This window comes from Hemicordylus capensis, chromosome 14 (assembly GCF_027244095.1).
Source record: "Hemicordylus capensis ecotype Gifberg chromosome 14, rHemCap1.1.pri, whole genome shotgun sequence".
Taxonomy (NCBI): Eukaryota; Metazoa; Chordata; class Lepidosauria; order Squamata; family Cordylidae; genus Hemicordylus; species Hemicordylus capensis.
In genome coordinates this window covers 7943950-8007051 of record NC_069670.1, presented here as the reverse complement: position 1 = coordinate 8007051, position 63102 = coordinate 7943950, and the positions used below count along the sequence as shown (strand labels likewise).

General features: G+C 57.1%; 1 protein-coding gene across 10 annotated transcripts; it reads left to right on the top strand.

Moving 5' to 3' along the window:
• The first annotated feature begins 6049 nt into the window (after positions 1 to 6049).
• Positions 6050 to 62898, top strand: SEMA4A (semaphorin 4A). 10 transcript variants are annotated; one of them, XM_053278462.1, is made up of 17 exons: positions 6050 to 6236; positions 16453 to 16618; positions 26068 to 26208; positions 37333 to 37507; positions 45385 to 45545; positions 46756 to 46818; positions 47296 to 47394; positions 49153 to 49264; positions 50483 to 50599; positions 51209 to 51345; positions 51942 to 52111; positions 52792 to 52942; positions 55197 to 55386; positions 56044 to 56159; positions 56759 to 56922; positions 57390 to 57508; positions 57928 to 62898. In XM_053278462.1, the coding sequence occupies exons 4-17, from the start codon at positions 37411 to 37413 to the stop codon at positions 58602 to 58604; spliced, it is 2373 nt and encodes a 790-aa protein (XP_053134437.1). In that variant the 5' UTR covers positions 6050 to 6236; positions 16453 to 16618; positions 26068 to 26208; positions 37333 to 37410; the 3' UTR covers positions 58605 to 62898. The 10 variants fall into 10 exon arrangements, with proteins under 10 accessions (XP_053134437.1, XP_053134438.1, XP_053134439.1 ...); XM_053278463.1 differs by lacking the exon at positions 6050 to 6236 and adding an exon at positions 6410 to 6530; XM_053278464.1 differs by lacking the exon at positions 6050 to 6236 and adding an exon at positions 7153 to 7168.
• Positions 62899 to 63102: the final 204 nt, after the last annotated feature.

Genomic DNA, 63102 nt, shown 5'->3' with positions numbered 1-63102 from the left:
ACACTAGCTTCCACCCGCAATTCCACCCACATCCCTGAGACAAAGCAGTTTAAAAAGTCCTAGTGCAGATGCTCTGAATCCAGTCTCATTTGCATTCCGAATGGGAGTGGATCAGACTAATTTGGATTTGAAACTTGAGAGATGAAACATGCCACATTCAACTCAACATTGCTCACTGTTGATGTGGCAGGATTGAAACCCCCCTGGAGACGGTGACTAATAAGACATTCGAGTTAAAAATCCCAAAGAGGATTATAAAATGAGCTGTCTTAAAAATACTGGCTGTTGCTGATCTCAGTTTATCCTCTCTCTTTTTTTGCCCCACTCTCAAGAAAAACTGTTTGTTTGAACCAACTAAATCCAGATTAACTGCGTCTGCAGTGGAGGCATGTTTTGTTTTTTGTTTCTTAAACTGGATTAAACTCCCCCCTCCCCCTGCCGTTTCCTTCCACACACAGAGAAGCCTATTCAGCTGGGGTGGCCCTGGCCAGCCCGAAGCTCTCCGTCTGTTTTTGGACTACAACTCCCATCATCCCCAGCCGCATTGCTATGGGAGTTTAGTCCAGCCACAGCTACAGAGCCTCCCCTGCTGTAGGCGGTCAGAGAACTTGCCCCTTTGATGCATTTCTGACCACATCCAGGGCAAGTACAACTTTGCAAAGCTTTTTATTTGATTTGTGGTGTTTTGCCATTAAAAAGGAAAAGAAGAGACACTTTGGCTTTGGAAACTGCTGTCCAAAGATCTCCTTTGGAAGAGAGGGCGGCCGGCCTCGGGGTTTTGCCGCAGCCTCGTCCACGAACCATTCTCTCTAAACCTGCCTGGGAAGTTTCAGTGCCCCCCCCCTTCCTGATCTGCTTTGCTTAGGTTTGCAGCTGCCGCCTCCCGTTCAACCGCAAAGCTATCCTAGTCGCTGACAATGCTGATGGGCTTTATTGTTCTTTATGGGCACTTGGGAGGGTGGGGTTGGGAAAGTGGTTGTTGCCAGGAACTAGCCAAGATGTGCCTTGCAGGGTGGGGGGGGGGTTTTGTGGGCTGGTCGCCAGAGGCAAAAGTGGGCGAACCTCTGTGCTGAAGGGGTCTCCTGTCTGTCTCGGGTGGTTTTTAAGGGCTCAGGGGAGGTGGCCGAGGGAACGTGCCTTTTCCTTTCCCAGTTCTGGGACCAGATTTCTGCTTGTAGGCCTGCCTGGGACGCCCTTCAAGGGCGGTCAAGTTGAATTGCTAGCAAAAGCGTCTAGTAGTTTGGTTTTTGTAGGTCTTTGTGGCTGCAGCTCTGCGTGGAGCTCTGCGGGAGCTGGGGCTTCCCTGCCCACATCATCTTGGAAAGCTCCGAACATGGCAAGATGTGCCGCCACCCCCCCCCCAGTGAAACTGCACCACAGAGTGCGCTCTGCTGTTGAAGTGAAGGGGGGGCAGCCCATGTGATCCCCGAGTGCCTCTTGGCCCCACAGAGCTTTCTGAGAGGATGCAGGGTGGTTGTTAAGGTTTCTTCTGGGGCTCTGTTGGCGTGATCCAGTTGGCGAGAGCTTTTGCTTAAAAAAAAAAATAATGCCTGCTTCTCCCAAAGGGGATTTCCTCTCTGGGTCCTTATTTTTCTTCCTCCTTGATTGCAAGTAGATGTGGGCGGCTTCCTAGCTTGGAACCCCAATGTTCACGTCAGCTTATTGTGTGAGGTTTGGAAGACAAGAAGGCAGATTGGGGTGCTGAATCCTGATCGGGGGCTTGCCCAGGTAGGAACTTGGGACTCTCCACAGAAAAGGCAGGTCCGTTTTGTCTTAGGACATCTCCTCCGTCCACGGCCATGATCCAGCTGTGACAACTGCATATCTCCAGTACCCTCTGCTGGCATCCCAGGCGCGGGAGCTCTCGGGACACTCCCAGAAGATCCACTCCTTGGTTGAACTTTGTGTGTGCCCTGGAGAGAAGCCTTCAGAGTGTTGCCTTCTATGAAGCAGACTGTTAACAGCTTCCAGCACCCTTGCCCAAAGACCTCCGGAAGTTATGTCTGTCTCTTCTGAATGTAATCCGGGAAGCAACAATAAGCGAATTGGGTTGAGAAGCTCTGAGAAGAATGCTTTCAAGGCCGGGGCAGGCACTATTGATTTTGAGGGCTTTGGTGCTTTTCCCCCTGCTCCCCCCCCCTTTCTTTTTGCTTCTGGTCAGTTTTGCTAAGTTCTGTATTGCAAAAACCTGCTTGGCCAGAGATGGCCATGGGGCAAAAAGCAGTGTGTCCACACTCTGAGGAGCAATGCCTCTCTCAAACAATTTTTTGGGGGAGACTGTTTCCCCTCACTTGAAATCCATGGCCCATTCCCAGCCTTAAGAGACAGTTCTGGGGGAATGTTGTGGGTGTGTGTGTGTGCTGAGCAACTAGGAGAGACGGGCGTAGCCCAGTTGGACCACTTCTCTCTCTCGGCGGCAACCCAGAGAATCCTGGCTGCCCCCCGAATTGAGTGTGCTGCGGCTGCCCTCTAAATCGCATCTCCCGCCCACCCACCCCAGGTGCCACATTGAAGGACCTCTTTGTTTAGTTTGGGAGAATTGAGCCTTTAAAGAGCACTTGTGGGGCTCCCGAGTGAGACAGTGACCGGGGCGGGGATGACACACCTTCTGGTGCCCAGACGCTTCTCTGGATCACAGCCAGCTCTTGCCCCGGGGGTGTGTGTGCCAGGAAGCTGCAGGGCCCGGGCATGCCGCCTCCTTCTCCCCCTTCCCGGCAGTTGGTAGCCATTTCTCAGCCCTGCGCTGTGTGGCCTCCACAGCCGAGCTCTTGCCTTAATTGGGGAGGGGGGCAGCGTGAAATAGAACTCAGTGCTCTGCTACCATCCTCGCCCCCTCCCTGTATTCTGCTTCTCTCTCTGCAAGTTGCTGGCAGAGCTGGGGGGTGTGTGTGTGGGGGTGTTTCCTGACACCTGCCCCCTCCTCAGAGCCCCCTCCGACCTCTACCTGGCCAGGCCTGCTGCACAGCCACTCCTCAGGGGGGAGCCACTGCTTTTGTGCTGCCCATTCCGGATGCAAGGGCCCCCTGCGCCTATCTCCCCCCCCCTTATTTTTTTTAAACATGTGGCAATAGCGCAACGTTTCTGTATGTTCTTAAACCAATACAGTTAAGGAAGTGACCAAACTTGTCCATTGTGTTTCTTTCTGGTTTTGCTGCTCCTGACACTGTGGGGTCCTCTCTGGCTGTGTATTCACGAGCACACCTGTGGGGCTGGAGGGATCAGACCCCTTTGTGGCAGGGGGGGAGATAAATGGGGCCACGGGAGCAGAGGCTTGGGGACCTTGTCAATTTCAGTGTGATGAACCAGCAGGACCCAAGGGGGGATTGGAAGACTCCAGTGGGCACCGGGGGGGGGGGTCTTTTGGGGAACGGAGCTCCCCGAGGTGGCCTTTCTGTCCAGGGCAGTGTTGGGCCGGCCAGCCTGGCTGCTGCGCTTTTGAAAACGCCGCCTGCATTTCATGTCTGGCCTGCCCCAGAGTAATCCGCTCAGTGCTGGAGCACCAGAATTGCGACTTGGAGACCCCAAATCCAGCCCCCCACAACTCCAGTTAAATATATTTATTTAAAAATAAAATGAGCTTGGGGTCGTATGGAAGGTGTAAGTGAAGATGCCCATCCACTCACTGCAGGAACACACAGTGGGCAGGGGAAGAAATGACCCGTAGCATGGTCTTCGAGCTGGTGGGCCCTTATTTATTTGCAGGTGAAGAGCGTGTGGTGGTGGTGGGGAGGGGAAGAGTTGCTTGCCGGAAAGCCACTGGGCCTGGGGGTGATGGAGCTTGTCGTCCAGCTTCTGAGGACCCCTGCTGCTGCTCCCCAGCAAGGAAGGCTGGGAAATCCTCTGGAGAGCAGACAGCCATGGGCCAAAGCGGGGAAGCATCTCCCTTTGCAAAAGGCAGCTTTGCCGTTGGGGATGGCTGATTCTCAGTGGAGGAGCAGCTGCAGAAACTCCCCGGCTTCTCCTGCTGAAAAGGGCTTCAGAATGCAGGCCTGGGGGAGGACCTTCACGGGTTCATTAAAACGCCATAAGCCTCCGAGCCAAATTAAAAGCATTGCCGGTTTGCAAAAGATGCTATAAAATCAATCTGGAAAGCAGAGTGGGATGGTCTATAAAAATCTGCAAACTGGCCCCCAGTTAGGTCTGCTACAGCTGCAAAGCTCTGTGGTTCACCGGAAGCTGCCTGGGGCCGAGGAAAGGTGGTCAGGGTAGCAGTCAACCAACCCTTAGGAAGCTGCCATCTACTGAGTCAGACTCTTGGTCCATCTAGCTCAGGATTGTCTTCACAGACTGGCAGCGGCTTCTCCAAGGCTGCAGGCAGGAATCTCTCTCAGCCCTATCTGGGAGATGCTGCCAGGGAGGGGACTTGGGACCGAGATACTCTTCCCAGAGTGGCTCCATCCCCGTAGGGGACACACACACACACAATCTCCCACCCTCCCCCAAACCCCTCTGCTCCTCTGGGCTGAACTTCAGCGGGCCACAGTGCTCTGAGCAGCATCTCGGAAGCTGATCCAAGCCATGGCCGTTCTTTCAATCCGGGTAGCAATTTCATTGCTGGGCTGCCACTACTCTTAGTACTACGCGTGTGTATATACAGCCCTTCAAGGAAGGATCTCAAAGTGACTTACATAGAAATGCATTAAAGATGGTTCCCAGTCTTAAAGAAATCCCCAAGCAACAGCTTCTGGAAGGATGCCGTGTGCGTTGGAGAGGGTCCCTGGTTCAAGCCCTGGCACCTGCAAGTAGGATGGGCCAAGGAAGGCCCTGCCCGAGGCCCTGGAGAAGCTGCTGCCAGTCAGAGCAGACAGTACTGAGCTAGATGGACCAAGGGTCTGACTCCGTAAGTGGCAGCTCCCTATGTAAGCCTCTGGCTTGGAGTTGTGAACATTTGGCCTGGGGTGGGCCCCTGTGCATTTGTAAGTTGTGGCCACTAGATGTCACTAGAGCCTTCTCCAAGGTTGCCTTCTGCCAGAAAGGGAGCATTTAGCAGGGGGAGAGTAACTGGCCCTCTCCACCCCCAGCACAATACCTCCAGTGACTGTTGCTGGCGTCTATCTTATGTTTCTTTTTGGGTTGTGAGCCCTTTGGGGACAGGGTTCCATCTTATTTATTTCTTATTTCTCTGTGTAAACCGCCCTGAGCCATTTTTGGAAGGGCGGTATAGCAATTGAAATAATAATAATTTCCAGACAGCCGGCTTGACAGCGAGTTTGAATTTGCCCCAAACAACAGACACACAAAGTCTTTTTACCCCGGACATAAATTGGGCTATGCTCTAACTACTACGAAAGTCTATCAATGAGGGAGGCTCGGCTCTCGTGCGCGTGGGACAGGGCCTTCTCTCCAGGTGGCCATTCGCTCCTCGGTCTCCATCACAGCTTTTAGAAAGCATGTTAAATCCCGGCTTTTTACCCAGGCTTTCATAGGGTTGTCTCTGCTGCTGCTCTTTGTATTGTTTTTATACTTGTGTTTGAAATTTTTCAATCAGATTTTGCCTTATATTTTAGCTTAATATTTTAACTGTGTCATTTTTATAATCTTGTTTTTAAATTTTGCTGTAAACCGCCTTGGGATCATTTTAATGAAAGGCGGTATAATAAATTTAACAAGAAATACACACATAAATCCAGCTTCCTCTTCAAAGGAAGAGACAGGACGAGTCAGAGGCGGAGCGGCACGCCGGCGGCTCTGCAGCTCCCATCCTGCCCACCAGACCAGCCTCCATACCGGGTGGCCTCTTGCCCGCTGCCTCGGGCTGGCCACCCGGAGTTTCTCCCTCCCGGAGCGGGGCTCTGTTCATCCTCCTCTCCGGCGGACCCCCGAGTGAGAGAGAGAGAATGAAGAAAAGAGGGAGGGGGGACCCTTTTGCTCCATTCTAGCTACACCCCTGTCTGAGACTACAACTCCCATGATCATCCCCGGGCCTGCAATGCCTCGCAGCAGCCGGGGATGATGGGCGCGGTAGTCCAAGCGCCGCTGGCAGGAGGGAGGCTCCGTGTGGCCAGCCCTGGGCGGGGCTGCAGACGAGTCGCCCGCCTGGGAGCAGGACTGCTGCGCGCGGCGGAGGAGGCTGGCAGCCAACACCAGCCGCCCGACGGACGGAGCGCAGAGCTCGCCCGCCCGCGAGGGACCGGCAAGGCGCCGCCGCCGCGAGCCGCTTCCTTCTGCGGCCACCTTGGACGGGACGGCGCGGCGCGGGGCAGCAGGAGCGCCTGAGGCGTCCTCTGCAGAAAAGGGTGCGGAGCTCCTCCGGTCCGGTGCTGATGTTGAAGCGCAGCTGCAACCACAGCGGGCGCGCTCCAGGGCGGCCAGCCCCCGCCGGCAGCGCGGCTCTGTCCATGCGCGCGCGCCCCCCCCCCCAACTCCAGGTGGGGGGCCGCCTTGCTGCTGGCTTTTTGGCGGGCAGCCTCGGAGGGGGGCGGGTCACGTGGGGCGGGCGCCTCCCTCCCTCGTCGTCGTGGTGCTCCTCGAAGGGGCGCTCCACCGCCCGCCCGGCCGCTGCTCCTGCTCAAGTTCGCCGCCGCTGACACGTGAGTGGCGCCCCGCCGGTGGCCCCCGCTGCTGCCGCCGCCGCCGCCGCCGCCTCAGCTGAGCTGTCGGGGCGCGCGAGAGGCGCTTGGTGGTCTCGAGGCGCTGCAGCTTCCCGCGGCTGGCCTGAGCGAGGCGCCGGAGAGGAGATGGCTGACGGCTGCTGCTGCTGCGCCTTGGCCCGCGGCCTCCTCCCCGGCAGCAGCGCAGCCCCTCCTCCAGGTCGGGCCGGGAAAGGCGCCTGCGGCTTGAGGAGGACGCCCTGCCTGCCCGTCCAGAGAGCGGTCAGTGGCCGACGACCACCAGCTGGGCCGGGGGCCGACTCCGCCCACAGCCGCTTCCGGCGGGGCGCTGCTCAGAGGTCGCCTCCTCCGCGCGGGGGCTAGCCGGACAGAGCCCAGGCAGGCAGGCGGGGTCGAGCCTCTGCTTGGCCGGCAGAGAGTCCCTCCCAGCCCCGCCACCCCCCGAAGCTTCGCCCGCTCGGCTAATCAGAAGGCCCGGGACTCTCGCCTCTCCTCCGGAAGGGAGCGGGTGCCTTCACCTGTCGGCCAGCTGACTCGCCGGGCTGCACTTCACACGCACAGGCGCGCACGCGGGTTTTCTACTGCCCCTGAAGAGTGTAGCCCGTTTTCTAGCCAGGGTAAAACAAAACCCCCCCGTTTGCATGGGGCTCAGTCTGGGGGCAGCTTGCAGTTTGCAGTAGAGCCTCCCGGTAAAGCTGCAGGAAAGTCTGCTGCTGTGCCTCAAGTCCCACGGCGGGGCGGGGGAGAGAGAGAGACTCCTGCCTGGGACTCTGACGACACACAGCAGGTTTTACTGTGGCGTGTATAAATTGGGCTGCACTCTTAATGTGCAGCGAAAAACCCGAATGCTGTGTGGAGTACTCCCCGGAAAGTGGCAGGGACTTGGGGGTAAACCTGGCCGATGGGGGGGTGCATCTCCTCCATTCCAGAGGAGGGGTGTGTTCAAGGGCTCCCAAAGGCAGTCAGTGAGGACCAGGCCTGCACAAGGGGGGGGGGGCTGGATCCAGCCTGCAGGGCCTTTTTTGCTGGCCCAAAGTATTGTGGTGCTTGAGGTGCGGTGCAAAACGCCGGCTTGCCCCATGGACCTGGTGGGGGTCAGCCCCCTTTCAAGACTGGCCCTTGATGGTGCTGAAAGTGCATATGGGGGGCCAGGGAGAGGAGAGGTTGCTAGGAGCTTCCTCTGCCCTCCATGTGCTGTGGGTAACAAATGCTTGCCTTCATTAATATTCTTAATGGGTAACTAAGAATTGCTTCCATCAATATTTAATAAATAATGATAATAAATAATACTTAACTTTAATGCAATCATTCATGTGCTGAAATTGGGTTTCGGCCCCTGCCTACTAAGTCGTGGTTGGTGCTGGCCCACCAGGGCCTTTGACTTGTGCCCCCCACCCGTGTAGACAGTACTGAGCTGGATGGAGTGACCCCTTACTAGGGGGTCGGCTGCTACGGTCCCGGGTTGTCTGCAGGGCAGGGGAGGGCAGCCTGCCCACCAGGTGCCACCTCGGAATGGGGGGTGGGTTTTGCAGGGCTCTGACTGTGATGGGGGGCATTCCAGGGGCCAGGAGTGAGCCTGGCATGTGTGGGTCAGGGCTCTCCAGAGGTGCTTGGACTGGACTCCCATTACTCTCTGCTGCTATAAGCAGCGCAGGGGGTGATGGGAGCTGTAGTCCCTCCACAGCTGGAGAGGTTGACTCCCCAGAGGGTGTGTGAGACGGGGACTGGGTTGCTGAATCCAACAGCCTTGTGTTTCATTGGGGGGGGGGAGGGTGCTGAAGCACGTTACTAGTCCTCAAGGTGGACAGTTGCATCTGAGAAGTCTGTGGGAGACAACTGGACGGTTGGTATTTTCAAGGATTGCTTTAGTGCAACAAATGGGGTGGTCCCGCCCCCCTCCCTGGAGTAATGTCTGTAGGGGCTGGAATGAGGCATCGGGCGCGTCTAGCTCTAGAGACGCCTTTGAAAGAGGCACCTTCCAGAGTGGTGATGATTCTCTTTATATTTAGCAGGGGGAGAGCAACTGGCCCTCTCCGTCCCCAGCACAGCATCCCTCCAGTGGCTGTTGCTGGGATCTGCCTTATGTTTCTTTTTATGTTGTGAGCCCTTTGGGGACAGGGAGCCATCTTCTTGATGTATTATTTTTCTATTTCTATGTAAACCGCTTTGAGGACTTTGGTTGACGAGTGGCCTATAAATATTATAGTAGTCGTATTTGGCATTTATACTCCATGAGGTGCAGAGCCTGCCTTGGGTAGGAGAGCCTTGGCTTTATACGCGTGCACACACAAACACACACTCTCCAGGATCTCTTTGCAAGAGCTGAGAGACACCTGATGTTTAGCAAAGCCTTCTTCGTTCCCTTGCAAAGAAGCCGGACCATTTCCTGCTCCATTCCATGATTATATAATGCTGCTGCATGGAAGTCATAAGAGTGCCCTTGGAGGAAAGAGGGCATGGCTTTGCTCGGGCTTCGTGACAGGATTTCGGAGCAGCCTGTTGCTTTAGAAAAGCGCACGGATTTTCTGGGTGCAAAGGAGTCCTTTCATGGGACGGCGTGACTCTCAGACCAAACTCCTTAGCGCGTGAACTCAAGGTATGTTAAGCCTCGGAGGACTGTGGGAAACGGGTCGGCTCTGGGGAATTCGGGCGGGATGGGGAGTTACTCTCCTGGCCGGCTGCCTGGAGAGGAGCGAGTGGGGGGTGGGGGGCTGCCAGTGGGGTGTGTGTGTGTGCTGGGTCAAGCAGTGAGGGCAGCCACCTCTTCCTAGTCCTTGGTCCAGGGAAAGGGTTGGCTTTTCTGTTCCTGCTGGGGCTTTAACGGTAAAGTTGTGCCGTTGAGTTGATTTCGACTCCTGGCAACCACAGAGCCCTGTGGTTGTCTTGGGTAGAATACAGGAGGGGCTGACCATTGCCTCATCCCGTGCAGTATGAAATGATGCCTTTCAGCATCTTCCTATATTGCTGCTACCTGATATAGTCTGGGAAACATACCAGCGGGGATTCGAACCGGCAACCTCTGGCTTGCTATTCAAGTCATTTGCCCGTAAAAGGAAAAGTGTGCCGTTGAGTCGATTTTGACTCCTGGCGACTACAGACTAGCCCTGTGGTTTTCTTTTGGTAGGATACAGGAGGGGTTGACCAATGCTGCCTCCCGCGCAGTGTGAGATGATGCCTTTCAGCATCTTCCTCTGTCGCTGCTGCCTGATATAGTGCCAGAGGGGATTTGAACCGGCAACCTTCTGCTTGTTGTTTTGGGTTAGAATTGCCACCTTTTCCACCAGCTGATGTCATCTTACCTTGTGTAAAGGCATGATGTGCAGATGTTAGCAGGTCATCAGGTATCTCCACACTTAAAAGTCTGACCTGCAGATTTCTGTAGCTCAAGTTTCCGTGAACAGCACAAGAGCTGTTCAGGTTGCTTTACCCTCCTTGGTTGGCGATCCTGTGCTGAGCTGATGTTCAGTTCAGCTCCTGTAAATGCAAGATGAGCAGGCGCGAGCAGTGGTGACTCAGGCTGACAGAAACGCACTCTGCACATGAACAGAGTTGTGTTTCTCTCTAGGACTACTTCACTCCTGAGTCTGGGCATTGTAAGCTGCAGGGGGTTGAATTCTGGCTTGATTCATCGCAGATATATTCTAAAACGAAGGTACAAAGAGCGTTGCTACCGAAGGGGATGAGACGGTTGTCTCATGTCGTCTTTGGGCTTCAACGATAAGAGGGATTTTGCAGTCTTTTTGTAACATAATTTAAGGACATGTTTCTTTAAGAAGGGGAGCCCTTGAAGCTATTTAAGAAGATCAGTCACAGCTATTTGCAAAACCAGCCCAAGTTCCTGGGCAGTCACAAGAGGTTACAGAGAACTCTTCGCTACAGTGAGTATCCCGCACAAAGTTTGACCAGCGATAGCCGTAAAGAGCTTTTTAAAAAGGAGTGTTGTGTTTTTGCTCTGTCTTTAGTGACACTAATATTCAAGCAAGAGTTCTTGAACACTGGGGTTTTTCTGCATGCAACATCTGCAAGTTGTTATGTAACTTTTTACGGGCTCTCCTTGTATAGTTAGGCTAAATTGTTTGTATGTTTTAAAGAGGGCTTGGATTTACACTCAACTTACTGTTTTAAAGGGGTTTGGCATCTGCTATGTCTGATGGTGTTTATCTACATACAGAATACCTTTTTGGATGCTTTCCTTTCCTGATGGATAAAGTGTTGTGGCGTGTGGCATGTGGAGCGCTCCATGGTGTCTCTCTGTTTTGCTTTCATATCTTCTCCTTGTGTTTAGCTTGGCGCATTTTAAGCATTTGTAGTTACTCCTCTGCATTTTCTGTTTCGTGTCAAAAACATCCTGAGTGTTCTGAGCACTGATTGTGTTTAGGCTTCATCCTGGCCAGCCACCTGGTTGGCCTGCCAGTCAGTACTGAGCTCGATTGAGGTAGTCTCCCCAGCTATATAGTTGGAGCACAATTCCCATCACCCCCTGTCACAGTTCATTGTGGTGAAGGACGATGGCAGTGGAAGTTGAACAACAGCTAGAAAGTCTTGGGTTGGCCAATGGTATGAGACAGGGGGTCTCAGCCTCGAGTCCCCAGATGATCTTGGACTACAACTCCCATCATCCTTTCCCCATTGTGGCTAAGGATTATGGGAGCTGGTCCAACAGCATTTGGGGACCCAGGCTTGAGAATCCCTGGCCTGAGACAACTTGAGACATTCACGTTATCCTTTTTGTGCAGTGTTTTCCAACAGCGAAGTAAATCCAAAATGCAAGTATTTAGGAACTTTTTAATTAAAATTAATTTAAAACTGTTTAACTGTTCTGTGAGTTTTAAAAATTGTTTCACTCTGTGAATTGTGTTTATCTGTGAAACTGTTTTCATTGTTTTTATTTTATATTGTAATTTGGACCGTACACTGCCTAGAGATGTATATTTTGGGTGGTGTGTATATATATATGATAATAAATAAATAAACAAACTTAGGAAGCTGCCTTGTATTGAGTCAGACCCTTGGTCCTTCTGCTTGCAAGCAGGCCGGTGCTCTCCTCAGAGCAGCCCCACCCCCCAAGATATGGGTGGATATCTTCTAGTGCTGACACATGTAGTCTCCCCTTCAAATGCAAACCAGGGCAGACCTTGCTCAGCAAGGGGGGGCATTCATGCTCACGACCACAAGACCAGCTCTCTTCTTCCCCCCCATCTGAGTTCCTTGCATTATCCCAGCTGCAGATATTCCAGAGCCCACGTTCATCCCATTTGCACTGAAATTTAAACTTTCGGCTCAGAAGCAGAGCTCCTGGGCAGGCCGGAAGGCTGAGAAGTGGCCATGGAGGCCCAAAGAGCGGAGCAGCTCTCTTGGTGTGCGGCTGTTCTGTGGCCACCCGTGGCTTGCTGGGTTCCTCTCCCCAGCAGCCAGTGGGAGGCCTCCCAGGCACTGTGTCCCTGGTCGGCAGCCAGGGCATTCCCCTGCTGCCACAATCCCACCCCCACTGTCATTGACCCGCCTTTCCATGGTCCGTTCCCGGCCAAAAAAACCCAGAAGCCAAGAAAATGACAGTGCCGTTTGTAGCCCTGACCGGGACCATCCCCAAAGGGGTTTTGTTTTCTTCTCTGACGATTTGCTGGTTTGACCCAAAGTGTCAGGAAGGAGGTAGCCTCCTCCTCCTCCTCCTCCAGGTCTCCAGGCAAGGAAGAGGAGGATCTCTAGATGGGGGGGCAGAATCAAGAGGGGTGGGTGGTGTTGGTGGTGCCCTTTTCGGCTCACCATTCACTGGGCCCCTCCTTCAGCCCGAGAGCCAGGGGAGGCCCTTTCGCCAGGTGAGGGGAGGCATTTGCCTTGGGGTGGGTGGGTGGATTTTGGGGCACTAGCAGCAGGAGGGCAAGATGCCCCCCACGGCCACCCTCCGGGCGGCTCTTCGGGATAGGTCTGGCCCTTATGAACGTTGCAAGAAGCGTGCGGAGAGCAGGCTGCTGGACCCTGGCCCTCCTCCTCCTCCCAGCCCTCTGCACTTCCAAAACTTGCACGGGCTGGCTTGGAAAGGGTGTGGGGCAGGATGTTGCACTCCCCTCATGTGCTGCAATTCCTTGACCCCCCACCCCACCCCTCCCCACCACCAGGCACAACCTGTTCTCCCCTTGGCTGGCCAGGCTCCATCCTCTGACCTACCTGGCGCTCTCCTTTTGCAGAGGAGACCTGGCCCCTTCTGGCCCTCGCTCCCCTGTGGCAGTTCCTTGGGGAGGGAACTGCACTCGGCACATGCTCCAAGGCACCTTCCTTTCCCAGTGATCATTCCTCTTGTTCCGGAGCTGCCGGCCCAGCCTTCAGGGCGGGTTCTGGGGCTCCGTCTGGCGGGCTGCCGTTGAGATTCAGCCCTGCTTCTCCGGGCAAGGCACCTGCTTGCCAGGGTCAGGGGTCTGGCAGGGGTGAATCCAGGAAGGCGATAATTGTCAAAGTAATTGGCGCATGCCGATGAGCCGTGACAGATCACACACACACACACACACACACACACACACACACACACACACACATATATCCCGGCAGAATGTCCGGTGCCACATTTTGGTGGCGCCAAGTCCCACGTTCAAGTGTCAGGAGTGCCGTGGCCGTCCACGCCTCTGTGGACGGGCCTTGGGGCTGGCCAGATGAGGGAGCCCAGAAGGGGGGCCAGCGATTCACAGGTGGGCGGGGTGTGTGGGGGGAGAGACAGCACAGGCCTGGTCCGGCTGGGCGTGTGCAGGCAGGGTGGACTTTGTGGCGGGACTGAAAGTCACACCGGGGGGGGGGGGTCTGATGCTCCTGGGTGGCCAGCCAGCTTCAAGCAGGGGGGAGGGCGGGTCTTGCAGATTGCAGCCACGGATTGTCCCCTTTGCAAAGCAGGGTCTACTCCTACTACGGATAGGGATCTACCACTCTTCAACCGAGTTCTCAAAACAGTTTACACAGAAAGTAAATAACCCATAAATAAGCTGGTCCCCTGTCCTCAAAGGGCTCACAATCTAAAAGGAATCCTAAGCTAGGCCACGGCCAGAGCCACGGGAGGGATGCTGTGCTGGGGCTGGAGAGGGCCAGTGGCTCTCCCCCTGCTGCACGAAGAGAATCACCCCTTTGAAAAGGGGCCTCTTGGCTGACTGAGCAGGGGGTCTGCCTTGGTTTGCATTCGGGTGGGGGATACGGGGGAGCTTTGCAAGAGATTCCCCTCATGGGATGGGGCCGTAGCTCAGTGGCAGAGCCTCGGCTTGCATGTTCCCTGGCAGCATCTCCAGGTAGGGCTGTGCCTAGACCTTAGAGAGAAGCTGCCAGTCAGTGTAGACAGTGCTGAGCTGGATGGGCCAAGGGTCTGACTCGGTATTGGGCAGCTTCCTATGTTCCCAAGCACACGGACTCCGTGGTGTGCCCCATTGAACAGCAGCAGACTCTGGCCTCTTTCTCAGGGAGACGCTCCACCTGTGCCTGGACTGCACCACTGCAGGCGGGAGGCGCTCCCCATCCCCGGCACGTAGGGAAGGAGCAGGCCAGCGAGGGGGGTTCTAGACAAGCGCCCCATCTCCTGCGCTGTGCTAGAGTTCTGTGTTTAAGGGTCCCTTCGGCACGGCACAGACATGGCCACTTCCACCTGCAGTGGTACAGTCCAGGCACAGGTCGACCAGTTCTGGGAGAACCAGGCCAGCAAATCCGGGATGCTTTTGGTGTCAGCCAAAGAGAACGCCTTGAGCAGCCCAGATGGGGCTGGACTCCAGCTCCTGCCCTCCCTGGACCCCTCAGGCTGGGAACCCCTGTCTTAAACCTCCTCTTGCAGCCCCCCAAGACTGGCTCTCTCCTTATTGTTCCCATATCCCGTTCTTTCTCCGAGGAGCCCGGAGTGGTGTACATGGTTATGTTTATCCTCACAACAACCCTGTGGGGTAGGCTAGGCTGAGAGAGAAGCGACTGGCCCAGAACATCCCCGTTGAGTGGGGATTTGAACTTGGGTGTCCCCGGTCCCAATCCAACACTCTGACCCCTACCCCCTGCTGCCTCTTCAGAGTGGCCTTCCTTCCTTCCTTCCTGGAATTAGCTCTCTCTAAGGGCGGCCAACCCTTGACTCGGACGGGAAAGCCAAAGCCAAGAACATCTTGGGGGCCAGCAGCGACACCCCTTTGCCATCTCGTGGCCCTGATGCCACCCAGAGGGAGGAAGGACGCAGAGGCCGGGTTCTGCAGTGCCTCCCTCCCTCAAGCAACCCTGCCCACGAGGAGGCTGCTGCTCCCTGGCCTTTTGGCCCAACACGCACGGAGCGAGGCCACCTCCCCATAATCCCAGGGGCGGGTCATATGATCCACTAATCAGCCAAGCGAGCAAATGACCTCGTGAGCTGGATGCAGCAGCAGTGTCAGGAGGAGCCTGGCCGTTGGAGGGGGCCCCGAGGGGAGTGGCCTCCTCCCCTCTTTCCTGGCGTCTCCTCTGCCTTCCAAATGGGCACAGGCTCCTTGGCAAACAAGCAAGGGGGGGACGGAAGCACCTTATACCAGGGGACTCGCAAGCTGGGCCCTCGGGTTGCTGGACTACAACTCCCATCGTCCCCAGCCAAGGTGGCCAGAGGGGATGATGGGAATTGTAGTCCGGCACCAACTGGGGGGCCCAAGTTTGGGAACCCTTGCCCATCCCAAGAAAATCCCGGCACGCAGAAAGTGAGCATTTGGGGGTGACGGATTCCGGTTTCATCTTTCCTCCGACGCCCCATGGATTCTTGCTGTGGAAAAGGGAGGAGAACTGGACTGGTGGTAGCAAGCATGACTTGTCCCCTTAGCTAAGCAGGGTCTGCCCTGGTTGCCTATGAATGGGAGACTAGAAGTGTGAGCACTGTGAGATATTCCCCTCAGGGGATGGAGCTGCTCTGGGAGAGACTCCTGCCTGCAACCTTGGAGAAGCTGCTGCTGCCAGTCTGGGTAGGCAATACTGAGCTAGATGGACCAAGGGTCTGGCTCAGCATATGGCAGCTTCCTATGTTTGTCTAGTTTTTGTGCAGCGTCATTCCACAATGGAGGTGCCTCTCGATATCTAGAGGTGCATCCATACAGGATTATTAGGACGCCAAGCGAAAGCCAGAGGCCAATGGCGGTTTCTTAGGAGAGATTATGGTCGTGGTTGGTAGAACCACTGTCGCCCCCCCCATCCACCCCCCCCCCAGTGGTGCATTTGCCTCACTGTTGCCTCTGGCCTAATAGGTTGTGCAAGTTTTTGTAGACAGTTGAAACCCCACAGCAGCACCTGATTGTCCGTGATGCGGTTACTCCTGCCCAGGGCAGCCTCTGCTCCGGTTATCACAGAGACATAGGAGCTTAGGAAGCCGCCATCTACTGAGTCAGACCAGTGGTCCATCTAGCTCAGGGTTGTCTTCACAGACTGGCAGCAGCGGCTTCTCCCAGGTTGCAGGCAGGAATCTCTCTCTGCCCCATCTTGGAGATGCTGCTGCCCGGGAGGGGACTTGGGACCCGGTCCGTAGCCAGCTGGTGGCATGATGGTGTGTTTGTACTTGCTGAACTTGGGGTGCTCCCCCCCCCCACTAACAAAAACCCTTTGCAAAGAACCTGCCTTGGGTTTTTATTCCAAGCCGCCTTCTCAATTTCCTCAGGATTTAGCTTCGAGGTGTAATGAGGAGGGGGAAATGCTGGATGTTCCCTACTTATGACACCATCCTCTTTGAAGAGCCAGATCAAAAGGAGAGGCTGGGGTCTGATTATTTGTATTGTTCTGGGTGTGTCGGAGGTTGGAGCTGCTTCCTGAGGAGGAGGAGGAGGAGGAGGAGGAGGAGGATGCTCCAACGCCTGGCTTGAAACATCTGGCAGTCGGCGGATTTTGTGTCCAGGAGGGTGGCGGGTGCGGAGAATTAATGCTTCTGCCTGTCTGTGTCTCTCCTCAGCAGCCGCGCCATGAGCCCTGTGTGGGGGGAGCGTACGCCTGGCCGTCCTTCTGCCCGCCCCCCACATCTGGAGCTGGGAATCGCTCGCAGGTCCCTTCTGCACGGCTGACGCCAGAGCTGGGCCAGAGCATCTCCCGAGCAGGAGCCTGGACCACTGCTGCTGGAGGTAAGCCGTCGCTATGGCAACGCCAGGATGGAGCAGAGCTCGCAGGCTGTAGTGGCACGGGGAGGAGGGTCTGTTTGGACGGAGGGGCTTCCCTCCAGTCGCTCGCGGGGAGCAGGCTGGCTTTGCGGCACCCAGAGGGTAACCGCCACCGGTGCCCCGGCCGGCCCTGAGCTGGGCAGCAAGACGATGATGCCGAGGTGACGGGGATCGAGGTCGCTCCGAGTCCCCAGGTAAATATTTTGTAATAAGATGGGTTTTCTAGTAGAATCATGAAGGGTGTGTAAGCTGGAACCTCTGTGTGTGTCTGTCTGTCTGTCTGGTGTTCATCCAAGCTTCCTTCCGAAAACACCCAAGGAGGAGAAAAGCTTGTGTGTGTGTGTGTGTGTGTGTGTGTCTTTTTCATTATGAAGGGTTTCCCAGCCAGGAAACCCTTCAGAAACTTCAATGCAGAGAACAGCCAGAGTAACCGGGGGTTTTCGTCTTCATCGGCGCTTCGTCAGCGCACGGTTCCCTCGCCACCTCGTTTGTGAAGGTTTGTTAATCAGGAATGGAAATGCACGTGCTTTGTATAATGGGAGTTTTCTTGCGCGGAGCCTTGAGTTGGAATCCGTCTACGAAATTAAGCACCAGGAGGGTCTTGCTTCCTGTACTCCCCCCCCCCAACCCGAAATGGTCTCCGTCGTGTGATTTTGTGTGTGTGTGCGGATTCCCCAGGGAACTGGCTGAAAGCTTCGTGTTTGGGGAGGGAGAGCGGGGGGGCGGGAGGAGGAGTTAGAAGGACTGTAGCTGAATGTGCTCATTCCTGGGGGGTTCTGAAGGGGATTGCATATGGAGAATTAAAACGTACACCTTAAAGAGGCCCCCTTCTCCTCTGAAACATCTCTGCCTCCAGCATAAGAAATCAGCTCTGTAGACCACACCAAGCGGTGTGGATTGATGAATTGGCAGTGGGGGGGCTGTATGGGGGCGTCCCCCCTGCACATCTGGACTGTGTGGGCCAGAAATGCCGAAGTGCCACCCATGGGTGCCAGATGCGTCTCATCTGGGTGGGGCCTCGGGGGCCAGGAGCTGCCCTGATGGGTCAAAATGAAGCCGCCGGTTTTTCTGGAGGGGTTTGCTCTCTGTGATCTGCAAAGAAGGGCAGGATCTGGGGCATGGAGGGGGCAACTTATCAGGGGTCGGCTTCGGGGATGGGGGAGGATTGTGGGGAGGGTCCTTCAGGTCGGCGGCAGTTGGTAGGACTGCTTCCCCGAGAAGGCGGTTGTTGGGCACGCGAACTCATGCCATCCTCAAATCCTTCCCTCCTCCTCTTTGGCTTGGCCTTCTCCCCCCCCCCCCGCCCCACCCCGCCATCTGTACCTTGAGTCCCCTCAGAGCCCTCTGCGGATCCAGACTGGTTCGTGCAGCAGTCTGTGGAATGAGGAAGGACTGTCGCTCCTGGCAAAGCCCCTGCTCAGGTTCACTCCGTGCCTGGCAGCATCTCCAGAGAGGCCTGGGAAGGAGCCTCCTCTGCCTGAAACGTTGGAGAGCTGCTGCCAGTCAGTGTAGACAGTACTGAGCTAGGTCTGACTCGGTATGAAGCAGCGTCCTTCACTACAAGGCTCAGGAGCTGATGGCAGCTTCCACCAACGCCGTGCAGCTCTTTGACGGAGCTGCCCCAGTCGAAGCGGAATACAACCTGCCCCCCCCGCCTCGGGCACCGTGTGAGGGCTCCCGTTGCCACCACGCGGCACTGAGCTTTGCCCAGCTGTGATGGGGCCTTGAAGAGAAATGGGCCCCTCTGGAGCCCCAGGGCCGCCTTGGGAGGCCTGCCTGCAGCCTCGGGAAATGTAGTCCTTCCTGAGCTCTCAGGCACCCAGAAGGACTGTGCTTCCCAGGGACATCTCCCAGGATGCTGCCGCTGGGGCCTGAGGGGACTCCTGTTTCTCTCAGTGGCCACGCCAGCCTCCCAGGCAATGCCGCTCTGCACGGTGTGAAGTTCTCCCACACCAAAGTGTGTGGTTGGTTGGTTGGTTTTGCCCAAGTGGCTCCCGCTTGAAAAACAGTGAAGAGCACTGAGAGAAGGCCACTTTTCCGGTGGAGCCTGCCTCCCCCCAGAAGCCTCCCAGCAGCTCTGAGAACTGCTCGCTGCAGACACCCTGCAGGGAGCTGGATCCTGCCGCCTTGTGTGGCTTCTGCGCTGCTGGCAGTGAGGAACAAGGAAGTCCCCCTGAGGGGAAATTCCATGCTGCTCTCTGCCCAGAGGAGAGGAGAGCTGGTCTGGTGGTAGCCAGCATGACTTGTCCCCTGTGCTAAGCAAGGTCTGCCCTCGTTGCATTTGAATGGGAGACTCCATCTAGGTCCCAAGTTCCCTCTGGGAGAGATTCCTGCTGGCAACCTTGCTGCTGCCAGTCTGTGTAGACAATCCTGAGCTAAATAGACCAATGGTCTGTCTCAGTAGATGGCAGCTTCCTCTGTTCCTACGCCAGGCCCTGCTAGAGGGCAGGGCGGAGGTGGGAGGGCTGGAAACAGGGGCTTGTGCCGGTGGGGCTGCCTTGGGCATCCAGAGGCTTCTGGCCGCATCCGGGTGGATCTGGGGTCTGCTGGCCTTCAGTGGAACGGGTTTCCCTGGGCTTCACCTTATCACTGGCTCTGCAGGCTGAAGGCTCACCCACTCCTGGCCGTCGGGACGTAGGAAGCTGCCTTCTGCCGAGTCAGAGCTTTGGTCCCTCGTGCTGCTCTGTCTTGTCCACATGGACGGGTAGCAACCGTCCTACCTGGAGACGCTGTCTACTGAGTCAGACCCCTGGTCCATCTAGCTTAGTATCGTCTCCACTGACTGGCAGCAGTTCTCCAGGGTCTCTCCCACCCCTATGCGGAGATGCTGCCAGGGTGGGAACCGGGGACCTTCTGCGTGCCGGCAGGCAGGCGCTCTTACCACTACGCTCCTGCTCTGTGCCTTTAACGGCAGAGATCGGGCCAGTGGGTCTATTTCCTTGTATTGAGTTCAATGTTTATGTTTTGCGTGCGGAGAGTGGCCCAAAGCAGAGGAGCAGAACTCCCCCCCCCCGCCAAAAAAAAAAAAAGAAATTAGCTGGCAGCCTGGTGCAGAAGTGAGACTTGCACCCGGGGCTTCCCAAAGCATGCTTCCTGCGTCTGTGTCTGCTCTGCACGGGCTAGGGGAGGCCCCGCCACCCTCTGAACTAGGACTCACAGGAATGCTTGTCAGTTTCGTCGACCGCCCCACACTTCCCCCTCTGGGCAGTTTGCTTCCCTGGAAGGCGAATGCAGAAGGGGGAGGTTTTGGAGCTGATGGTGTCTCGGTGAGCCCGGGGGAGGGAGGGGGGACGCTCTCCTCCCCCGTGGCAGTGACCCAGCACAGAACAATGGCAAAGGGTTCAGGACTCTGCGCGGCCCCATTTCTCAGCCAGGGGCGCATGGCGGACTCTGCAGTCCGGCCGGGGTAACCTAGTTTCCCTGCTTGACTACAAGGAGCCTTCTGTCTTGGCTCTGGGTCACGCTCCTCCACTTCCCTCCTCCCCCCCCCTTTTCGTTTGCCTCTCTCCAGACAATGCGCACAGCGGCTCACATCCTTGGTGAGGCCTCCTCAGCAGAGAGGCGAGAGCGGTGTGGGGCTGGGCCCTCGCCAGAGCTCCAGCGCTTGGCCTCCACCCCCCAGCTGAAAGGCTGGACGCCGTGCTGTTCCCTCCGAGGTGGACGCATGTCCGAGAGGCGCTTCCTAAATTCTCCTCCTCCAAAAGCCTCCCCAGATCTTGGAGTGAGAATCGCAGCACTTCAGCGCAGGCAGGGACCAGTGCTCCCCCTAAGGCGCGCACACATGCCCATGCTCACACTGTTTTCTGAGGTCCGCTTAGTTCATTTTAGTTCCCGCTCCAGTCGAGTCGGGAAGGCCCCCTTCAGAAGGCACGTGCGCACAGGCTGTCTGGATACTTCTGCTCCGAGCCAAACCCGACCCGCACGCAGGTGAAAACAATGAGAGAGAACACGGGAGGGGACCCTGGAGGTCTTTTAGTCTGTCCCCTGGCTCAGGGCAGGAATCTGCCACAGCAGAAGATCCGGTCTTCTTCCCCAAACAGAACATCAGGAGGAGTCCTCCTCCGTTCCAATTCTGCATTGCCCGCTTGTGCGCAGAGTGCAGGGAGCGCACCATTTCCCACGCCTTCCCACCCCTTGACCCCTTTCCCCATTGCTCAGCTCTGCATGATGGAGAAACCCATGCAGGAAAGAGCAGCCGGCGTGGTGTGGCTGGGCGGAGCGGGCTTTGCTTCGCCGCTCTCCTCGTGCGAATGTTCCTTGCTGTGGCTTTCGGTCCTCCACACCTCAGTAAAACCCTGCGCGGGGAAAAGGCTTGATGCAACCATGTGCAGAGTCACATTTTGCGGGGAGTGTTTTTATTAATTGTAGACATCCCCGAGTGGGAATCAAGAAGAAAGGGCGTGCCGAATGGAGCCAGCCCCATGTGGCACTAGAAAGGAACGGAGTGGAGGGGTGGGGTCCATTCAGCCTTGGTCATAGCTGTCGCCCCCAGAAGACCAATCGTGTAAACTGCAAGCAGGCAAGGCTGGCTCGGGGTGTGTGTGTGTGTGTGTGTGTGTGTGTGTGTGTGTGTGCGCGCGCGCGCAACTCGTTGCTACTCGGGGGACTGCTTGGGACAAAACATGTGTCTTCCATCTTTTCCCACGTCGTCTGTGCTCAAGCATCCTTGGCATCTGTTTAATCTCCATTCCTCCTCCCCAGGGAGGCCTGGGAACTCTGCTCCGTGAGAATTAGGGCTTGAGCCATTGGATATTAGCATTGGAAGGGACCTCGGGAGGTCTTCTAGTCTGGCCCGCAGCTCAGTGAGGGAATCTGCTCCAGCCTCTGCCTGGGAACCTCCCGCCCTGCACGAGGCAGAGAGTTCTGCTGTCCAACCGCTCTTATGGTTAAGATTAGAATTAATCCTGTCTTTATCTGGCTGCCCCATCACAATTGTGCTCCGGGCAGCTGAGAAAACCAACCAAGAATCAACAGAAAAAGAAAAACATGTAAAAATTGAAACAAGTCTTTAAAGCACCAAAACTTTTAAAAGCCTGGGTGAGCAAAGAGGTCTTTGCTTGGCATCCAAAGCAAGAGCAAAGTGATGCTGCCGGGCGGGTGCCGCCGGCGAAATGGTTCCCACCCCCACCCGCCTGCCTGCCTGCCTGCCTTGTGTCATTCGGTGGGGTCACTCGGAGCAGGGCCTCTGAAGAGGATCTCAGGGTCTAGGTAGGGACATGTGGGGCAAGGGGCGCTCTCGGGTGACCTGGTGCCAAGCCACAGAGGGCTTTCCAGGTTAAAGCCTTTCGGTTACAAGTGGTGGCGGCTTGTCCTGGCAAACAGGGGGGGTGACAAGCCAGATGCTGCTCTCTCCTCTCTCTCCTGCCCCACCTGAAAGCCCTCAGATTCCCCCCCTCCACTTAAAAAGACATGTTTGAAAAACCCTCCCCCTCTCGCGCCCCACAAGCGTATTTTGGTGCTGGTGTCATACCTGATACCAGGCTCCATGTTACTAGAAAAGTCGCCTGTGTTTTAGTTTCTGCCATCAAGCTGTTATAATCTATTCTAAATTATTGAGTCCATCTTTGCCTTTTTTTTTTTTTTTAGTGTCCGGTGATTTTCTTATATTATTCTAACTATCCAGTGGTTGAATCGAACGTTTTTGTTACGGCGGCTGCTAAACAAATAAACCGATTGGTTGATATTCTGCTGTTAAAAGTAGTGCATTTGGCTAATTTAAGTGGCAGGATTGTTAATGCAGAATTTGGTGTCTGTAGATAATCGGGAAGTGTGACTTCCTTTTGCGCGCACAGACACGCTCACAATCTCCTTAAAATATGTCATGGAGGGAGGAACGTCCCCTCCGGTGAGGCCCCTTCTGCGCTGGAGGGTGGTGCCCCTGGGACAGAGCTTTACGCCTTCCGAAGATGGAAGCCAGAGAGCGCTGGATCTGGCCCAGACAGGGCGATTTATTTATTTTTATTTATTTATTAACACATTTTGGTACCGCCCAAAATTTGCGTCTCTGGGCGGTTCACAAAGTGATTGCCTCCACTGGGAATGTTGCTGAAACACAAGGCTTGGAGGCAGAGTTCAGCTTTGCAGCCTCTGTTCTCTTTCGGTTCCCATCCAGCCCTCCCCTCGTTCTCTCGCCCTTCCTCCAGTCCTCCACTCTCCTTATCAGCTTGGCACAAACCCTGCTAGATCTGCCCGCAAACATGCTGAGAAACTTCTGAGGGTTTGCAAAGAAGGGAAACCAGAAGAAAAGGAAATGGCCTTGTGACGAAATAATGATCGGGCCCTCAAACGTGGGTCCCCAGAGGTGGTTGGACTACAACTTCCATCATCCCCAGGCACCAGGGCCAAAGGCTGACTGGCAGCCCGGCGGTGGGGTGACTCTGGGCCAGTCACTTCTCCCTCAAACGGTTGCTTGCGGGAGCCAAGCATAGCCCAGTACACTGGGCTAGGCTCCTTGGAGAAAGGGCAGGATGTCAGTGTGAGTGCATAAATAAAGAGGAGGGTCTGGGGTCTGGATGACCCCCTCCCCCTGCCTTGGGGCAACCCTGCTGCAGCCAGGTCTGTGTCTGGGCTCCTGCCAGGGGGTTGCCTTCAGCCCAGCTCCGTTGCCAGCAGCTTGGGGAGCTTGAGGTCAATTGTCCGGCTTCAGCAGGTGACACACTTTTGGCTCCTGAAGGGGGTGTGGTCTTTGTATTCGGTTTGTGGGGGCCCATATCTAGGAGTCGGGATCAGTAGCATTTCTGCCGAGTCGGCAGGAGGAGCTGGCTGAGCAGGATACGGCCAGGTAGCTTCTCCTCCTCTTGAGTTCCTCTGCCAGCCAACGTGCATCTTGGCTGCTGTTGAAATGTGTCCCTGTTGATGGATCCGAGTTGCTGCTGAAACTCCCTGTGTTGGATCCAAAGAGAGATTCTCTCCCCACCGTCTGCCCGCCCGCCCGCCCCTGCCGCCGCCGCCGCCGCTGCCAAGTCTTCCTTGCAGTAACCTGCCGGGTGAGACGCATCCACCCGCGTCTTCAGCCCATCCCCTGGGCGTTGTGGAGGAGGCTGCCTGCAGGTTTGGGCAAGGCTCCAAAAGGGCAAGAGGAGGGCACTGCCAGCCGGGCCCGGCGATTGGTCCTCCTCTCTCTTGGACTGGAATCTTTCTCCACAGGGAGACCACCAACACCACCACCACCACGGCGGGCGCTATTTATAGACCACTTTCCAACAAGAGGTTCTCGAAATGGTTTGCGTTGGGAGAAGACGCGAGGGTCCCCGGGCCCTCAAAGGGCTCACAAGCGCAACACACAAGGCAGTCCCAGCCGCCGCCTCCAGAAAGAGAGACGGTCGCCAGGGCCAGCGTTTGATCCATGTTCGACGCCCCGACTCTGCAAGGGCCCAGCTCCCGGTCCCGACCGCTCTGCTCCGTCCTCCTCGGTGATGGTGGCTCTCCTGTCACGGGCATTGGCCCGTCTCCCCTGCCCAGGCCTCCCCCCCCCAGTGGGGCAGCAGAGCATGGGGCTGGACCCCCAGCGGGGCCTTGGCTGGATTCTGGCCAGCTCTGCTTCTCCTCCTGTTTGGGAACATCCACATTTGCACTGGCCACTTGGGGTCTGCAAGTGGTTGTCTGCCTCCCCCTGGGATTTTTTGTTGTTGTTGTGGGGTGGATATTTAATTTCCGATCCCATGGCTCGGGCATCGGGGAAGCAGGCTGACTGGTAGAATTTCACGCCTTCTGGAGGCGTGGCAGCCGGGGCTGCTGCCTGCTCTTACTTGTGAAACCTGAGGGCGTATATCCCGCTCTGGTCTTACGGAGGCCCCCCCTGTGCTGGCTACCTATGAAACAGGTTGGATTGTTTTGAAAGCCCCCCCCCCCGCTGCTGCTATTGTCTGAGCAGTGCTGATGTCACAGAGGAGCTGAGCAACTGAGTAGGGGGTGCCTAGGGAGGGGGTGGTGGATCAGGACCCTGCAGCGGGAGGAGAGAGGCAGGTGCGCAAGGGGCCGCTCGGGAAGGGTGGGCAGAAGGGGGCCTGGGGAACGGAGGCAGGAATCCAGAGGGAAGGGAAGGGCAGGAGGCAGGAGGAGGAGGGCCTCGGGAGAGGCAGCTGGGTGCTCAGCCCCGGTGGGTGGGTGGGGGCTAAGGTCAGGGTCAAGGGGGTAGGGGAGAGATGTCTAGAGGCTTAGGGTCTAGGAACCTGCTGGGGAGCCGTGCATCCTGGGCTCCCTCTGGAAATGCCCCCTCCCCATATTCATTCATTCTCTCTCACTCCCCCCCCCCACCCTGACGATGTTCTCTGTGTTGACAACAGACTTCTGTCTGCAGAGTGGGGCTGGGGGAGTGGGCTTGTCAGTCCTGAAGATAGGTCAAGGGCCATGAGAGGGAAGAGGCTAGCTGGGGGGCAGAGCGGCTGCAGGGCATGCAGCGCCCCCAGGCTCAGTCCCTGGCAGCCGCATCTCTGGGAGAGGTTCCTGCCTGGGGCCTGGGGGGGCTGCTGCCCGTCAGTGGCTAGTTTCACACACAGCCACCAGGATCTCGGTTTAACGTGGGCTGCCAGCATTAGGGGCGAGCCTGTGCCAAGGTGGTTTACGGCCCAAGAGGCCTCTGGGATCCCTGAGACTGGAGTGGGTTCACACAAGCGTGGCCATGTCAGTCACCCACTTTAAACCTAGATTTGAAGGGCTGTGTGAAGCAGCCAGGAGAGGCGATGCGGAGCTGGGTGGACCAAGGACCCGACTCTGCAGGGGGCAGCTTCATAAGACCCAGGGCTGTAGCTCTCATGGAGCAGATGGATTCAGAGGACCTGGGCCCCCCAGCTCCATCCCTGCCTATTTTCTTCATTTTCTCCCTCACTCCAGCAGGGAAGAGGCGAACACGGGGCCCCCTCTCTCCCCTAGCTGATCCAACCCCATGCAAAAAGGGGTTGTGCACACTCACCCTTCCCAAAAGACGCAGAGCCCTGTGGCACTGCAGAAGCTTACACAGTTATGCTGCCCCTTCCCTGCAGAAACTCCTCGTCCTGCAAACGGGTCTTCGGGATTATAAGTGGCCTTCAGGGGCGGCCTTTTGAGTGAGGCAGGGGGAGGGCTTTTGGGGCGCTGGCAGGGCGGCCAGATGCCCCCCACTGCCCCTGGCGCTGCCTGGAGTGCCTCCCCTCCCCCGCACACTCCTTTCCAAGGCGGCAAGCAGCATGCCGAGAGGCGAGGAGAGGAGAGGCGAGGTGGCAGCCCCCTCCCCTTGCTCCGCTTTGCAAGGGTTAGTTTTGAAAGGGGGCTGGCCCCCACCAGGGGCGTGGGGCAGGGTGGTGTTTGGACCCTCCCCTCCCATGCCCCCCCCACTTTGAGCTCTCCCTGGCTGTTTTTAAGTGCGGAGCTGGTACAACCCTTCCAAAGAACCTCATTCATTTGCAATTGCTTTTTGTTTGTTTTTTTGGCCACAGGTGGGAAAACAGGAGAAAGCCAAACACAGAGATTGCAAGAGCGGCACCCTTTTCTGCAGGCAGGATTCTGGGATTTGCCCTCCACGCTGCTGCTCTCGTTCGCCACTCAGCCGGAGCCATCAGATGAGCTGGGTTTATGAGGTAATTAACTGGGGGCAGTGCCTTTCTGGGAGCAAAATCGTTAAAACGCAGGAGAATTCCCTTTCCCCCCTTTTCCTCTGCAAGAAACTACAAACATGGGTCAAGGGTCTTCACATTTTTTGTTAAAAGCAATTGAGGATTCTCTTTTTATAGGACTTGGCATTTTCTTTTGCTTGCCCAGGGCTAGTGATAGGGCTGCCAACTTCCTTTGTGGCCCTGCTCCTCTGCTTTTGTCGGCTGCTGGACACTGCAGGAAATTCATCCGGTGGCAGTGGCCATGATCCTGCCATGATGTTGGTCTCGGAGGAACAGCCAGAGCAGGCCTTGCAGGGGGAGCTTGAGATCTTGGGGCTGGGGGGGGGAGGCTCCAGTGCCCCCCATCTGCACCCCAGAGCCTACTTCATGGCGGTATAGAAATTGGGGGTCCCAGTCACCCTCGGGACCCCAAGAGGAATGGAAGTGCTGGGACCGGGCCGGTACCCAGAAGCGGCAAAGGAGTGTCGGTCTGGCTGTGCCAGGCCTCCTCTCTGGTGGTCCTACGCAGGAGGTGGGTGCAGGATCAGGGCCAGGCTGGTGACAGGAAGGGAAGGGCTCCCTGCTCCTCGATCCACCCCTCTTGCTGCTCTCCAGCCCCTGCTCAAGCCGCGACCTTCGCACCAGGCTCCCACCTAGCATGTCCGGCGATGGGACCCAGGTGTACCTGGATTTCGCTGCCTGCAGCCGACCGCCATGGTTTTGCCCCCTGCTCCCGGGGCCTGGGGGACGGATGAACGAGGGCTGCTCCCGAGCCCTGCAGCCGCCGCCGCCTCCTCCTCCTCCCGGAGCGGGGTGTTGTGTGTGTCAGCTGTGTCAGCGTTTGCTGCTGCTGGAGCAGGAGTCCTTGAGGAAGCGGGCCCTGCCTCCATGGCCGAGGAGGAGGGGAGGCTGCGATGTGTCGGGACTTGCCAGGCAGAGTGGAGGTTCTGGTTTCCTGCCTTGCAACCCGCCCTTCCCCTCTCTCCAGTCTGGGGAGAATGCTCCGTCGTCGGGGCAGCTCCGCCGGCGTCAAGGAGCCCTGCTTGACCCAGAAGCCACCACCCGCCACCGAGAAGCACACTGGCCTTCCCAAGCCCGGGGGCTGGAGCTCCAACGGGGGCCCCTCCCTGGCCAAAGTGTGGCTGCAGGGACTTCTGCTTCTCCTGCCCAGGAGGCTGCTGGGGGTTAGGTTGGCCTTCGGGGGCTGAGACTGTCGCTCCAACCAGCCGCTGAACCCCAAAAGGGCCGAGAGAACTCCTTGCCACCAGACCAGGATGGCCACCAGTTTGGACTGGCCACTGCACCCCCCTGGAAAGGTAATGCACCTCCCCTCTGCCATCCTCTCCTGCCCCCCCCGCAATCCCATGCCAGGGTTTGGGGCGGGCATCTCTTGCCAGCCTGCAAGGGCTGCGTTTGGGCTCGTGGCTCCTGCCAGACGCGGGGGCTGGCAGCAGGCCAAGGAAGTGTGGCCAAGGGGCCAAGGGACGGGCCCTTTCCCAGGATGTGGGGACCCAAGACACCCTCCAGGAATGTTAGGGTGTGTGGGGTGCGGGGGCTGAAAGCCGTGGATCCCGTCACCTTGACTCGGACCCTTTTGGAGGCCCTACGCGGGAAAGCCTTCGAGGTCCTCCCTCCATTCGTGCCTCTCCCCCCCCCCGAGGGGCCCGGTGATGCCGCTCAGGGTGGCTGCTTCTGGAGGACGCGGAGTTCGTCTCCGGCTGCGGGGTGCACGCTGGCAGCACTCGAAGGAGGAAGGGGGGTGTGGGAGCCGGCGGCACCCTCTGGGTTGATCCCCTGTTGGGGGGCCTGATGCTGGGTTCACCGTGGGGCTGGCAGGGAGTGCCGCCCGGAGGTCTCTGGGGCGCCCACAGGCACCCACGGCATTGGCTGCGGTCCACAGTGTGTGGCAGGGAGAGGCAGGCCTCCCTCCCTGCAGGGCATGTGCAGCCAGGCGCCGAAGGCCTCGCGCGTCTCCCGGAGAGCTGGGGTGGGGCGGCATCTCCCCGTCACGCTCCACGGGTTGATCGCAGCAAAAGCGGGTGTCCTTGCCGCTTTCCAGATCACCTGCTGCCGTGGTGGGGTGAAATGCTTCGGCTTGGCGGGATTGTCTGGAAAACGACCCCCGGAATCTCACACTCCTGCAAGGCGTCGGAAACATGCCGGGCCCCTTGCTGTCAGCACACAGGAAGGGTGGAAGCACACTTAGCAGACCCGCCGTGACCCTCTGGGAGGGTTTAGTCTGGAAAGCCCCCCAGAGTGGGTGGACAGTCCGGTGTGGCTCGCGGGTGAACCGCATGCAAAAGGGGGGGCGTGGCTGGGCTTCTGTTTTGGCCTGTCGAATTAGCCCGCGGGGTGGGAGACGGTGCCGTGTGAACGTTCGGAACCGCCCCTGCGGTGGAGAGGAAGAAGTTCCCAAGTCAGCAAGCCAAGGGACACGGACCGGAACGTGCCCTCCTCTATCGGAAGCAGAGCAAGTCTTGTGGTAGCAAGCCTGAAGTGTCCCCTTTGCTAAGCAGGGTCTGCGCTGGTTTGCAGTTGAATGGGAGACATGTGTGAACACTGTAAGGTATTCCCCCTTGGGGAGGGGGCCGCTGTGTAAGGAGCACCTGCCTGCTTGCCTGCAGAAGGTTCCCAATTCCCTCCCTGGCAGCATCTCCAAGATAGGGCTGGGAGAGACTCCTTGGAGAAGCCGCTGCCTGTCTGGGTAGACAATCCTGAGCTAGATGGACCAAGGGCCTGACTCCGTAGAAGGCAGCTTCCTCTGTTCCTACATTCTTCTTTGCTTCCGTTTCCCTCCCCTTCGTCGGTGGTCTTCCGTGAATTGACTTTGTAAGGTCCTTTTTAAGGTCCGTGAATTGAGCTTGTAAGGTCCTTGGTGGCAGAGGCCTATCTGTACTCCATAAAGCACAATGCAGATCTATGGTGCTCTATAAATAAGGAACATCATGACAATATCTATATAAAATGGAAAGAAAGCCTTCCCATCCATTCCGTGTGTTCACGGTCTGCCTCAGTTTCCCTCCAGCTTTCCTTCCCTCCTTTCGCCATTGACTAGGCCCCTGTGACGTTGCCTAGACTGGTTTCTCCATCACTCCCCACCCCATCCAGGGAGCTCCCCCTCCCACGGCCTTTCACCAGCCACCCAGTTGTCAAATGCTGACTCCAGGTCTGGCCGCTTTCAGGGGGAAGCCACTCGGCTTCCTTGTCTGTCTCTCTCCGCTTCCTTGTCTCTCTGAAGCACCCTGTTCTGGTCAGCGCTTTTGCAGGTGCCATGATTGTTGGCCCAGATCCAGCGTCACGATCTTCCTTTTCTTTCTCCGCACGTTTAAGGGCTGCCTGAAGCCGATCCGTGCTAGGGGTCTGCCGGTTGTGAGTCATTCCAGGATTGTGATCTTTCCGATACGGCTGTTTTGTTTTCCCTCCCCTATCTCTTGTGCCCCCCCACCCCGCTTCTCTCCTTCTCTCTCACTGCAGCCTGCTGGATGCTGCTTCCTCGCCCCCACCCACGGCCGCCTGTCACTTCTGGAAAATGCCACGCTTTCTGATTGCCGTCTGCTCAGCAATTCTGTTATGACTACACAGACGGCCCACAAGTATGGGACGTGTGGCTGCCATCTGCCCGGTGCCCACGTGGCTTCTCTGGGATTGCCAAACCCCCTTGCAGATCAGCAGGGCCCGCTCTGTGAGTCTGAGGTGGTGTTGCTCGAGAGAAGGGGATGGTGTGGCGGTAATCCCCCCCCCAAGAATTGGGACTTTTGGAGAACTTTGCAGCACCCGGTTCCCCCAGGGCTGCTTCCTCGGGGACTTGGCACTGTTGGTGCTGCTGCAAGGGAGTGTGTGTGTGTGTGTGTGTGTTTATGCAGGGTCCTGGAGCTTGTGGCCTCCTTCCCAGCCCCTCCAGCCGTGTTTATGGCTGTTCGTGAACTCTGGCACACCAGGGCTGAGCATCACAGGACAAGATAGATGGGACCTTGGCAGGAAGTGCTGAGAGAGTCCGTGACCTTCCGGCCTCCTCCTCCTCCTCCTCCTCCTCGGAGTGTAACTCTTCACTGAACGCCGGCCTGTGCCAGGCTCTACAGAGAGCACTGGAGGGTGCACGTCGCAACGTTCCTCTGCAAGAGAGACTGGGGCAGCTGTGAACATGCAAGGGGCAGTGTAGCCTTGAAAATGGACCCCGTGCAGGGCAGCTGGGCAGCATTCATTCTGGCGACACCCCTGTGAGGCAGGCCGTGCTTACTCCCACTGTACAAAATTGGGGGTGGTGTCAGCGTGAGAGAGGAGTCCTGGTGGCGTGAGGGAAAGTTGGGGGCTCAGGGGCACGGCATCTGCTCGGCATGCAGAAGGGCCCAGGTGTACTCCCAGGTATCAGCCTCTCCAGGTAGGCCTGGGAAGGACCCTTCTCTGCCTGAAGAGAGCTGCTGCCAGTCGGTGTAGACAGCCCTGAACTCGATGGACCAAGGGTCTGGCTCAGCAGGAAGCAGCTTCCCCTGTTCCTGTGGGATCCAGGGGGCAGGGAGCGGCCTCTGCTTGTGGCAGTCAAGCCTCTCTAAAGGCACCTAGTGCTCTCTTCCTGTGCTTGATGAGGCCTTTAATTGCAGCGCACCCAGCAAGGTCTGCAGAGTGGCAGATGTCCTGGGCACTGAAGAACTGATCCTGGCCACGTGCCCCGATGCTGACCATGCACACTCCTCCCCCCTCCCCCGGGCAGGGTCCGCTGCTCAGAGCACACGTGTTGCCTGTGGGAGGTCCTGGGTTCAGTCCTTGGCCCCACCACTCAAAAGGGTCTTGGGGAACTGCAAAGCGGGGAAAGACCCTTCTCTGCCAGAGACCTTAGCGAACTGTTGCAAGAGAGAAGGCTTGGCTTAAAAACAAAAACCTTGCGGAAGAACCTTGGTTTAATTCCCAGCATCTCTGGTGGAAATAAACACACACACACACATATATATACATACACACCCCGCCTGATATGTGCATATCTTTAGGCAGTGTACAAATGTTGATATTATAAACCACAGATTAAAATACATGAAACACAATAAAAACAATACAAAACAAATTATTAAAATGAATTCTAATTAAAAGCTTGCGAGAAGAGGAGAGTCTTGAGGGTCTCCCTGAAAACAACCAGAGAAGGAGATGCTCTTATTTCAGCAGGGAGTGCATTCCAAAGCCCCGGGGCAGCCACAGAGAAGGCCCTGTCCCAAGTCGCCACCCAATGAGCCGGTGGCAACCGTAACCGGACTGCTACCGAAGACTGTGAAAGGCGGGAGGGTTCATGACAAAGGAGGCGCTCTCTTAAATAGCCTGGACCCAAGCTGTGAAGGGCTTTATAGGTAATAACCAGTGCCACCCAGTCCCACTTCCCGTAGGCGATCCAGAAGGATGCCATGGTGTGTGGTATCGAAAGCTGCAGAGAGATCCAGAAGGATCAGCAGAGTCACACTCCCTCTGTCGATAGCCAGTTGGAGATCATCCATCAGGCCGACCAAGGCAGTCTCTCTCGACCCCATAGCCCAGACGAAAAGCCAGTCTGAAATGGTTCTAGATATTCTGCATCCTCCAAACCTGCCTGGAGCTGCGAGGCCACCACCTGTTCAGCCACCTTGCCCAACCATGGGCCAGATCTTCCATAACAGGACTAGGAAGGAGCTGCTGCGTTGTCAGGGTAAGCAGTATTAGGCTCATTGGACCAGAGGTCAGACTCGAACGGCAGCTTCATCTAACTGTATGTGGATTTGCCTGAATCCAAGACTTAAGTTTCTTCCAAGTTCTTTGAAACAAGAAATTCGTCTTAAATTCGGCCCCTGCCGACTGAGCAAAGAGACACCTTTCAAAGTGGTGACTCTCATATTGAGCAGGGGGAGAGCAACTGGCCCTATCCAGCCCCAGCACAGCATCCCTCCAGTGGCTGTGGCTGGTGTCTGCCTTGTGTTTCTTTTCAGATTGTGAGCCCTTTGGAGACAGGGAGCCATCTTGTTTGTTTTTCTCTGTAAACTGCTTTGAGAACTTTGGTTGAAGAGTGGTAGATAAATACCCCTAGTAGTTTCTTTGAGCAAATGCAGGTATAACCTGAATTTAGCCTCTGCTTTTAAAGGGGGTCATCTTAAATTCAGAGTCGTCTGCCATTTGAGTCAATACGGCACGAGGCTCAACAGTGGAAATTCAGAGACTGCGGCCCGACCACCACCCCGGCCCCTCTCTGGCTCAACTCTGGCCTCCAGTTCACATTGCCAAGCCCGTTCCCAGCACAAGGCGGTGTCTTTAGGACCCCGTGGGTGGGGGGCAGCCTGTCCGAAGCTCCGACACGAGGCCAGAATCACAAGCATTCCGCTGCGTCTCTGCGTTGGTCAGAGCCCGAGAAAGACCTTGGCGGGAGAGAGCCGGTCTCGCTGCGAGACGACAGAACGGCCACAGACGGAGCAGCAGGCAGGGTGGCAAATTCTGGCAGCCAGCGGGCCGAGGGAGCGGCTGGCGAGAGAGCGAGCGAGCAAGAAGAAGGAAGCCGCGCCACACGCCACTGTTTGACTCGGGGGGAGAGTGGATTGGATTTTTGGTTTCATAGCCAGCTGCCTGCGGGTTAGCTCTTGCCATGCAACTTCTGCTCTGCTTGCGGGTTCGGTGGCACTTCCCGAAACTGGAATGGCAATGAGAGAAAAGTGATGAGCGTGTGCGATGGCCCTGCTGGGGGGGGGGCAGGCGGGCTCTAGTCTTGCATGGTCTGCTTATGGCAGGGTCTGCAAAACTGTTACCCGGGGCCTACGGCCAGGTGGCCTGATGCAAACTCTGGCCGCGGGCAGACCCTGAAATTAAAATCCAGCCCTGGAGGGGTCCCTAATGCATTCGTGCTGCTTTTGAAACCGCATGTGGAGTGTTCGTCTGGTGCTCCAAGAGGTGTGTGGAGGAGAGCTTCCGAAGAGGGGGATGTCAGAAGCCGCTCTGGCTGCTTTTGCGGACTCCACAGCGGGGCTTCTGCTGGGCTTCCTTGCGCCTGCCTCTGCCTCCTATGAATGCTGGTGTGCAGTGGATCCTCGCAGATATCCTCCAGCGATGCCAGGAAATGGGGGTGACTCTCCCCAGCTACGCCTTATCAGCTGCCAGCCGCTAGTCACCGGCGGCTTCTGAGGCCGTCTCGCCTGGAGGAGGACGGAGCAGCCCGAAAGGCTCTCCAGCCAGAGAGGGGACTGACCTCTGCCTCTTGCCATTGATTCCTTCCCATCTCATCTGGGTCCGTCCTTTTCCTTCTTCCATTCTGCAGAAATGCAAGAGCGACGGCATTCTCTGGAGTGCCCAGGATAGCCCTCCTGTAAGGGAGAAGACCTCTCTCGGCCAGGCGGTTTCGGAGACGGAGCTTTGGAATATCTATATATTTTAAATTATTCATGGAAATTCCAGAATGGCTGCCATGTTAGCTGGTGGTTGCCCACATTGACTTTTGGTGAGAGCCGTGGCCCAAAGTGGGGACCCCCCTGCTGTAGGGTATGAAAGCAGGGCTGGGTTGGAATGGCAAGGAAGCAGATTTAGACTAGGCCATGAGAAGCACTTCCTGATGGTAAGAGCTGTTGGGCAGTGGAACAGCCTGCTTCATGCAGTGGGGGCTCTCTTTCTCCTCTAGCAGTTTCCCAACAGAGGCTGGATGGCTCTCTGTTGGGAATGCTGTAGAGGTTTTTTGCACTGGTCAGGGGGCTGACCTCCCGAGTCCCAACTCTAAAATCCTCGGGTTCTAGGCTGGAAGCTGCCAATGAGGGGCTGCAATTCTGATCCAAGAAGGGGTTGGATTAGAAGACCTCGAAGGTCCCTTCCGACTCCCAAATGCTATTCCTCAGGATTTCAGACTTGTCTGTCTTCTTCCCCGGGGATCCTGAGATCTCTCGTCCTGAAAGAAGTGGCTAGGGGGTCTAGGAATTCCCGCCAAACTCTAGTTCCTGGGATTCTTTGTGGGAGATGCTGTGCGGACGGTGGAGTTGGGATAAAGGGGCTATGAGCTTGTCCTGGAGACCAGCCTCCTGTTCCTGGTTGCCCCACTCCAGTTCCCGGGCTAGCTGTCTGTTCCCTAGACACCGCCCCCCCCCACCCCCGGTGGCGAACCTGTGGCCGTCCTGGCGGGCATTTCTCCAGAGTGGTAAAGGTCCTGAAGGACCCGAGACCAACCTGGACTTGGAGTGGGGGCTTTGGGGGAGGGATGTGTGTGTGCTGCTGAGTAGCCCCCCTGGCGATGAGCCGCTGGGCCATTGCTCATCTGCATATCTGATTGATTGGTTGGTTGATTGATTAAGTGCCTCTTAGCGACCACATAGAGAGATTCTCTCCAGGCTGATCTGTCTTCCACTTGGCCTTTTGGGTCTCTCAGTGGGGCCTTCATTGCTGTCGTAATTGAGTCCTTCCACCTTGCTGCTGGTCGTCCCCTTCTCCTCTTTGCTCCGACTTTCCTTCATCTCTCTGACTTGCCTGTAATTAATTTAATTGGGATGCAGTTTTAGCAAGCGTGGAGAGTGCCAGGCGGGGGTTTGGGTGTGTGTGTGGGGGGGCATTCCTCTGAGCCTTGCTGCACTGCATCATTCCGGGTGGATTCCTTGGACTTCCTGGATCCCCAAGGAGTCACTAGGGTGGATCCTGCAGTTGGCTTGAGTTTTGGCTGCAGGGGAGCAGAACTGGTTAGGGTCTCCTCAAGGGGGAACCCTCCACTGAAGAACTTGGGAGTTTTGCTGCCAGTCAGAGTAGACACTTGGGCTCTAGACAGATGGGTGGCCTGGCCCACCGAGGCAGCTTCATGGGTTTCCCCGGGATCATGCTTTAGCTGCAGTTGTTGCCGGGGATGGAACCAGGGACCTTCTGCATGCCCGGCCGGGCCTCTGCCACTGAGCGGCTGGCCTTTCCCTCTTGGGTCATGGCGGAGGGGCCCTCCCAGGGGCCCCACCCCAAGGCTGTGAGTGCCGGTTCGGCTCTCCCACCGGTGGTGGCGGCCCTGAGGTGCCTGCTCCACCAATGTTTCCTTCAGTTTTCCGTTTCTGGTTTAGGGGGCCGGAGAGAGGGGCCACCCTCCCCTCTTGCCTGTGGGCTTCTCAGAGGCATCGACACAGGATGCTGGACCGAGAGAGGCCTTGGGCCTGATCCAGCAGCCGGGGTGTTCTTATGCAATGATAGGGTTGGGATGTGCCCAGGGTCCCCCCGGGGCGGGTGGCTGCAACTTGCCCTCCCTCCCCCAGCCCGCTGGACCACCGTGCTTCACGAAACGTGAGGGGTGGGAACAGGAGGACACAGGCCCTTGGCTGGGGGTGGGGGTCTCCAAGGGCAAGGTGAAGGGCTCCCGGGGGGGGGCCTCGGAGCCCTCCTGCCTCCCCACGCTGCTCAAAAGCAGTCTTATTGAAATGGTTGGGCAAGTTTATGGCAAACTGTTTGTTTCCGTGGGAGTGCTCACGAGTAACTTAGTCTGTCTGCGTGACGAGAGCAGCCTTTTTGCGAATTGTAAGATCTCTCAGTGTGGGCACACACACTCTGAAGCACTCTGTGGGGTACCTGAGCTGAAGGTTTGGGGCAGAAGAGGTGCCCCTGTTTAAAAAATGGGGTTGGGACCCCCTGCCCTGGACCAACTACCATGCCTTGGACCACAAAGACCCACCACTGTATCCAGATTCTTTTGCACCATCAAGCCCAAATCTCCGGCTGTGCCTGTTCACTATTCTCTCTCTACCCTCCTTCTCCGGCACCCGTCCCTGTCAAGGCGCCGTCTGTATTCTGCCTTTTTTGGGGGGGGAGAAGTCAGCCCACTGGCTTCAAGGGGACCTAGGCCAGGGTGGGTGTGCAGGAGAGGCGGCCGTGAGGACTCTGGTCCCGGAAGGGAGAGGTGAGACGGCCACCCCTTCTTGGGCCACAGACTGCAACCCTCTGCAGATTGACTCCTGAGTCAATCTGCAGCTGGTCAGAATGCAGGGCAGGCATTCCAGTGTATTGCTGGCTGCTAAGAGACCGGCTCGTGAATTGGCACGGATCCTGCCGGTCCGATAGATGGTTGGCGGAATTTTAAAGCTCTTTCCATTATTTCACTACTTCTTGGATTCATTGTAAATGTTGGTGTATTTGGTAAACCACCCAGAGAGAGAGAGAGAGAGAGAGATGTTGGGTGGTGCAGAAATACGCTAAACAAATAAAACGAAAGCTCTCATCAAGGTGGTGGTGGTGGTGGGGCATTTGGGGGTGTTGGGAAGGGACCGCGAGACATGCCCAAAGAGGGATCCCCAGATGTCGTTGACTACAAGTCCCATAATCCTTAAGCAAAGGCTATTGCAGTTGGGGATGCTGGGAGTTGTAGTCTACAACATCTGGAGATCCCTCTTAGAGGGAACAGTGTTCCTCACCAATACAACGCGCAAGATTTCTGATCTGAATTTTGTCAGGGGTTCCCCATCTGCATTCTAAAAAATAAATAAATAAACGATGGTTTGTCTTCTGATGCCATCTTGACCTTGGATGGGGCTGACTCCAGAGTGTGCGTGCCTGAGACCCCTCCCCGGATAAGTCCTCCTGAGCCCTGTTCCCTGTCACGGGGGGATTGCCAGACGTTGTGCAGTGGCTGCTGTTGTAGTCCGTAACGTCTGGCAGTTGCAGGGGACACGGCTCCTGACTGCGAAAAGAGGTGAGCTTCAACGCCTCCCATTTGGCCAGCAGCCACAGTCCTGCTCAGGCTTCCTCCCGAGTAGAGAAGCACCCGATCAGGCTGCAAGCATCCGTTCTGCGCCCCGTCACCCAGGAGCTCTCAAAGCCTCGTGCCAGTCGCTGAGTGTCTGGTGGGCTCCCGGCGTGCAGAGTTCCCTCCTGGGGCCTCCGTCGAGGGAGAGGAGGAGGACCCCCGTTGTGTTGGGGAGGGGGGCGGTGGCGCCCCAGTCCTGGCCGCCCCAGCCCCTCGCAGGTGCCTGGCGCAGTCCTGTGCAGTGGCTTGAGCCGCCCTCTTCCTTCCTGCTTCGTCAGAAGATCCGTTGCGGCAGGAACCCCCTGAAGACGCCGCCTCGAGCCCGTGCCCTGTGCCTGCCCCCGGCCGGCCGTGGGATGGGGGTTTGCGAAAGCCCGGCCTCCCTCCCTGGGCGACTGGCTGACTTCCCCCTTTTCTCGTGACAGCTTCCAAGTTAGCACCCAAGGGCCCCTCCTCGGCGTTTCTGCTCCACACTTCTGGCTGCTGCCCGCCAAGACCCGACGATGACGCCTGGCCGGGTGTCTCCCCTCTTGGGCTGCCTGCTGACGGCTGTGCTGGCCCTGGCGGCCGACCTGGTGCCCCGGATGACCTTCTGGACAGGTAAGGGAGCCCCCAGAGGGCCGAGGCGGTGGCGGCTGCGCCCGGGGGAAGTGGGGCCGGTGGACGATGTCCGGGGGTGGGGTGGGGGGCTGCCTGGCTAGAGGCCCCCTCTCAGGGGCAGGAGAAGTGATCATCCCGCCACCCTCTTCTGCCCCGGGCTTGGGAGGCTCGATCCAGTCCTGGGCACCACGTTTCAAGGGGGACGTTCGGAAACTGGAGCCGGGTTAGAGACGGGGAGTTGGCGGCAATCAGAAACTGGAAGAGGGCGGCCAGGGTGGTGAATGGTCTCCAGGGTGCAGCGATAACCGAGAGGATGGGTTTAGAGAGTCTCCCTCACGCCAAGGGGCGGCCGGGGAGAGGGGTGAACATGGGCCCCCTCTCCCCCCACGCCGCCCCTGCGGTCTGCAGACCAAGTTGTAGGAGGGAGCTGGGTCTGTGTAGAATGGACAGGAGAGAAAGCACCGTTGCCTTCCAAGCTCTGAAGGGCTTTCACACCGGAGGAGGAGGAGGAGAAGCGGGCTTGTTCCCTGTGGCTCCTGAGGGCAGGACGAGAACTGTGGGTTGAGGTCCCAAGGAGCAGATTCTTCCAGCTAGACTTCAGGAGGAGCTTCCTGAATGTAAGAGCTGTGGGACAGTGGAACTGCCTGCCTCATGCAGTGGTGGTGGTGGGGGGGCTCTCCTTCGCTGGAGGTTGTCAAACAGAGGCTGGACGGCCACTTCTCAGGGACGCTGGAGCAGATTCCTGCAGGGAGCAGAAGGGTGGACTAGAAGGCCTCTAAGGAGCCCCCCATCTCCTGAGATTCTGTGATTCTCTAGTCGTCTGGAGAGGGACATGGGAGGGTGAGATCTGGGGTGTCACAGATGACCAGGGCTGTGTATACCTTGAATACTACTGCCTAGAGACTTGTTAAATAAATAAAGAAGCTGATCTGGCTGCATGCAGAATCAACGACAGTCTTGGATGTCATTTAAAAACAAAACCCCAACCTCAGCCTCCAGCCCTAACTGTGGCTGCAGACAGGCTTGAGACTTCCTAGGAATGGAAACGCCCCTGGGAGAAGGTTGGCATTGATTGCCTCCCCCGTCCATGGCGGGAATTCCCTGCTTGGGGCACCCAATTACGTTGGACTGGAGTTCCCGTCACCCAAGGGGCCCTTGGGAGTTGTAGTCCAACATCCGGGGGCCAAGTTTGGACACCCCGGTTTATAGGAACCCCCACATGTGCTCCTGAGACAGAAAGGAGAGAAAGAAAGAAGGAAGGTGTTCCCAGGCCAGCGAAGTGATTAAAGCCGGGACGAGTCTGACTCTTACTCGTCTAACCAGTAGAACTGTGTTCTTTCAAAGACTGCAGAGGTAGTCAATGAGATTCTGCCCGGCTGTGCCAGGTGCTTGCAGTCTCTCACGGCCGTCCTTTGGCGCCTGCCCCGCCTCTCCCAAGCCCTCTCTTTTGGGAGGAGAGAGCTGGTCTTGTGCTAGCAGGCATGGATCCTCCCCTTGGCTAAGCAGGGCCCACCCCGGTTTGCATTTGGATGGGAGAACACATGTGTGAGCCCTGGAAGATGTCCCCCTTCGGGGATGGGGCCGCTCTGGGAAGAGCACCTGGGTGCTTGCAGGCAGAAGGGTCCAAGTTCCCGAGAGGGACTCCTGCCTGCAACCTTGAAGAAGCTGCTGCCAGACTGTGTAGACCATCACTGAGCTCGGTGGACCAAGGGTCTGACTCGGTAGAAGGCTGCTTCCTTTAACACCAGCCTGTTTGCAGCCCCTCCGGGAATGAACCCGAAGCAGATGCCGGCCGCTGAACAGAACCTGCGGAGTCTTCCTCCTGCTCTCCGCCCTGCCCCCGTCTCCCTCCTCTTTGGGATCTCCCGAGTGCCGAGGCTTTGCATGCAATCCCTTGCCCCGGTCAGTGTGCATCACTTTGCACTCTCTCACAGGGCCCCGCGGCTGCCCTTCGGTGGCCCGCTCGGCTCCTGGTCAGCGGCTGTGCCAGCCGCACTGCCAGGGGCCCATCTGCACACCCTGCTGCCCAGGGCCGGTTGGGGGGGGGCCCTTGGCAAGCTGTCCTCCGTAGGCCTGCTCCAAGCTCGGCAAACTCCAAGAAGGTTGCTCTGGCGCGACCCCAGATGCTTGGGCACTGGGATGGCTGTGGGGCTCAGCGGCGAGCCCTTCTGGGGGGCCTGGGTCCCTGGCAGCCGGCCCCGGCTTCTGCTCGAATGCTTGGCTCCCACTGGCCTGCATGCTCTGAGGGCGGTTAGAGGCTGCCTGTCCGCCCGCCTTCTCTCCTTCAGTCTCCAGGGGACCGGTGCGGAAAAGTTTGGGGGAGCTGTCCACAGGGCCTTTCTTGTGGACCCAAAATAGAGCCGTGAGTGCGGCATCTTCCGGCGGTAATTATGCCGGCATCTGTGCTGAGACGGAGACAGCAAACGCCAGCTGCCTCCTCTCCAGCGCTCAGCTGCTGGCTGCTCCGTTCTTCGGCTCCCTTTCAATCGTCCCTCCTTTGAGGTGGGATGGGAGGGCGGGAAAGAGAGGGAGCTGGGGGCGGGAGGGCCGTGGGCCCGATTCCAATGCACCCGGAAGCCTCCACAGTCACAGTCCGACTCACGCTCAGCCCTGTGGCTCTCCCAACCATTCGGGGATCCTGGCTTAAGGTGGGTTACCGACATGAGCGTGACTGTGTGGTGGTGAAGGTGGCCAAGGGGGTGAGTGGCCCGAGATGAATCTGAGATTCCCGCCTTGGCATGGGTTCACGCAACTATGCACATGTTGCTAACCCACGTTAAACCTGGATTCAAGGGGCTGTGTGGACCCGGCTGCTTGCTTTGAGTTCTTTTACCAGAAATGGTGTGATTGAAATTGGGTTGGGATGACAAGGAAGCAGGTTCAGGAGAGACCTGAGGAGGGATATCCTGGCGGTAAGGGCTGTTGGTCAGTGGAACAGTCTGCCTCATGCCGTGGTGGGCTCTCCTTCGCAGGAGGCTTCTGACAGAGAGTGGATGGTCACCTGTCGGGGGGGCTGCAGATTCCTTCGCTCAGTGGGAATTAAATTTAAAAAACTTCCAAGGTCCCTTCCTACTCTGAGATTCTGTAATGAGAGAGAGAGAGACAGAGAGACCTGGTCTTGTGGCAGCAAGCATGAATCGTCCCCTTTGCTAAGCAGGGTCTTAGCAAAGGCCCTGGTTTGCATTTGGATGGGAGACCACGTGTGTGAGCACTGTGAGATTATCCCCCTTGGGGACAGGACAGTAGATGAGCCCCTGCCTGCTTGTATGGAGAAGGTTCCCAGTTCCCTCCCTGGCAGCATCTCAAAGGGCTGAGAGAGAGACTCCTGCCTGCAACTTTGGAGAAGCCGCTGCCGGTCTGGGTAGACACTACTGAGCCGGATGCACCAAGGGTCTGACTCAGTAGAAGGCAGCTTCCTGTCATGTATGTGTGTGTGTGTGAGAGAGAGAGAGATGGGGGGGGGGGATATTCATGCAGTGAAGCCAGAACCTAACTCCAGAAAGTCCTACATTTATTGCGTTTGAGGATTTATAATGTTTTCTTGCTGCTGCTCTGTGCTGTGTGATGGTTTTGTGGTGTATGTTTCTTAAACTTTTAATCAGATTCATATTTTTAATACTCCAATTTAATGTTCGTATTGTTTTTAGCCGTTTAATGGTTTTGTATTGTTTTTCGATATAGGATAAACTGCCAGGCAGTAGAGATATGCATGGAACTGGTTGGGCGCTCCGTTTCTGCCCTGGGCGTGTTGACGCTGAACGGGGCTGGAAGCAGGGAGCTGCAACCCCATGTCCACGCGGTTTAAGCGTGTGCCGGAGGTGGGGGGGGGACGCCCACCAGCCTTTCCACGTGGACAGACGTAGGGGTGCTCTTTGATGAGGTCATCAGCCCAAGGAAGGGACCCCCTCCAATGTAGAGTGGAGATCCCATGCCCTGCAGCAGGCGCACTGGACGTGATGTGCAAACAGGGCTGGAAAGGCACACTGTGGAATTCGAGTTGACTGGCTGCAAAATAATCCCCGTCCATCTCTCTACCCTGGTTTGGAGTTGCAGACTAGCCCGTGGCGACTTCCGGCCAGCAACCCCCTCCGACCAGCACCCAGAGACCTTGCCGTTCAAGCGGTTCCCGTTCAAGGAGCCTCTGTGGTCCCGCCCGGCCCGGCCCCCCCGCCTCCCTGGCTCTCTGAGCTGACTCTCGAAACTCTGCTGGGCTCCTCCGAGTGGTGCCAAGGAGGTTAACCGCCACCCTGCCGGCCGGCTTGTTCATTGGCTGCTTCTGCAAGCAGGGCCTTGCCACTTCCTTCCTCGCTTTGCTTCTTCCAAGGAGGGGGCGCTGCGTGTTCCAGTTCTGAGAAGCCCCGGAAGTTCCTGTTCAGCACCAGCCTTGTGTCAGTTGTGTGGGGCCACATCCAGCGTGCGATAATGTGGTTCTGGACAGGAAGGAAGAGCATTCCCCTCCAAACACACACACATGCCCAAGCAGCACGACGACTGTGAGAGCTATATGGGGGCCCACAAGAAGTGTGGCAGCAGCCCCAGGGCAGGATGGGAGGTGGGCCCCCTCTGCCTGCTCGGAGCCTCGCCTCCCCCCTCCTCTGCCAGGTGTGCCACCCTGTGCCAGCCACGCCCCTTCTGGCTGCATCGGCATGCTGGCTCGGGGTGTTTGCCAGCACTGGGCACCATCACGCCAGCCCTGCAAAGGGCTTCTTTCCTCTCCCTCAACTGTGGCCCACCCCTGCCAACTCGGCAAAGAGGCACCTTTTTAACCTGGCGATGCGCTGTGTTGAGCAGGGGGAGAGCAGCTGGCCCTCTCCATCCCCAGCACAGCACCCCTCCAGTGGCTGTGGCTGGGGCCTGCCTTATGTTTCTTTTTAGATGGTGAGCCCTTTGGGGAGAGGGACCCATCGTATTTATTATTTCTCTAAGGAAACCACTTTAGAAACGTTTGTTGAAAAGCGGTCTATAAATATTTGTGGTTGAGCGGGAGGAAAGAAGCACCCAGCCAGCCATGTGGCTCCAGCCCATGTGCACAGCTTTCAGAGAGGGGGGGTGCGGCACTCGCCATGGGGACAAATGCCTCCCCCCCCACCAGTTGTTCAATGGTGGCTACGCCCCTGATTCCTTCATGCCCCTCAGTTGCCATTGGTTCCACCAACTAGGGACAGGCCCTCTTTCTTGGTCCCTATATCCTGCCGCCCTGCCCCTGTTTCTGCTTTCCCAGAATGCTTGCTTACGGTTGGATGTGGGTCAGTTGTACTGTCGTCCTCCTGGGTTCAGCTCCCAGTGTGTGTGTGTGTGTGTGTGTGCGAGCCTGTGTGCATCTTGCTTCCAGCACACAGGTATGTACATAGGAACCTAGGAAGCTGCCATATCCTGAGTCAGACCATTGGTCTATCTAGCTCAGTATTGTCTTCACAGACTGGCAGCGGCTTCTCCAAGGTTAGGGCAAATGCACCCTTGGTGGGACCAGGTTGTGCCCAGCCCTCAAGGGCTGGTGCTTCAGCACAGCCCTGGACATTGGGGCTTGGACCTATAGACCAGGGGTAGGCCCCCATCCTTGGGTCCCCAGATGATGTTGGACAGTCACAGCCCCTGCTGCTGGGGAGGAGGGCTGTTGTAGCCCCATAACATCTGGAGCCCAAGGGTGGGGAACCCTGGTCGGTAGCTTTAGCAGCCAAAGAGGAACCTCTCCAAAACAAACTCCCCCTTTTTGAAAGTTTTTCCTCAGAAGGGGCCGAGTGGCCCAATCGACAAGTATCCGGGCTGGATTTCTGGACCGCTTTGCAAGTGGATCTCGGTTAGTCGGAGGGTTCTCGGACTCTTTCGGTCTGTTGCACATTCCTGTTGGTTTCTTGCTGGCCGCAGACCCTAGTGAAGAGCGGGACGGAGCGTCCTCCACCTTGGGGCCCAGAGGTGGCTGGGTTGCAGCAACCCTTTGGCTGTTGTGCCTGAGGCTGGTGGGGGCAGCCGTCCAGCAATATCTGGGGACCTTGCTTTATCTTGTGGCTCGGAGTTTGGGCACAAAAAGGTGCTGCCCTTGGAGGGGAAATGAGGGGGATGCGTGAAGCCTGTCTCTCCGCAGGGAATGGCGGAAGAGGGGGGGGGACACCTGTGGACCCTGCTAGGGCTGGGGAAGGGACAGAGTGTGGACAATGGTGGCAGGAGGCGTGAATGACAGGAAGCGGGTCTGGTCCAGGCACCTGCTCCTTCCAGGGGGCCTGTCACCGCCCGCAAGCCTGGGTTTTCCTCAAGCACCGTTTCCTTCCTCAGGCCTGCGCTACTAAGCCGTTCAAGAACTGTGGACAATGGTCTGATTTTCTCTTCCTCTCCTGCCACAGGCTTCGTTTCTGCTCAGAAGACGAGAAGTGAAGCTGTTCGCTTCTATTTCTGTTTGTGGCTTCCCCATTCAGTGGGGGGAGGGGGAGCGGGAGGGTGGCAGCAGGTTGCTTGGGGGCTTGTCCTCCGTGCCCTTTTCAAGTCCGCTTTCTTGGAATTTGCATTTTCGACTGGCTTGCCACAGATGGGCACAGTTTCCGTGCCCACTCTTTTCTCTCCCCACTTCTCTTCCCCCCACTCTTTCCCACAATATCTAGCCATAAAAATACCCAGCCTCGTTTTTGGTGGTCATCGGGAGATACATGCCAGTTCTGGGGGATTCCAGGCCAACCCTGGAGGGCTGACAACCCCACACTTCCCTCCCCAACCCCCTTTCAAACCTCACTGGCAGCGTCTACCAGTGGGGTGCTGAGCCTTCTGTGGAGAGGGAAGCAAGCAAGCGAAGGCTCTTTGGCTCCTAGAAATGGTGACTTGGCTGTCTGTCATGCAGGCGGCGTTCTTGCTCTCCGGATGCCAAGCAGCAGCAGGCCCTGACTTGGCTGAGAGGTGCATGCATCTCCCCCAACGGTCCCTCTTCATCAGGGGCAGATGTGGTTTTCTGGTGCTGTCCCTGGCAAAACCGCCGCCCCGTTCGGTCTCTGTTTTGCATTTTTTTTTGCGGGGGGCGGCGGGCGGTGGTGGTGCAGTCACACATGGAAGGAAATGTGCTCATGTGAAGACGAAGGCACCAAGCTGGGTATAGTCTGATACTTCCCACACTGCAGACGGTGTGTGGGCTACCTAGTGAGTTTGTGAATAACCTAGTGCAGGGTCGTGATGCCGCTTGCCTGTAGATCTTTGCCCAAAGAGCCCTCAGCCTCTTGGCATTCAGGCCAGCTGAGGACAGGCTGCGGCAGAGTCCGTGCAGGCAGCATCCGGTGAGCAGCGAAAAGCCTTCAGCCCTGGCCCAGATCTGGACTAGGCGCCCTTCCATTCATGAAGGGTGTTGCACTCCTGCAACGAGCAATTTGCAGCAACCCCCCTTCCTTCTAAAGCCCCCTGAAAATATAGGACTGGGGGGTGGGGGGTTTACACTTACTTGGAATTCGGCAACACTTTCCAAACTGAGGGTCAGGAGCATCCACTGTGTAGTCCCAAGGAGGCCCCTCCCGCCCCTTAAAACCCATTGGCTGGTGTGGCTTTCCTTCAAGGCCAGTCCTGCCCCCTTTGTGGCCCCTCAGTTCCTGATGACAGTTCCCGACTCCCCACTGAGTCAGACCCTTGGTCCACCCAGCTCTGTCTTGTCAACACTGGCTGGCAGCAGCTCCTCCAGGGTTTCGGGAAGAGCAGGGTCTCTCCCAGCCCTACCTGGAGAGGCTGCCAGGGGTTGAACCCAGGACCCTTCTGCACAGAAAGGAAGGGCTCTTCCACTGAGCTGCTGCCCGGTATAAGTGGAACATCTTCCACTCACAGACCGACAGGGTGTGGATGGTGGAGCGATGCCTGCTCTCTGGGCATCGCTGAGCCGCCGGAGGATCTGACGGCCGCCTTCTCTTTCTCAGGGGACTCCCAGAGGATGGCTACCTGGTTCCAGCACATGGGGGTCCTGAACTACGACACCTTCCTCCTGAGCGAAGATGGGGAGACCCTCTACGTGGGGGCCAGGGACACCCTCCTGGCCCTCGGTCTGGACAGCGCCCACTCCCTCAAGCTGAAGGGCGAGGTGAGTGGAAGGCGGGTGCCGGCTGGGGCTGCCGGCGGGGTTTCCGGGACCCGCTCCGCTGCGTGTGGATTGGGGCCCCACCCACCGTTTGCGGGCAAGAGCCGGGGCTTGGTGCGCCTGTGGCGGGTTCTAGAACTGCGGCTGGGCCTGTCTGGTCCGTCTCTTCCGTGGCTTGTTCGGATGGGGGCTCCCTTCTTTGGAGAGGCCCGTGAGAGGAAGGGAGCCACGGATGGGGTGATGACCCGCAGGTGGCCGTTCCCAGGACTCTGGGGGTGGGAGGGGACCGCCGTGTCCCCGTGACGGGCGTGAAAGGGGTGCGCCTGGCCGCAGCCCCCACAGACCTTGCTGCCTCTTGCCCTCTTGCCTGTTCCACAGACCAGAGCAGGGAGATGTGCGTTTGCAAGGGGTTGTCTTCACACCCAGCGAGTTCATGAGCCAGCACCCCACTGCCTTGCGTTTCAGAAAGAGAAATGGAAACTCTGCCTTTCCAGCCAGAGAGGTTTCCATCGCAAAGGGGGAGAGGAAGAGGCTTCCCTGCCCCAAAGGGGTTCCTCCTCCCCCCAGCCCCTGAAGAAACAGAAGGGGGACCTCGGCAGCAGGAGGGGCGCTGGGCTGGGCTGAACTGGGCTAGTTGCTGGAATCCCTCTGCTCAAGAGGAGGGAGCTGCCATTTTAAGGAGGTGCCCCTCGGCCCTGCAAGCAGGGATAGCTCCCCAGAGGGCCTGAAGGTCGGTCCCTGCCTCAGGGGGCTCCCACTCTCCAGTGGAGCACCAGGGAGAGCCCAGCAGCAGCCACTGGGAGGGATGCTGGGCTGGGCAGGGCCAGTTGCTCTCCTCCTGCAAGAAGCCAGCTGCATCAGGCCTGGGACATTTGCCTAGACATTGCAACTGCAACAGCCCAAGATGTCTTGGGCCGCAGAGTGTGGCCGTGTCAGTCAAAAGCAGCAAAGCTCAGTGCTGACTGGATGGCTTCAATTACGGGTCGATGTTTTGCTACTTTGGGCTGAACGTTTGCCATCCTAGCAAATGAACCATAACAATTCTGCAAAAAAGCAGAGCTCTGGGATAATATTTACAGGCAACTCTGCAAAACAGACCAGCCCCCAACACTTCCTCCAGCATGTCATGCTTGCTACCACAAGACCAGCTCTCCTCCCAAACCTTTCCAGCCAATACCGAAAGCCCCCCTTTTCTCTCCTTTCCCTGAAATAGATACCGTGGAGGCCTTCGCCCTCAAAGAAACATGAGTGTGTCTTTAAGAAGAAAAGCAACGAGGTAACGGGGTGGGGGGGGGGACCCCGGCTGCCTCCCCCTCACACTGGCATGTCTGTCTGTCTGTGATGGAGCATAAAAGTAGCCGTTGCGGGGGGGGGGGTTTCCTCTGTCCGGACCGTGGCGCTTCCCATGGGTTTTGTGCCCCCTCCCTTCACCCACTCCCTCAAATGCCGAACTGGCCCCTCACTTTCGGTGGGCATCCCACGTTCGGCGCGTCTTCTCTTGGCCGGTGAAACGAACGTGTGTGGATGTCGAGAAGTCCTGAAAAGCCCAGGGGCTGGGCATGGTGCCGCTCCTGGTCCTGCTGCCCTTTGCTCTGGTGGCTCCGGCAGCTGAGAACCCCCTAAATGTCTGCAATAACGGCGAGAGCAGCAAGCAGCGAGCCGTTTGCTAGAGCCCCTCCCTGAGGAGCGCGGCCACGTCTGCCCGAAGCTGAGCCCCGTCGTCTTCCGTCTTTCTCGCCCTTCGTCTCCACAGACAGAATGTTTCAACTTCATCCGCGTCTTGGTGCAGCTGAACAAGACCCATCTCTACACCTGTGGGACTTACGCCTTCAGCCCCACCTGTGCCTATGTGGTGAGTGTCCTGGGGAGAGAGAGGGGTGCTGTGTGGGCCTGACACCTCGGGCCTCCCCATCTAGAATCGCAGAAGCATAGACTCTCTCAACGGGGAGGGACCGTGGGTCCCCCCCCCCACAGCCCCACTCAGTCCAGGAAACTGCCACAGAGTCCCTGACAGGCAGGGGTCCCGCCTCCGTCTGAAAACCTCCCACAAAGCAGAACCTCCCACCAAGGCATGAGGCAGAGTGTTCCGCTGTCCCAACAGCTCTCACAGTCGGTAAATCCTTCCCAATGCCTAGCCTAAATCTGCGCCCTTGCCTCTCCAACCCCTCGGTTCTAATCCTGCCCTCGGGAGCAACGGAGACTGAGCCCTTCCTCCTCCCGCGTGGCCGCCCGGCGGCAGTCCTTGGGAGGGGGGGCCCTCAACTCCCCCCGGAGTCTCCTCCCGTCTAAACACGCCCAACGCTCGTCACCTCGGCTGCCCTCCGCTGAACCCCTTCCAGATGCTCAGACTCCTTCTTTCTCAAATGCAGGGCCCAGGTGGGGTTTCCCCAGCACTGACCAGAGCAGAGCGATCCCTGTAGTTGATAAGCAACTCCACGACAAAATACGCGTATGGCGAATATTTATAGACCGCTTTTCAAGCAAGGTTCCCATAGCGGTTTACATGCAGAAACACATAATTTAATTAAATGGCTCCCTGCCCCCAGAGGGCTCACAATCTTTTTTTTTTTTTTTTTTTAAAGGCAGATACCAGCAGCAGCCACTGGAGGGATGCTGTGCTGGGGCTGGGTAGGGCCAGTTGCTCTCCCCCTGTTACATATAAAAGAATCACCGCTTTAAAAAGGTGCCTCTTTGATCAGTTAGCGGTGGGGGAGTATTTAGGACCGAAATACTTGTTTGGTGGACTGAGAAAGGGGCCGGGCAGTGAACGGGCAGCGGCCGGTTTTTAGAAAGCGGGCAGAGCTCTCTGCCTCCGTGGTGCCAGCGGGGCTGCCGTCTCGTCTCCTCCTCCCTGACTGCTGCTGTGGATTTTGACTCCGCATTCGGGCTGCCCCTCCGCCCAGGCTGGTCCAGGTTTCCAAGCGACTCTTGAAAGCAAGCGACCCTGCAGATATTCATGGCTGCTTCCGGGGGTGGAGAATATTGGGGGGGAAGCTCTGGGAAGGGCGTAGATTTGGATTAAAATGTGAAGAGAGCTGGTCTTGGGGCAGCAAGCATGACTTGTCCCCCTAGCTAAGCAGGGTCTGCCCTGGTTGCATATGAATGGGAGACCTGCTGTGTGAGCCCTGCAAGAGATTCCCCTTAGGAGATAATGGGGCCGCTCTGGGAAGAGCATCTAGGCTCCAAGTTCCCTCCCTGGCAGCATCTCCAAGATCGGGCTGAGAGAGAAAATCCTGCCTGTAACCTTGGAGAAGCCGCTGCCAGTCTGGGTAGACAGTGCTGAGCGAGATGGACCAAGGGTCTGACTCGGTATATGGCAGCTGCCTATGTTCCTATGGAATAAATAAATAAAGGGGGTTTGTGATGAGTGGTGCTTTGTCCCCTCAGTGCCCGTTTGCTGCAAACGTGGGTACTGTGTCGCTTTGCTAGGTTGGACCGCGTGCCATTGGCATGTTAAAGTGGGGAGGGGGGCACCCAAAAGCAAAGCCGAACTGGACAAGGACGGGGGGGGGTTTGCTCCAAAATGTGGGAGTGCTTCAATTCTGCCGCCTCCCATTCATTCAGTTTATCTTTTTGACTTTTCATCTCTTTTCTGTCCCTGCCTTGCTAGGAACTGAAGAATTTCACCCTGGTGAAGGATGCCAGAGAGGAACCGCTCCTCCTAGACGGGAAGGGCATGTGCCCCTTTGACCCTCAACACCAGAACACGGCCATCATCGTTGGTGAGCCTCAGCCGAGCCAGAAATACTGGGGTGGGGAGTTCCACAGGTGGAAAGTGCGTAGATTGCTGCAGATGGCATAACTCTTCACCCTTTCATAGATGGAAAGAGGGACACCCTTGTACCAGCCCAATCCTCTCGCCAAAGAGCACTGCTCACTGAGACCACGAGGCTCAACACACACACACACACACACACACACACACACACACACACACACACACACACCACACTTAAGCATCTGCTCTGTCTGCAATGTTCACATACTCTGCAATTAACCTTAGCCCTGTTTCTGGGTATAGGCTTCCTGAGAAACAGGGTACAGATAGGAAAGGTACTGTTGTATGTGTGTTGAGCACAATGTGTGATTCACTGCACCTGTGTTCCGATCTATATGTGTCTGCATGGTGCCCAGATTGTATGCTCATTGGACATAACATGTAAATAGGGCTCCTGTCTCCCACCGTTTTAAAAGCTAAGGAAGCAACTTTGGTCGGAGATATGCAAGAAAAGCAGACTTGTCTTGCAAATAAATTCTCAATGGTTGAACATGTATTTGTGCAGCTGCAGGGCGTGAAATCCAGGTGGTGCACTTTGTGTTCATGTGCATGCATTTACATGCATGTGCCCTAGAGAGAGGGTGCATTCATTGCACACTCAGAGATGTAACTTGCAGAGATCTAAACCTGAAGGCGGGGAATTTTAGGACCAACTAAAGGAAGTGCTTTTTCACACCGTTCATAATTAATCTATGGAATTCTCTGCCACAGGATGTGGTGATGGCCACCAGCTTGGATGGCTTTAGAAGGGGCTTGGACAAATTCACGGAGGACAGGTCTATCAATGGCCACTAGTCTGGTGGCTGTGGGCCACCCCCAGCCTCGGAGGCAAGACGGCTCTGAATCCCAGTTGCAGGAGAGAGGGCATGCCTTCGCCTCTTGCCTGGGGGCTCCCCAGAGGCATCTGGTGGGCCACACTGTGAACCAGGATGCTGGACTGGACGGGCCTCCTTGGGCCTGATCCAGCAGGGCTGTTCTTATAGTCTCAAAGTGGGAGGATAACCATTCCGGCAACTCAGACTCCGGAATATGAACAGAGTATTCATTCCCAAGATGCAAAGACAGGGGCAGTGACTTTCCAGGGAAATAAGGGCCAGGAAATGAAGACTGTGGAGTGTGTGTGTGTGTGTGAATCACCTCTCCTTCTGCCTCCACTCCCCAGGCGGGGAACTTTATACGGCCACCATGAACAACTTCCAGGGCAACGAGCCCATCATCTCCCGCACCCTGGGCAACCGGTCAGTTCTGAAGACGGACGCCTTCCTCAACTGGCTGCACGGTACGGGCGGAGGGGGGCGAAGTGGGGCACTATTGGGATGGGGAGGGCCTTTGTCCCCGTCAACCGCCCCCCCCCCCCGAATCTAGGAAGCTTCCTTATACAGAGTCAGACCCTTTATGCAGTCCAACTAGCTCAGGAGTGGTGGGCATGAATCAATCTCTGCGGAGTCAGGCCATTGGTCCAGCTAGCTCAGGATTACCTACACTGGCTGGCAGCAGCTCTCCAAGGGTGCAGGCCGGTGTCCTTCCCAGCCCTACCTGCCCGGGAGGGAACTTTCCCACTGAGCTATCGTAGGGTGCTTGGATGTCTCCCATCCACATGCAAACCAGGGCAGACCCTGCTCAGCCGCGGGGACGGGACCGGTCATGCTCGCTACCGCAAGACCAGCTCTCCTCCCCCAGAGAATCCATCAGGGCCTGGTTGCCTAGGCAACGGATAAGTGGTTAATGGGTTGGTACCCAGCGAAGATGCGTTGCCTAGGCAACGAGCATCCCCCTTGGACCCTGTGCCAGGCAGGTCATGAACCCAGGCGCCAAGGGGAGGAATCTCAGTCTCACGCCTGCCGCTGGGGGCCACCGTGTGGTGTGGCTTCCTTCCTTCCCTCCCCAGCGGATGCGGCGTTTGTGGCCTCTTTCAACCCGAGCCCCCCAGACGACGAGAAAGTCTACTTCTTCTTTGCGGAAACGGCCAAGGAGTTTGACTTCTTCGACAAACTGACCGTCTCCAGGGTCGCCCGGGTCTGCAAGGTGAGGCCTTGCTGGGCTTGAAGGGGCCGGGGGTGGGCGGGGGGCACAGCCCTGACCCCGGTTCTCTGTACTGCAGTTTTGCCCTGGAGCGTGTGATGCAAGGATGCAGGAGCATGTGCAGAGTGATGGGATCATATTCTAGGACTGGGTGGGGACCCCGAGGTCTTCTAGTCTGACCCCCTACTCAGGGCAGGAAACTGCTGCGAGATCCCTGAGAGATGCCGGTCAGCCTCCCTTTGACAGCCTCCAGTGAGGGGGGCGGCCCACTGCTGCATGGGGCAGACCGTTCCACCGCCTCACACCTCTCCCTGCTGTCTAGCCTGGATCTGCTTCCTTGAAACTCCAACCCCTTGGAGTTACAGAGAACAAACCCTCCCACCCTTGGAGGGCGGCTCCTTCCTCTCTCCCCGCTGAATCCAGGCCAATCATCCCTACCTACAAGTAGCTGCCAGGAGATCGGGACGGAGCAGCCCGACGGCCCCCAGGGGTTTAAATTGGCCCAGCCGCCTGGAGGCCGACAAAGGGGGAGCCAGGAAGGTGCCTTGCCTGCCCCCTCCCCGGGCGTAAAACCTGCCTCCTTTTTCTGCCCTCCCCAGAACGATGTGGGTGGGGACAAGGTCCTGCAGAAGAAGTGGACCACCTTCCTGAAGGCCCAGCTCTCCTGCACCCAGCCGGGCCAGTTCCCGCACACGGTCATCCAGCACGTCTTTGCCCTCCCGCAGCAGGAGGAGGGGGCTGTCTTCTACGGGGTCTTCACTTCTCAGTGGTGAGTCCGCGCGGCCACCGTGCTCAGAGTTGGGTCCCCAGATGCTGCCGGTGGAGGGCCTGCATGGCGCAGTGGTTAGAGTGTGGGCCTAGGGCCAGGGAGAGCCGGGTTCGAATCCCCGCTCAGCCATGAAACCCACCCGGTGACTCTGGGCCAGTCACCTCTCTCTCAGCCTAGCCCACCTCACAGGGCTGTTGTGAAGATAGGAACATAGGCAGCAGCTGCCATATACTGAGTCAGACCACTCATCCATCTAACTTCATTATTGTCTGCCCAGACTGGCAGCGGCTTCTTCCAGGTTGCAGGCAGGAGTCTCTCTCAGCCCTGTCTTGGAGATGCTGCCAGGGAGGGAACTGGGAACCTTCTGCTCTTCCCAGAGCGGCTCCAACCCCTGAGGGGAATCTCTTCTAAGTCTCCCATCCAAATGCAAACAAGGCCAAACCCTGCTTAGCTAAGGGAAAAAGTTGTGCTGGCTACCACAAGACCAGCTCTCCTCTCCTTTGCCTCTGCCATATGGGGATAGTTTGCGTCTGGGGCTTGATTTGTGCTGAAGAAGTTGACTTGGCCCCTGGAACCTTTTTCCAGACCAGAGCCTGTAGTCGTAGTGGCCAGTGCCTCTGAGCATCTGCAGAGTGCTTTGTGATTCTAGTAGTGCAGCTGGCGTCTCTCTCTGTTTACAGGCAGGCGGGACATTTTGCCAGCTCAGCAGTCTGCGCCTTCAGCCTTGGGGCCATCAAAAAGGCCTTTGACGGGAAGTATAAAGAGTTTAACAAGGACTGTTCCCAGTGGATGACCTACAATGGACCGATGCTGGACCCCCGCCCGGGCAGTGTGAGTCACAGGCTCTCCTCGCGTTTATGGCGGCAATGGTCTGGTCGCAGGCCTCCGCACTGGGCTGAGTGGAATCGGGCTGAGGGGCTCCCCGATATTTCCCCCCTTCCAGTTTCCAGCCGGGATTCTGACGTTCCCCACAAGTGGGAAGGAAGGTGCAGGCAGCTTGTGCATTAAAAATCCTTGCTTGGCTGGCAAAAACAAATCTGGATTTTGTGACGCACACGTGCAGCAGAGTGGCCATGGACTTGCTATATCCATCGGCACCTCTTGCCCTTTCTGTGTTATTGCTGCCGGGGGACGCAGTGATCGCGCATTGCAAAACCATTTGGGTGTGAAGCGATGCTGCCGCTTCTGTGTCAGACCCTTAGTCCTTCCCGTCAGGGCTGCCTGCGCTGACCGGCAGCAGCAGCTCTCCGGGGTCACAGGCAGAGAAGGGTCTCTCCCAGCCCTACCTTCTGCGTGCCAAGCAGTGGCTTTCCGGCTTTATCCATGCGGAGGCGCGAAAGGTGGGCTCATAAGGACATAAGAACCCTCAGAGCGATAAGGAGACGGGCTGCTTTGGGCCAGGGTCTGCCTCTGCGCATGTGAGCAGCTTGGGGTATTGGGGTGGGGGGCGGCCCGTGAACCGGAGCCCATGGAGCAACTGTGTGCACCCTACTGCGAGAGGATTCTTAAGCCAGGAGTGGGTCTCAGGGCAGAGCAGCGTGGGGCTGCTTTTCATGCAGAGGGGCCCCTGGGTCAGCCGCTGGCAGCGTCTCCAGGTTAAGAGCAGGAAGATGCCCGTCTGAAACCGCAAGGAGATGCTGCCAGCCAGTGCAGACAGTACTGAGCTAGATGGACCGAGGGTCTGACTCAGTCGAAGGCAGCTTCCTATGGCAGCTCTGTAGAAGAGCCTCCCGCACTGCATGCAAAAGGCCCCAGGTCGAATCCCTGGCAGCCCTTCCAGGGAAAGGTCTGTGGAGAGCTGCTGCCAGTCAGTGCAGGCAATCCTAGGCTAAGTGTGTCAAGGGTCGGATTCAATATAAGGTGTTTAGCTAGAGAGGGAAGAGAAAAACGGGGAATCCTCTTGTCCCTGCATGCAACTCCTGGGCGGGACCAGATGCCAACCAGCCTGGCTGCTTTTCCTCTAATCCAGGTGGGGCTGTGAACGCCCCAGACAGCTGTCTGGAGGCGGTGACGGGCTGGACGAGGGCTCGTCAGTTGGCTTGAGCCTGTCCCACAGGCTTGAGTTGCATCCGGCTGAGATTGCTGGAAGGTGCTTTCTGTGGGACTGGGAACGAGAACCAGTCCAGAACTACGCAGCAGCTGCCCAGGGTTTTGATGGGACCAAAAGCTCTTCAGAGGACGACACTCCTCCTCCTCCTCCTCCTCCTCCTCCTCCTCCTCTTCTTCCCATTTTGCATCTGCTTTCTCAGCTCCAGTGGATTTCTGGGCCAATTCAAAGTCCTCGTTTTGATCTTTAATGCCCTAAACGGTTTAAAACCAGGATACCTGAGGCCGGAACTTAGAAAGCTGCCTTAAACGGAGTCAGACCCTTGGTCTGTCTAGCTCAGTGTTGTCCACACTGACTGGCAGCGGCTTCTCCAAGGTTGCAGGCAGGACTCTCTCCCAGCCCTCTCTTGGAGATGCTGCTGGGGGGTGAACCTGTGTGCAAAGCACCGGCTCCTCCACTGAACTGTGGCCCCATGTCCTAAGGCAGGCATCCCCAAACTGCGGCCCTCCAGATGTTGCTGAACTACAGCTTCCAGCATAGCCAGCCACAAAAAATTGTGTCTAGGGATGCCGGGAGTTGTAGTCCAGCAACCTCTGGAGGGCCGCAGTTTGGGGGTGCCTGTCCTTAGGGGACTACCTTGCAGCACGCACACCTGGTCACCCATCCAAATGCCTGCCAGGGTGGACCCTGCTTAGCAAATGGGGCCACCAGCTCTCCTCCCTGCCTTTGCTTCCGGCTGAAAACATTGCTTTTGGTTTTGGAGGCTGTTTGGGTGGGGAGCTGTGTGTGGTCGAAGGCGGATGTGGGCTTGTGTGGTCACTTCTCCTGTTCTTCGCTTTGGAAGCTTTTGCTGAGAAGGGGTATATCAATATTTCTTCTTCTTCTTCTTCTGTTTTGCTTCTCGCCCCCTTGTGGGCCCTGTTGGCTTACACGGCACGATGTCTGTATTGGAAGCCCGCAAGCGAACGCACAGATCATGCCACCGAAGGCCGCGGGGCTGGTGCCTTCTGATAACGTTTGGACTTCCTTTCCTGGCAGTGTTCTGTTGGCCCGTCCTCGGACAAAGCCCTCACCTTCATGAAAGAGCACTTCCTGATGGATGAGAAGATCCTGCCAACGTACAACCGGCCTCTCCTCGTGAATCGGCACGTGACATACACCCGGATTGCAGTCCACCAGATTCGGGGCGTCTCGGGGAGGCACTACAGTGTGATGTTTCTAGGAACAGGTATGGCTTGAGCAGGGACCCCCGTGCAAAACAGGGAATTGTTTGCTTGGGGCCTCATTTGGAAGAACAGAGGCAGCTGCCTCCAACCGAGTCAGACCCTTGGTCCATCCCGCTCAGTCTTGTCTTCACAGGCTGGCAGCGGCTTCTCCAAGGCTGCAGGCAGGAGTCTCTCTCTCTCTTGGAGATGCTGCCCGGGAGGGACCTTCTGATGTGTATCCCAAGGCAGTGCGCGCAATTTAAAACAAATATAAAATGGAGTGGAAAACAATTGGAACACTTTCACAGAATAAAAAAGAAGTTAACATGATTTAATGGGATAAAAACAAACCGTTTAAAGTTAATTCCAGTTAAGAACTTGAGGGCCTTCCTAAATGCAAGCAGAGATGGAGAAGGGAGCCCATTCCAGAGCCCCGGGGCAGCCACAGAGAAGGCCCAGCCACGAGTCGCCAGCCGACGAGCCGGTGGCAACCGGAACTGGGCCTCCCCGGATGATCTTCACAGGCGGCTGGGCTCATGACCGAGGAGGCGCTCTCTTAAGTCCCCTGGGCCCAAGCCGTGCAGGGCTCTGTCGGTCAGGGCCAGGTTGAGGCCTGGGCAAACTGCTCAGCCCCATTGCCTCTGGTGTGAACTTGGGGGTCTGTGCGTTGCTTCCTGCAGACCAAGGCTTCCTCCAGAAAGCAGTGGTGGTCAGGAGTGGGGCTCACATCATCGAGGCCGTCCAGTTGTTTAAGAAGGCTGAACCGGTCCGGAACTTGCTGCTCTCCTCCGGAAAGGTATTGCGTCCACGTCCTCCGGCCAGGATCTCCGTTCGGTTTGTCTCTGTTTCCTGCCGGCCCGCATGCACTTAGCTGTGGGTGTGTTTGCGTGGTGGTGTGTGGTACAGAATTTCGATTCTTTTGCATCTCAGTGAGTATGATAAATTAGGTTAAAAAGAACTCCCCCGTGCCCCCGTCTGAAAAACAGCACAGTTTACAGAAAACGTGAAGAAAAGATTAAAGATGGCTTTAATGTTTTGTTTGTTAAACTGTATGATCAAGAACAGGGAGAGGCAACCTTGGCTCTCCAGTGGTGGTTGAACTACAGCTCCCATCATCCCCGGCTATTGAGGCAGGGGATGGTAGGAGTTGTAGTTTAATAACAGCTGGCGAGCCAAGGTTGCCTACCTAAAATGTTGTTTGCTTTTCAAAGATAATTAATGAAACATGTGTTTGTTTTTCCTGCCAATGCTGCATTTTGTGGCAGGGAGTTCCACGTGCAAATTGCATGCCATGTGACGGAGGACTGCTTTTTGCCCCTCTTAGAAGCCTACTTCAAGTCTGCATCTTTGAAGGACCCCAATAATAACAAGAGACCTTTATCCGTGTATTCTTAGGGGACCCTGTATGTGGGGTATTCTGAAGGAGTCCTGCAAATCCCGCTGGCCAACTGCAGCGTCTACCAAAGCTGTGCCGACTGTGTCTTGGCACGAGACCCCTACTGTGCGTGGGACAGACGCAGCCACAAGTGCAGAGACGTCCGGGATGCCAGCGAGGACGCGTGAGTGTCACATGATGGAGGCAGCGTTGGGGGAGCATCAGGACGGTGGAGGGCGGGAAAGGGAGGCGGCACTAAGACATGGTTCCTAACCTTATGCACTCAGACACGGCTGGCTACAACTGGCCTTCGGCCGCTGTGGCCTGGGATGATGGGAGCTGTAGTCCAAAAATACCTGGGGACCCATGTTTGAGCACCTTCAGATTTGGAACTATCTGCCATTTTAAACTGGCTCTGGCCCTGTCATTCTACTGTGCATCGCCTTGGGGCAGTGGGGAATAAATAGATAGAGCCCCCACGCTCAGGAGCAGTTTACCTCGGCCTAGCAGGAGCTAAAGGCAGACTCCATGCTTGTGAGTTTCCAAAGCCACCTGGGGGTGCTCCTGGAAACGGGGCTCCTAAGCTGGCGTTGCACCCCTGTTGGCCTCACCCTCACCGGATGTCCTTCTGTCCCCCCTGCTTCCTTCCAGGGGCGACTGGCTGCAGGATATTGAGAACGGGAGTCCGGACGCCAGATGCCCACGCGGCACAGGGCGGGCCAGAGCCTCACCGCGGACTTCGAACGACTCTGACGGCAGCGTGGTGACCAGTTCAGTACCTGCCTCCCACGCCTGGAGCTGCTCCCCGTCCTTCTTGCCGTGGGTGGGAAGCTTGGGCCGGGCGGGGGCTGTGCAGCTCTGAGGCCCCCGGGTCCCCCCCCTGGCATCAGCCTCCAGCCCTGACAGGGCCCGGCTGGAGGTCTGGCCTGCCCGAAGGCAGCTTGCGACGCTCCCTGTCCTAGGGCGTCCCTGTTCCCAGCGGCGGAGGGCCTGGGCTGGGCTTCTCTGGTGTGGAGATCTGGAATCCCGCACTCTGCGTGCGCTTTGGGGCCCCCTGCCCATCCCAAAGCCTGCCCCGTTTTTCCCCCCATTGGGGCAAGGTTGTGTGTGTGTGTGTGTGTGTGTGTGCTGTGTGCCATGCCAGGAGCTTGGAGTGACAGCTGTGCTGGTGTTGCTGTTTTGCTTCCAGCTCTCAACCCGCCGCTGAACTCGGTGGTGAGGCTGCCGTGCCCCCAGGGCTCTGCCCTGGCCAACTACACGTGGGACTTCCCGGAGAGGAAGAGGCCGGAAGGGCTGCTTGTGCAAGAGGACCAGGCCCTGGTCGTCATTGTCCAGAGGGACACCCTGGGCACCTACGAGTGCTGGGCCCACGAGAACGGCTTCCCGCAGTTGGTGGCCCGCTACCACCTCCTCTCCCCGGACTTCCCGGACCCCCTGGGCGGCTTCGGCGCTCCCGAGGACCCCCGGCAGCATGCGGGGCGCGAGGGCGAGCAGCCCACCTACTGGGTCCAGTTTGTCACCATGACGGTGCTCCTGTCCATGACCCTGGCCGGAGCGGCCGGCCTGGCCTTCTTCTCCTACCACGAGAAGCTGCAGGAGAGGAGCAAGGTGCAGGGCTGCAGCACCCCCGAGGCCAGCGGGGCCGCCGGGCAGGAGAAGGTGCCCCTGAACGGCAGCCAGAGCCCCGCTCCCGGCAGCGAGGGCCAGCTCCAGGGCCCCCCCCAGGAGGCCCCCGCCAGCTCCAAGTCCTGCTGTGTCCAGCTGGAGGGCGGCTTCCAGGCCATCGACGCCGACAACAACCGCTTGAGCTCCGGTGTGCCCAACGGGGAGGAGCCCAGAGCAGCCGTGGCCGTGGAGGGCATCTAGCCCCCCTTCACGTGCCCCCCCCCCCAGGCCAGAGAGCCCAGCCGGCTCACAGGCAACCGGGCAAGACCGACCACTGAGAGAACGTCTATGGAGCTGCCCAGAGCACCATCTAGAAACACGGAGTTTCCTCTGAGTTCAGCGTTTGTTCTGGTCTCCTCTGTCCGATGCCACGCGGACCCCAGAAGCCCAGCTGCGTGGCTGGCTGAATCCCTACCTCCCCCCGTGTCTCGGGGCGGGGTGTCTGCTACCTCCACTCTCGCTCCACAGCCGGGGTCCTGGGCCAGAACACTTCTCCTGCCGTCTCTTCCCGGGCCCCCTTGCGGCCCTCTCTGTCCATCTCCCCCTGGGATGTTTACAGAAGCCAGAGGACTAGCCGTCCCCATCCCTGTCGCCCCTCGAGGCACAGGGGTCAGGGCTGGGCTTCTCGGGGGCCCTGCTGGATGGTTTTCCTGTTGATGCAACATTGGGATGATGCGTGTTGCCACCCGGGTTGCATCCATCCCTGGCCGTGATGCTGGGGAGGGGCTGGGAAGGTCGACTCGAGGTTAGGAGTGAAGAGATGCAAACGGGCTTCTCGGAAGAGCAAGCCAGCAGCAGAGGGGGCAGAGCTGCTGAGGGGGCACAGGCATCTTGGGGCTGCTAGCACAGTGCGAGGTAGGCCTGATCCGTGTGGGGCCTGCTGCCCCCGGAGGCTCTGCCAGAAAGGGCTTATTCCTCTCTGAAGGGTTATTGGGGGCCTCTTTGAGGTCTGCTTTTCACCCAAAGGCTTCTCCACTTCAGGGCTTCACCCTCGGAAACACCCTCCTGTGCTTGAGGCAGCTGAGTTCTGCGTGGAGAAAAACAGCCTTCTGCTGTAGGGGCAGCACGTCTCATGTCGTTGGTGGCATCTTTTCTGGGGATGGGGCGAGGAGCAGCTATGCAAGGCACCCAAGTGCCCTCTCCCTCCCCCCAAGTGTTGTTTCACACACACCCCCGCGGTGTTGTGGGGGAGCTGTGCAGGCAAGGAGTGGCTCACATGCTGTGGAGCACAGTCTCTGTCACCCCAAGGACTAGAACCTTGCTTTTGAAAGAGGAGGTGTTTCGGAAGACGGATCCTGCGCTCGGCAGCCAGGCACGTCCTGCCTTTTCCAGGGAGCTCCTGCAGAAATGCAGCCTATACGCTGCTCTGGGTTTGTGCGTTAAGAGTTGCTCCAGGGTAGCAGCTTCCCCCTGCAGACGGAGTGATCTTCCCTGGAGCACCGCACGCGCCCTTGCAGCTCTGTAGCAGGGGTTTGTGCAAGGCAGCTAGCGGACTGGGGGCCACCTCAGGATGGACCTCTCAGCCCCTCCTTAACGTGCAGGGTGTCCAGAGTCCTTCCTGGTTGAAAGAGGGAGAACGGAGGCGAGGGGGCCGGTCGGTGTGGCGGGGGGGGGTTGCCTGAAGCCACACACAGAGACTCCTAACTCTGGCTGACTCCAGCCGGCTGGCCTGCTCTCTCCGTCCACATGGCACCCTGTGTGGGGCCAGGGAGCTGTGGGGGAGGCGGTGAGCTGGCCAGAGCCGGAAGGACGTTCTCAGCTGGCGAGGGCAGACTGTGGCACTGCCTTATCTTATCTTCCCCCCTGCATAGATGCACTTTTCTCTCCCGACCAGTTTTCCACTCCTTCATCAGGAGGACTTGGCAGGCAATGGGGTGGTGTTTTCCCAGGTGATGGAGGCCTCCCGCTCGCCTCCTGCCTCCCAGTCAGTAACAAGCTGTGAGTTCCTTCCCTTGATTCCCCTTCAGTATTAACGGGGCCTTTTGGCAAATGGCTCCAGCATCTGCGTGTTGCCACTGACCTCTAGCGAGCAAAGTGAGGAGTCCATGCCGACTCGTGAAATGTCCTTGTCCCCGTGCAACTTCTCCCCCTTCTGGGCACTTTCTCCAGCTCTTGGGGGCCTTGGTGGTTTAAAAAAACACACAGGCCAGATCTGTCTGTGTGTTCTGGACCTCCTCTGTCTCTCTCCGGGGAAAGCTTCCCAGGCACACAAGACCAGCTGCAGTATTTGGGGACTTTTAAAAACTCGCCTGTTAAAAAGGTGATTTCGAGAAAGTATTGCTGGAACCAGAGTGCCTGAAGGCCCAGTCGTTCCGGCTAACCCCCCACGTGCTCTGGAGGTGGAGAAGTTGGGAATCTCTCCGGAGAGTGTCGTTTCACACGTGACGCAGAGGCAAACCCAGGTTTGCAGCCATGTGTGCATGCTTCCCAGAGAACCAGAGGCCACCTGAGCTTCCTGACGAGCACATCTGCATGGAACACTTCTTTCTGCAAACAGGCGTTTGTGACGTCCACACGCTGCCGTCTGAGGTTACCATTTTAGCTGTATTCTGAATACATCTTTGACATGTGCGCGAAAATGTGATGTGTGCAGAAGACCAGGATGCTGATAAAACCCTCCGAGGGTTACAGGCCGCTGGTATCTCCAGTGCACCGACCCCTTTGTATGTTTGTGAGTGGATGTGTGTGTGTGTGTCTGTCTGTCTAGGTGAGAGAGTGATCTTCTTAATTGTGACGTAGGATTGCCATCTCTTCCAAAAGGTTTTAAGTCCTATGCTAATTCGGGGCTTTCCAACCTGGGCCCCCAGATGTTGTCAGACTATCATCAACCCCTGCCACAAAAGCCATTGTGGCTGGGGATGATGGGAGTTGTAGTCCAGCCGCATCTGGGGATGTCATTCCGTCTTCTGTCCATTTTCACCACCCACCAAATGGCTCAGGGGCTCCCACTGAGTCTGAGGCATTGGCGGCTTCGGACCACCGGGACACCTTCCCCAGATCCATTTGTTGGTGCCCTGGATCTTGGTGGCTGTTTTGGTGGTTAGTGGCAAAATTGGGTGAAAGCACGGCGTTCCTTCAGAGAGCACAAAAAGGTCTAATTATCAAGGGGAGCCACTGTGGGCTTGGGCCACAGGTCCTCTAAGGTACCTAACAACATCCCTGCATTGGGTTGAGAAAATGAATAAGTGGGAAGAAAGTAATACCTAATTAAAAAGGCAAAAAACAAAAAAAACAAAAAACAAAAAAACCAGCCAGGTACCAAGGTAAAATGTTACTAGGGAGAGATACAGGGAGGTCCCGATCCAGAACAAGGCAGGAGGTTGGCCTTCTCTCCAGAGGCAGAGGTTCCCCCCTGCTCTCCCTCCGTCCCACCCTTCTGAAGGGATAAGCAAAGCTCCCCTGTCGCCAGACAGAGCCACTTCCCAAATGGTAGCACTGGATGTGCCACAAGCACCAAGCTCTAGAAAGAGTAGGTGGTCTTCCCATGAAGGAGGGGGATGGCAGCCCTTCCTTGGCAAAACTCACGGCAGTGATGTTAAAAGACATTGAGGGTCAGCCGCAGGCAGGCAGGAGACGGGCAACCACTTTTAAGCAGTCAAAACGGAACGTGGGCCGGTACCATCTGGGGGTGGTGGGATTTTTGGCAAGGTCTGCTGCACCCCCAGAGATGGAAAAGAGATGATCACCCCGGCAGACTTGCAGTGCGTGATCATGCTTTGATTGTCCTGACCACCAGGCCAGATTTTCAGTGGTAAGTTTTAAGCTTTTAAAAATGGTAAAAACACAAACACTTCTATTGCATTTCATCCGTTGTCCGAGGCATGGGAATTGAAATGGGCCGGAATGTCCTCTAAAGATAACTCCGTGGAGAAAGGCTCACCATTTGTCCATTGTGATACTGACCCTGACCTTTTCCTCAGTGCAAAAATGGCTGCAATTTCAGCCTAATCATTTGAGGGTCAGGATAAAGAAAGGGTGAGAACATGCAGAAAGCTTTAAGCACAACAATGTGGTCGTCTGTTTTCCATCTCTATCAGAGTAGACATTGCCAGAAACCCCGATGAGCATTTGTCCCCTGTGATGCTACTGATGATGGCCCAAAAGTGTAGGTCTGGCTCCTGCACTAAACGTTGTTGGAGTGAGGTTTGCTTTCTAGCCATGTGCACATTTGGGCCCCACATTCGCCTCTGGTCAAACAGCTTCTGCATGGCTGGGGACCAGTATCCAAACCTGCCTGACCTATGTGGCCAGAGGCAAAAGTGAGATGGATGTCGGTAACGCAGGCAGCTGCCCCTCTTTCCAAACTGATCTGGGGGAGCGGGGGGGTGGGAGGTAGGTTGCCTCCAGTTGCCATTGACCCCTTTAACAGAAGTGAAACAAATGTCCCCCTCTTGGGTATTCTGCCCTCTTGTTGATTGTTGTGCTGTTTATAACCAAAATATGTACATCTTGATTGTGTTTATACAGTTTATTTTTATTAAAATGTTTGATGTTCTGCTGCTGTTCTTAATATGTGTGTGTGTGTGTATCTAATGCAGCTGAATTTTAACATGCGTCCCTTGAGCTCAGGTTTTAAGCTGAGCTGCCTTATATATTGGTCCATCTGGTCAGGATTGACCAAGGGGTTCTATCGAGGGGTCTTGAGGTGGGGTTCACAACCTATGGTGCTCCAGATGTTGTTGAACTACAATGCCCATCC

Excerpts from the sequence above, each read along its gene's own strand:
- SEMA4A (XM_053278462.1), top strand. The coding sequence starts at position 37,411 with ATGACGCCTGGCCGGGTGTCTCCCCTCTTGGGCTGCCTGCTGACGGCT. Across the intron at positions 47,395-49,152 it reads GCCCCACCTGTGCCTATGTG|GAACTGAAGAATTTCACCCT; the intron begins GTGAGTGTCCTG and ends CTGCCTTGCTAG. Across the intron at positions 52,112-52,791 it reads GGGGTCTTCACTTCTCAGTG|GCAGGCGGGACATTTTGCCA; the intron begins GTGAGTCCGCGC and ends CTCTGTTTACAG.